A 72,089-nucleotide genomic window follows, 5' to 3' on the forward strand; every position below is an offset into this window, starting at 1 on the left:
CCAAACTGATGGGTTGGTGGAAAGGTTTAATAAAACATTAAAAAGTATGTTAAAAAAGGTTGTTGATAGAGATGGGAAACACTGGGATTGTTTGTTGCCCTACTTGTTAATGGCCATCAGAGAAGTTCCTCAGTCCTCTACGGGGTTTTCTCCATTTGATTTGGTGTATGGTAGAAACCCCAGAGGGCTGTTGGACATTGCCAAAGAGACGTGGGAAGGACAGCCCACTCCTTATAGAAGCGTTATTGAACATGTAACACAAATGCAGGATAGGATTGCAGCCGTGGTACCTATTGTCAGAGAGCACATGGAACAGGCCTAAAGTGCTCAACAGAGAGTATATAACCGGAGTGCCAAGATACGGGAATTTGCTCCCGGAGATAGAGTTCTTGTTTTGGTACCCACTGTGGAAAGCAAGTTCCTAGCTAAATGGCAGGGTCCATTTGAGATTAGGGAAAAAGGGAATGAGGTTAATTACAAAGTATACCAACCGGGAAAGAGAAAACCCGAACAAATCTACCATGTTAATTTAATCAAATCCTGGAAAGATAGGTTGTCTCTGTCAGTGAAGCCTTGCCCTTCGGTGTCTTCACCTCGGTTGCTTCCCGCAGTAAAGGTGTCAGTGACGTTATCAGCTGATCAGAACAATCAGGTTAAAGAATTTCTCATCCAAAATAGGGAGATATTTTCAGAGCTACCTGGCCGAACGACCATAATAAAACATGACATTGTCACAGAACCAGGGGTCAGGGTCCATTTAAAACCATATAGGATTCCTGAAGCTCAGCGAGAAGCTGTTTCTAAAGAAGTTAAAAACATGTTAGAACTTGGAGTCATAGAGGAATCTAAGAGTGAGTGGTCCAGTCCCATAGTTCTCATCCCGAAGCCAGATGGTAGCATATGCTTCTGTAATGACTTTCGTAAGTTAAATGAGGTGTCCAAATTTGATGCATACCCTATGCCCCGTGTGGATGAGCTTATAGAAAGGCTGGGAACAGCCAGGTTTCTCACCACGTTGGACCTGACCAAAGGTTACTGGCAAATACCTTTAACTGATAGCGCAAAAGAAAAAACAGCCTTTTCGGTTTCCGGAGGGGCTGTACCAGTATAAGATGCTAGCCTTTGGGTTGCATGGGGCTCCAGCAACCTTTCAACAGGCGATGGATAAAATTTTGAGGCCCCATAGAAAATATGCAGCTGCCTATTTGGATGATGTGGTAATTCACAGTACGGACTGGGGGTCCCATTTGGTTAAAGTACAAGCAGTACTGGACTCAATCAGAGAAGCAGGGTTAACTGCTAACCCAAAGAAGTGCTGCCTCGCAATGGAGGAGGTTAAATACTTGGGCTTCACCATAGGTAGAGGTCTGATTAGGCCCCAATTGAATAAAATTGATACTATTCAAAACTGGCCTCGTCCAGTGAATAAAAAACAGGTAAGGGATTTTTTGGGAATAACTGGGTACTATAGACGCTTTATTCCCAATTTTGCGACCACAGCAGTGCCGTTGTCAGACCTTACCAAAGGTAAGCAGTCAAATATGGTGAAATGGAACCCTGATGCAGAAAAAGCGTTCCAAGCGTTAAAAGTGGCTTTGTGTTCACAACCTGTATTGATAACACCAGATTTTTCAAAAGAATTTGTTGTACAGACAGATGCCTCAGAGGTAGGGATAGGGGCTGTGTTGTCCCAAACCAGAGATGGGGACGAACACCCTATCATTTATTTGAGTAGGAAACTCAATGAGCATGAAAAAAGGTATGCTATTGTGGTAAAGGAGGCTTTGGCCATTAAGTGGGCACTAGATACCTTGAGATATTACCTCTTGGGTAGACAATTCAGACTAGTGACAGATCACGCCCCTTTAAAATGGATGTATGTAAATAGAGGTCAGAATGCTCGGGTAACTAGATGGTTTCTAGCATTGCAGGATTTTAAGTTTACTGTTGAACATAGACCGGGTACACAATTGCCCAACGCAGATGCATTGTCCCGCATCTTCTGTTTGGGGGCTACAAGTATTCCGGCCCCTAGGTCGAAACAGGAGAGGGGGATATGTGACAAGAAGTGTTTGAGGGCAGGTATGTTTGTCCCAGGTTCTTGTCTTACATGTATTAGAAAAATGAAAACTTCTAGGAAAATGTTTTGTTTTGTCAGAACCTTTTCAGTTTATTGGAAAAGCTGGATAAGGGCCCTGAAAGAGAGATAGGGCAAGTTCCAGAAGTTGGGCCCAGTTCGGGTCTTTGGCCTCACAGAAGGCTAATCAGGGTTTCTGCTGTGTAAGAGTGCTACAGGGCTGCTGGCCTGATCAATGTGTGCAGACTGCCTGAGGAGACTGGAGAATCTCTGAAGAGAGAAACATGCTTCCTTATGCAAGTGAGCCAAACAGGGTTTACTGGAGAACTCTGTGTTTTTGTTTAGTGATAGTTAGGAACGTCCTGTGTTTAGTTAGTGCCGGACAGGCAAGGTATTTTCTTTTTATTTTATTTTTTATTTTCTGCTTAATAAAACTGGTTGTGGCCAGTTTCACCACAAACTGGACTTGTATGATTCCTCAGCTGCTGCTTGCTGCCATTTACCCCAGGAAATGGCACCTTGTTCCCTTACAGTGTTACAACTTTTATATATATATATATATATTAAGAAGTTCGATAGACTTCTTGGAAAGCAGCCATTAACCCCTATTGCACACTGTAACTGAAGCCACTGCGGCCGCTGTAATAAATCCTTTACCTACGTACTCTGTCCCCAGTTAGCGTACACAGTCCCGTACTGTGCACGCACTTTGCGTACACACGCCGGAATAGCCGTGCAGCTTACACTCAGTGCATACACACAGACCGACACGCTGAGAGCACGAGGCAGCTCTAGGTGTGGCAATTACACTATACAAACGCTCAACAGAAACTGAATGTGACACCAGTATTTCATTGTATGTTGTGGTCCAAAGTAGCAACAAGTAATAATATATTTGTAAAAGGGATTACAATAAGTTAAACTATAAATGGTACAACACAATACAATTCAATCACAGAGAGAGAGTCACACCCAATGATACAACGTTTGTTCGCCTGCGCAACCCGGATCCGGTCCTCTAGTCGATCTGGCAAGATGACCTTAGAGCAAGAGAGAGAGAGTGACCGGCCCAGGTGCAAGGTTTATATACCCTTGCCCAAAATACAATAAAATGGGGTTGTGTGCTCTCCACTGATTGGTTGGAGGGATGGTCATTTACAGTACAGGAGAGGTCATTGGTCGGTTTGAAGAGATGGGCGATGCCTTGATCCAGGGGTGTGTACAGCTGGTCAGCTCTGGATTCCCACCGCATACCAAGTACATAATAAACACAAATATACCTTTAATCTGCCTTTGTGAATAACTATTCGCAATGACATGCGATCTTCTCCAAACCAACACCGGATTATTACTCATAATTATCCGAACACGTAAATACCATCCATGATGCTTTGTCAGTTACTGTCCCCTCGCATACTGTAAAGGTGTATAATTCCCTTGTTGTGCCTTGTAAATAAGTAAAAGTTGCATGAGGGGAAAGGGGAGACTATGTGTAATGTGTGTACTAAGTTTGGGAAATATGTAATGTGTGACAGGTATTTCCATGTTCATTAGGTTACTTTGTTATGTTATCTCCAGGCAACATGATCCTACACATGAAATGACCAACCATTCTCAAGATGCACATATATATATATATATATATATATATATATTTAAAAGTGTTTCCCTGCTATTATATCTACAATTCAAAGGTTTTCTAGACTGCAGGCTGCCTGTAGTTAATAATTTGAAAACACCGGCATGTGTGTATCTATTGGGATATTTGTCTCCCATTGTTCTGGCCCCTACCAAATGATGACTTGTTCGGTTTGTGTTTGTCTTTCTTCACAGACCAGGGGGTCTGTTCAATCATTGGAGTGAACAAGACATTGTGTTGGAAGGATGTGCATGTTTGGTTAGATTAGTGTGTGTGTGAACAGTGACTCGACACATGCTGGGAACTGTGGCATGTGTCTGTAGATCATTTCCATTGCAAGTAAGAATCTTTCTGTAATTGCTCATACCGCGCCCGTACGCGCACTCCCGTGGGAGGCGATTGTACGCAATTTGCGAGTATGCGCACGCACGGCAGACTGAGTACATGCATGGATGCCATCTGTGTGGTGTTTGCATGTGGTGTGTGTATTGCAATATTTTCCGACTTCGACAGTCCACCCTTTGGCAGTCAACAATAACTGCCACTAATATTAATAATAGAAAAAAATATTTACATGCTATACATTACAATGGGCGAGTATGTACCTTGGAAGAGGGAGAAAAGGTCATAGGTGAGAAATGGATGGCCTAGTGTGATAGGAAAAACGTGTGTGTATGTATGAGTAACTGCCTGAGGGGGATGTATCATCGTGCATCACTAGCTTCTAGGCTTTGCGAAGTATTCATTATATTCCTTCTCATCCTGTATTAAGGGTCTGTACATGGTCCAACAAACTCCACCGAGCTATATGATAAATGGGGAGCACATTTATCTGATGATACATCGTGGGGATCCATATGTGTGAGCAATTATGTGTCCCTATTATCTAATGACTATGTGTGTTTCACTAACCTAGCCCTACAGAGATGAACAGAAGACATGTAACGGTACATACAACACTAAAATGTCAATTTTTTTTGTGATTGATGAGTTGGGTTCCGGTTTGTGGATTTCCTGGGTAAGGGGGAAACAGAGAGAAGGTGAACAGAAACAGGCCATGAAATTAATTTTCAATCTTTATCATAACACTGTCTCAACAGAAGGGTCATAAGTCAAGTCTGCCGCTGTTACAACGCCCTCGCCCCTTAGACTCATTAAATTTATGCTTTGCTTGCGCCACGTCAGAATTCGAGCACATTTAAATATTAACCCGACAATTATGACGACACCTAAGATTAGGAGAAGAATCTTCCCCACACTGGCAATCACATTCTGTGCCCACTCTTCTAGCCCTGAGAACCATTTGAGTGGGTTCAACCAAGAGGCCCAGCCGATCACTTCATCACCCACAGCTGTTAACGTCAGATTGTGTTGTCTCCTAAATTCCCATTTAAGTTGTAGGATCTCATCCATCTTTTGGCCGATGACCTCCGTGGGGTCGTTGGTGCTGTTTGTGATGTAGGTACAGCACTTTACACCATACTGAGTAGCTAGAGTAACACAGTACCCACCCGTCACAGCTGTAACATAATTTAAAACCATCCTATGCTGGATCAATTCATTCTTATAAGCCTGCAGTTCCCTGCCAGTGTACCTGAAGGTGTCATCATACATTTCGGTAATATTGTCTATCAAGTTCGCCAGCGCATGGATATACCTATAATTTATAACTCCCCTGGCAGTATGGGTGACATCTAATGCGAGGAGAATTTGAATCCCGGTAGATTCATGGATCAAATCAGAGCCTGCGTGCTCTGTCCTAGCTATGAGGTGTCTCTTGACAATGTGCTCATAATGGGTATGAGTATACGGAGTCTGAGCATTGCGGTGAACATCTTTCATTAGGTCATGGGTTATAGTAATAACATCTGGTAGTACTCTGCCAATATAACACAACCCTTCAGAGCTCGGAGTCAGCCACTTGTACGCTTTCCTCCCACATATGAAATAAGTATCATCTGGAAGAACATAGGGGACAAAATGCAGCATCACCATATTACATATCTTCCATGGGAAGAAACCAGTCCCTATTTCTCTCATCTGTTCCATACAAGTTTCATGCTGGATAATATGTGCACAATATTCTTGCGGTACTTTCCCAGCCCACGTGGTCTTGCTGCCACGTGTGTACCTGTATCAAAAATACCTCCCACTAGTGGCTATCTTGCGCACAAGTTCAGAATCGATAGCGATTTTATCGGCTCTGTGTGAGAAGGTCATTGTCTGATTATTCCATGTTACTTCCCAATTTCCTGGTTGTCTGAAATTGGACATGTTGAAACAGACTAGTGACTTATCTACATGGAACTGGTGGAGCCTCTAGCTATATCTAGGTCTAGATATATTGAATTTCCTGTCCACCGGTCTTCCCCCCCGTAATTCAAGTACCTCATCTATCGTTAAAGGAAGTGGCACTAATCCCGATTTACTCTGTCCTTGAGGTACATGTGAGCACACCCAGCATTCTGTTTGGTTTAAGATCTTACCCACTAATGAGTGGTAATCACTCAGGGGATGTCTGTCCGTGGGGATATTATAAATGGACTGACATTTCTGGATGCACCCGTCTCCGACTATGTTGTCGCATTTTTTGCATATACAGTACTCTACAGACAATAACCCTTCACAGTGACCCCGAGCTTCGTGACTACCAGACCTTTTTCTGATGCTAGCCTTGGCGAAAGTGATACGCTGATCCTGGGGTCCTACCAACCCGTACTCTCCATCAGAACTCACTCCAGATCCTTGCTCGACGTCCCGGGGGCCCTCACAAAAACAAATTGTCCTGCACAAAAACAAAACCACCAGAAAAAGCCAGAATAGAGTCTCTTGGGATGGATCCATTTCGTTAGGGACACAAATAGGAAGATGAGGGGGAAAACAAAAACAAAGAGAAAGTAGTGGGGAGGTGAAAAAAGAAAAACTGGTGCGACAACCTTCCTTGATCTTTGTTAACCGTCTCTGGCTGCACCAACCGTCTTTGCTCTTTCCGCTCCCTACGCTCGGGTGCCGCTCAGCAGTCTTGCCTTTTTAGTTCTCCCGGAATAGCTGCGATACTAGGTTCTTTTCACCTTTCTCCTTATCACGAGCTGTCTCCGGGTCTGCAACTTTCTTGCAATGGGACGAGTGGACCCATGTCTCTCTTTCGCCGACCTTTAGTGCTGTTGTACTGGTCAATAAAACTTGGTACGGTCCTTCTCACCTGTCAATGAGGCAACCTGAGCGTAGAAAATTTCGAATCATCACAAAGTCCCCAGGTTCAATGTCATGACAATTACTGTTTGGTAGGTCAGGAATCACCAGCTTTAAATTTCTTTGTTGATTTCTGAGCTGCTGGCTCATCCTAACCAAATATTGCACAGTAACTTCATTATTACATTTCAAATCATCCTGGGGGTCAATCATTACGTGAGGTTGTCACCCAAAAAGAACTTCAAAGGGTGATAGGTTAAGTGGTGACCTGGGAGTGGTTCTGATGCTGTACAACACTAGTGGCAATGCCTCTGGCCACAAAAATCCAGTTTCAACCATCACTTTGCTAAGCTTGTTCTTAATAGTGCTATTCATTCTCTCCACCTTTGCGCTCGCCTGTGGCCGGTACGGAGTATGTAGCTTGTTATTAATACCCATCAGTTTGCACATGACCTGAAAGACTTCACCTGTAAAATGGGTACCCCTATCACTTTCAATTATTCTAGGGATACCATATCTACACACAAATTCCTGCACAATTTTCTTTGCAGTGAACGTAGCAGTATTTGTGGCAGCGGGGAATGCTTCTACCCAATTTGAAAAGACATCTGTACACACTAGGACATATTTCAGATTCCTACAGGGTGGTAACTGTATGAAGTCTATTTGTATTACCTGGAAGGGTCCGTCCGTAGGAGGGATATGGGATGGTTCCGTCGGTATTGTCTTCCCAACATTCTTTCTCATGCAGGTAATACAAGCCATTGCCCTCCTACCTGCATGAGATGAGAACCCTGGTGCACTCCAGTATGCCCTGACCAGTTTGCACATACCCTCCTTGCCCAAGTGGGTCAGGCCATGAGCTGCTTCCGCTAGGGCTGGAAGATATGCCTTGGGGGCCACTGGCTTACCGTGCCCATCTGTCCAGAGGCCCGAAGACTCTCTTCCATATCCCTTCGCCTTCCAGACGGACTTCTCCTGCAGGGAACACAAATCTTGCATTTCAATGAGTTGTTGTGTGCTTATTGTGTTAAATGTCATCAGTGGTGTGATGTTGGTTAGTGTGGCTGAACTTGCTGCTGTCTTGGCAGCTTCGTCTGCCCGGCTGTTACCAAGTGACACTGGGTCTTGACTGTAAGTGTGGGCTTTGCACTTGATAACAGCCACTCTGTCGGGGTCTTGTATTGCTGATAGCAATCTTTTGATGTGGGTCGCATGCGCCACGGGTGTGCCAGCTGCTGTCATGAAATTTCTGAGGCGCCATAGGGCCCCGAAATCATGCACCACTCCAAAGGCATACCTAGAATCTGTGTATATATTAGCTGACTTACCCTTGGCCAATTCACACGCTCTGGTTAGGGCGACCAGCTCAGCAACTTGTGCTGAGTGCGGTGGGCCCAGGGGCTCAGCTTCTATGATACTTCTGTCGTCTACAACTGCGTACCCAGTGCACAGGTCTCCCGAGTCCGTCTGTCTGTGGCAACTACCGTCAGTGTAAAAAGTAAAATCTACGTCATCTAAGGGGTTGTCACTGATGTCAGGTCTTGCAGTGAAAGTTTGGTTGAGGTATTCCATACAGTCATGCGTGTCAGTGTCAACACTAAATCCCCCTATGTCATCATTGTTCTCACCTCCCACCCTTTGTGCATGACAAGGCACACCAGGCAAGTAAGTTGCTGGATTTAGTGCGCTGCATCTCTTTATGGTGATGTTTACAGGGGCCATTAGTGCTAATTCCCACTTTGTAAACCGTGCCGATGAGACATGTCTGGTTTGGGCGGAGTTCAGTAAGGCTGATACTGCATGAGGTGTATGGATGGTCAGGTTGTGTCCTAACACTACGTCTTCACTTTTACTTACTAGCAAAGCTATCGCTGCAACACTTCGCAAGCATGTGGGGAGAGACCGCGCTACAGTGTCCAACTGTGCACTGTAGTATGCTACTGGTCTGCTGGCATCACCATGTTTCTGTGTTAAAACACCTGCCGCACACCCAGCACTTTCCGTACCGTACAATTCAAAGGGTTTCCCATAATCTGGCATGCCTAATGCAGGTGCCTGTGATAGGCACTGTTTGAGTCTCTCAAATGCCAGTTCGGACTCATCTGTGTGCGAGATCCGATCTGGTTTGTTCGAAGAGACCATCTCTTGCAAAGGTAAAGCCAGTATGGAGAACCCTGGGATCCAGTTTCGGCAGTACCCACACATTCCAAGAAAGGTGCGTATCTGTTGTTGGGTTTGCGGCAAAGTCATGTTGCGAATAGCTTCTATCCTATCAGCAGTGAGGTGTCGTTGTCCTTGTGTCAAGCAATGCCCCAAATACCTCACCCTTTTACTGCACAACTGTAATTTATCCTTTGAAACCTTGTGTCCTGTCTGGGAGAGGTGAAGCAGCAGCTGCTTCGTATCTGCCAAGGACGATTCAAATGAGTCAGAGCACAACAATAAGTCATCATCATACTGTATTAGCACTGAGCCATTTTCAGGTTGAAAGGATTGCAAACAGTCATGCAGTGCTTGGGAGAAGATACTTGGGCTGTCAATAAAGCCTTGGGGAAGACGAGTACAGGTGTACTGTACTCCCCTGTAAGAGAAGGCAAAAAGGTGCTGACTGTCGGGGTGGAGAGGGACAGAAAAGAAGGCAGAACAGAGATCAATGACAGTGAAGTATGAAGAGGTTGCGGGGATCTGCATCAAGATGACAGCTGGATTGGGTACTACGGGGAATTGACTCTCAACTATTTTGTTCACCCCTCTTAAATCCTGCACTAGCCGGTGACCCCTCCCCTCACTCTTTTTCACAGGGAAGATGGGACTATTGGCAGTGCTGGACGTCCTGACTAGGATGCCCTGTTGTAGCAAGCGCTCTATGACGGGGTACACTCCTAATTCCACCTCTGGCTTCAGAGGATACTGAGGGATTTTTGGAGCTATCCTACCATCTTTTACTTGTACTACTACTGGGGCTACATTCGCCATCAATCCAGTGTCTTGTCCATCTTTGGTCCAAAGGGAACGCGGTATTCGTGAGATCATTTCCTCTACCTTTGATGGACACTTGTCTATAACAGCAGAATGCGACATTAGCCTTTGAGGGGTGTCTAATATATCTTGCACTTCTTGAACGTGATTCTCAGGTATATCTAAGAAGACACCCTCAGGAGTACAATATATGACACACCGCATTTTACACAATAAATCTCTTCCAAGCAGGTTAGTCGGAGCCGATGCAGCCAGCAAAAAGGAATGCTTGGTCTGCAGGGGCCCTATCGTAATCTCTGCAGGTCTACTCAAAGGGTATTGTTGCACTGTTCCTGTTACTCCCATTGCCGAAATTGTTTTTCCCATGGTTTTTATACCTACCGTCGAATTTAACACTGACCTGGCCGCCCCTGTATCTGCAAGAAAAGGTAATGATCTACCAGCTACATCAACTGTGACCTCAGGTTCTCTACCAAGGCTAGCAATCAACTTCACTGGCTGCAGAGTACAGGTGTGGCCCAATCCCTATTGTGTGGTGAGACCCTCCCGCAGTGCATTGGCAGCTACAATATGTGAGGGGGGTAACTGAGAATTTTCAGAGGTCTGCCAGTCCCTCCTCGGCGGGTACCTCCTTGTTTCCCCTCTATGCGGCTCGTACTCTCTCCTGTATGATCCCTGATCTCATCTATGTGTATAATTACTTTGCTCGTGTTCTTGTCTAGGGGGTCTGAATTTTTGTGTGCTGTTACAATTGCTGGCATAATGCCCTTCCCTTTTACACAGATAACAAACTCTTGACTTTTTCCATGTGTCAGGGGCCTGGGGTTTTGGTCGAGTTGGTGCTCCTTCCAGTGCTTGGATGCTCATCACCATCAACCGCTCCCCTTGTGCCTCCCTGGTTTTCTGGATATTATGGTCGTGCTCCAGTGCTGATTCCCTAAGTGCAGTCACCGTAATACCCCTCCAGTTTGGCAGAGAGGTTTGCACCCTGGTTTTCAGTGCCTCCTTCAAGTCCTAAATCTCTTATATATTTCTGGCATCCGACTAAATCCTTTCTGGGTTCAGGGAATTCAGCCATAATTGACCTCAGCTCCATACGGGACCAGGGACAGTACATTGCAATGTTCCTGATTGGGGTCACCCCCTGAGTGTCAGTTCTCCCGTTAGGGACTGCAATCACCCTAACTGGATGCAACTCAACCACATCTTTCTTGTTTGTCTCTACAATACGGGGAGTCACTGTTTCTGCATAATGGACGGTACCGTACTTACCAGTCGCCATGATCTCATCTGCCCCCTCACTGGCTGATGCGACCACTGCCCTTGGTGGTTGGGCAATGCCCACCCTTGTGTCGTGTATGGTGGCAGCCAGGGCAAGGGCTGAGATCATGCTAGGCTCATCCTCTACGTTGCTGTAATCTTGGGGAGAAGGTAAAACAGGGTACAAGGTACAAGCGTTAGTTTTAATACATTCGCTGCGCATTTCCCTGACCTCTACCTTTGTATCATTGGTGGTGACACTCTTCTCTCCATCAACATATGGTGGTGGTGGTGCTGTCGCATTCACGCTTCTGCCTGGTTTGAAACTTGCTGTGCGAGCAAGCTCCCTTTGCACATCCCCCTCTTGTTGCCACAAGTTTAAACAATCTGTATGCCTTACCCTTTGCTTTCTGGATTTGAGCAGGCATATTCTAATCCTTACATTTTGTAGTACCTCTGGATCAAAACTACCTATCCCAGGAAATGATGCTTTATCCCCCACAGTCATTCGTGTCCATTCATCACAAAAGGTCTCAGTGTGGGGACCATACTTCCCCCACATTACCAACCGAGCTGACCCCCTGTGTCTCAATTCTGCTGTCATAACCCTGACTGAGGAACATCCCTGTGTTGTGCACTTGGCTCCCATTGTGGACCCTTTTAACATGGGAAAACTTCCTAAAATGCTCCAAACACAGTAGTCTAACGGTGGAAGTCCTCAAAGTTCTTCCACTAACTTCTTCTGCTCCGAGTACCATGGATCCGCCCTATTTAGCAGACACGCGTAGCCAGTGCAGGCCCTACTTCGGCCTATATCCCCTGGGCCTTTAGGAGTAACTTACCGTACCCAGTGAATATCTGCCTAAAAGACAATTTTTTTTTACACAAATCACGCTTGCATGTGCTTTACACAACGCGTATGATGACGAGATTTACGCACAAATATGCAAAACTTCGTATCACGTTGCGCCACGTATTGCTCACACAACTGTGCGATCCAATCGTACCGCTTATAGACACTTGCTATCTATAAGTTGTAGGATCACTGGAGTCTTCACACTGTGCTCCAAAACAGCCGGAGTGTAATACCAAGAAAAAAAACTTTTAAAACAACAACTTCACAAAGCTTTATCACACTCCGTTGCACGTGTTCACCTAGACCGTGCTCACCAAGTTCACCGAGTTTCACCGAGTTCACCGAGTTCAACAAGTTCACCAAGCGGGGTTCAATACATTCACACCTTTTTCAGCCCACACTAACACTCTAAAGTTTTCTGATCAGAAAAATATCCTTTCCTGTTAACTGATAGCTTTCCCCAGAGGTAACACACTTTATCAATGTTATTCTAATCTGCGTTTGAAACCAGATAGTTATGTGCTATTTGTAGATAAACATCTACTACTCCGCTTTAAATTGAACTATTGTGTGGTTTGTCCTTGGCGTTAGCGATCTTACGCAACTTGCGTAATTACGCAACCGCAAGTGCCTTTTCACGCTTATGCGCGCTCACATACTTTATCCGGGCCACGTGTACAAAAGTGCGCCCGCACTAAAACAAATCACACAGTATAAATGTGAGCGATATAAACTATTGTCGCTCACGAACACACCCCACAATTGCTCTGTTTAACCTAAAAGACTAGGCCAGAGCTGCGTTTTGTGTTCTTACAACTATATCATTAACACAGTTACTTCAAATGTATATAGCAACACAGATGTATCCGGTTTCACACAAACCTATAAATGACCGTTATAACCTATGGCAACAATATGTGGGATGGATGCAAAGTATGGGTACGCTGTGTGCGCCTTTACGCAAGGTTACATGTGCAAAAGAAAAAAAAAGAAAAAACTTTTAAATGGCTTTTTTTCCCTTTGTCCTTGCGGTTCACGCCAGCATCACTAACCAATGCAGTACAGGCGCGGTTCAGCAGCACAAGATAGCTCAACACAATATAATAATGCTAATCCACCCATTGCTGCTGGCAAGCGCCTGCAATGTTGTGCAAAAGCTGGGTATGAGATGAGCCGGACGATGCCCTCAATTGAGAAGTTCGATAGACTTCTTGGAAAGCAGCCACTAACCCCTATTGCACACTGTAACTGAAGCCACTGCGGCCGCTGTAATAAATCCTTTACCTACGTACTCTGTCCCCAGTTAGCGTACACAGTTCCGTACTGTGCACGCACTTTGCGTACACACGCCGGAATAGTCGTGCAGCTTACACTCAGTGCATACACACAGACCGACACGCTGAGAGAACGAGGCAGCTCTAGGTATGGCAATTACACTATACAAACGCTCAACAGAAACTGAATGCGACACCAGTATTTGATTGTATGTTGTGGTCCAAAGTAGCAACAAGTAATAATATATTTATAAAAGGGGATTACAATAAGTTAAAATATAAATGGTACAACACAATTCAATCACAGAGAGAGAGTCACACCCAATGATACATACGTTTGTTCGCCTGTGCAACCCGGATCCAGTCCTCTAGTCGATCTGGCAAGATGACCTTAGAGCAAGAGAGAGAGAGTGACCGGCCCAGGTGCAAGGTTTACATACCCTTGCCCAAAATACAGTACAATGGGGTTGTATGCTCTCCACTGATTGGTTGGAGGGATGGTCGTTTACAGTACAGGAGAGGTCATTGGTCGGTTTGAAGAGATGGGCGATGCCTTGATCCAGGGGTGTGTACAGCTGGTCAGCTCTGGATTCCCACCGCATACCAAGTACATAATAAACACAAATATACCTTTAATCTGCCTTTGCGAATAACTATTCGCAACAACATGCGATCTTCTCCAAACCAACACCGGATTATTACTCATAATTATCCGAACACGTAGATACCATGCATGATGCTCTGATCAGTTACTGTCCCCTCGCATACTGTAAAGGTGTATAATTCCCTTGTTGTGCCTTGTAAATAAGTAAAAGTTGCATGAGGGGAAAGGCGAGACGATGTGTAATGTGTGTACTAAGTTTGGGAAATATGTAATGTGTGACAGGTATTTCCATGTTCATTAGGTTACTTTGTTATGTTATCTTCAGGCAACATGATCCTACACATGAAATGACCAACCATTCTCAAGATGCACATAAATAAATATATATATATATATATATATATATATATATTTATAAGTGTTTCCCTGCTATTATATCTACAATTCAAAGGTTTTCTAGACTGCAGGCTGCCTGTAGTTATTAATTTGAAAACGCCGGCTTGTGTGTATCTATTGGGATAGCTGTCTCCCAATGTTCTGGCCCCTACCAAATGATGACTTGTTCGGTTTGTGTTTGTCTTTCTTCACAGACCAGGGGGTCTGTTCAAACATTGGAGTGAACAAGACATTGTGTTGGAAGGATGTGCATGTTTGGTTAGATTAGTGTGTGTGTGTGTGTGTGTGTGAACAGTGACTCGACACAGGCTGGGCACTGTGGCATGTGTCTGTAGATCATTTCCATTGCAAGTAAGAATCTTTCTGTAATTGCTCATACCGCGCCCGTACGCGCACTCCCGTGGGAGGCAATTGTACGCAATTTGCGAGTATGCGCACGCACGGCAGACTGAGTACATGCATGGATGCCATCTGTGTGGTGTTTGCATGTGGTGTGTGTATTGCAATATTTTCCGACTTCGACAATATATATATATATATATATATATAAAGATACAGAGGGGGATGGCACTCAGAGGATTTTGAAGAAAAAGCTTGTATTTAAATAGAAATATCCATCAACGTTTCGGTGCTAGACAACACCGTCATCAGGATGTATAACAACAGTGAAATGACAATACACATAAAACCTCACTTACCCTGCTTATAAAGGTGCCCACATAACCATTACACCAATCAACTCTGATCGAAGCTGTGTCTCGCGCCCACGCCGCCAAGCGCACGGTGATGACGCCACGCGGCTACCCCCACCACGTGGGCCGGCGCTCACCACGTCTCATCCGACGTGCACCCGTTGCCATGGGAACTTACTTAAACAGCAACCTGGGTTACTAGGGACGCAACCAGCGTCCACCTAGCGCCGTCAGCTGGTTATAATAAGGGCCCGCGGTTAACACAGCCATCCGATCTGAAATGACAAAACAAAACATATATATTGTTAAAACCGTGGTGAGGGTGCAGATAACTGCACACTCTCACATACCAAACTGACATCTACTGAAGGGAACATTATTTAAACCATAATTGATTATTAATAATTATCTAAATGCTATTTACTGTAGCGTGTTCTCTATACCCAAAATCAGTAATATGATTAGACTCAAAGATGCATTGCATAAGCTTATATTAAGGAGTTCCAGCAAATCTTGTCGTTGAGGCCTCTGGGCCATACAGTGTCCAACCTTGTAATCCATCTCGCCTCCATAATCAGAAGTTGTTTACTACGGTCACCCCCTCTCCTGTTTTCAGGAAGATGATCGATAATCATATACTTGACACTCGCCATACCATGACCTCGCTCTGCGAAATGTTTAGCCACTGGTTGATCACTATCCCCGGTTTGTATGGCTGCTTTAATTGCAGATCGGTGTTGTGTGGCTCGTTCTTTAAAGGGCCGAATAGTTTTGCCCACATAGTAGTACCCACAGGGACATCTTATTATATCTAGCACGAATGATGTTGTACAGGTCACCGCATGCTTAATGGTGATATATTTACCACTATGGGGATGTCTGAATGTAGTACCTACATCCATATGGCTGCATGTGGCGCAATTGATGCATTTATAACATCCCTTTCGCCTAGTCCCTAAAAAGCTACTTATGTATATATACGTAGGTGGTGTGATGGCGGCACTCAGCAGACTCAGATCCAGCAAGTTGTGCAAGTAACAGTTTAATAGGCTATTAAACTGTTACTTGCATAACTTGCTGAATCTGAGTCTGCTGAGTGCCGCCATCACACCACCTACGCATATAGTGGTGGAGATATACCCAACGAGGAGGGCACCGCAGCACTACATATGATACCTATGGACAGTAAATATATATATATATATATATATATATATATATACAGTATATATTATGAGCGGATTGAGGTACAGTAAGCATTTTCTAGTAGACAGAAGCATTTTCTTACAGCAGCCCAAATAGTGACACACCAGTTCCGGATGTTTGGTGCAAATAGCTTAAGCTATTTTTATTTAGGGTTAGCACCACCGGGGAGGGTTAGGGATAGGCTGTGAGGGAGGGTGGGTTAAGTTCAGTCTGCTAGGAGGGGGGGTTAGGGATAGGCACCTCCAGGAAGGGTTTAGGTTAAGCTGCGGGAGAGGGGGAGGGGGGAGTTAGGGTCAGGCTGCGGGAGAGGAGGGATACGGTTATGGGGGTAGGGAGAAAGGGATAGCATACTTACCTAGTAGGTGTCAGGATCCTGAGCATTGAGATCCTGACTGCCAGCATCCCAAGCGATGGAATCCCAATACTATCCCATACAGCTCACCAAATAGCAAATTAAATCATACTTGCCTACTCTCCCGGAATGGCCGGGAGGCTCCCGAAAATCGTGTGACCCTCCCGACCCCCCAGAAGAGCAGGCAAGTCTCCCGATTTTTGCGGTCCCCCCTGCCTGGCCGCCCACTTAGTGGGTAAAGTGGGCGGTCTGGGCAGTCGATGACACGATTCTTGTTGAATCGCATCATCATAGCCACGCCCCCTGCAGTATAATGCCTGTAATATTGGCATTACAGAGCGGGATTTGTGGCTTAAATGACGCACCTCGCCAACCACACCCCCGTATCGCCTCCATCCCACCTCGTTCTGCCTCCGCCTCCTCAGCCCATCATTGCCCTGCCGAGCCAATTCATATTGTAGCCAACGTTTCGATTCTCATACAGAGGCTTGATACATTTTCAATATGCACTGTCAGCATGCAGGATGAACAGATGTGAACACTGACAGTGCATATTGAAAATGTATCAAGCCTTGATAAATATTCTGTATGAGAATCGAAACGTTGGCTACAACATGAATTAATTACCCTGTGTGCAATAAAGATATAATAATTAAATTTAACTCAAGGAGAGTGCCTTCCTTTCACTGCAAAAGTGGAGTGTGTGTGTATATATATATATATATATTGTGACAAGAACACTGGGATAGTGTTTGAGGGCAGGTATATTTGTCCCAGGTTCTTGTCTTACATGTTTTAGAAAATGTTAACTTCTAGGAAAAATGCTTTTTGTTTTGTCTGAACCTTTTCAGTTTGCTGTAAAAGCTGGGTAAAGGCTCTGAGAGAGAGATAAGGCGAGTTCTAGACATTGGGCCCAGTTCGGGTCTTTGGCCTCACAGAGGGCTAATCAGGGTTTCAGCTGTGTAAGAGTGTTATAGTGCTTCTAACCTGATTAGTATGGGCAGACTGCCTGGGAAGGCTGGAGTATCTGTGTGTGAGAGACACGCTTTCTGATGCAAGTAAGCTATACAGTATGTACTGACGAACTCTGTGTTTTGTTTAGTGACAGTTAGGAATATCTTATGTTTAGTTAGTGCCGGACAGGCAAGGTATTTTTATTTTGGGGTTTGTTTTATTTTCTGTTTCAATAAAACTGGCCGGGGTCAGTTGTACCAGAAACTGGACTTGTGTTGTTCCTCAGCTGCTGCGTGCGGCCGTATTCCCCAGGAAAAGGCGCCTTGCACCCCTACAGTGTTACAACTTGGTGGAGAATGCGAGCACACCGTTCTGCGCATAAGTGAAAGCAGCAGCTTTGTGAGGCCTGCAGAAAACGGTGGTTTATGCAGATACAGCCCAGTGTGAAGTTACTGAGACTCACCCCTGAGGGTTTGATATATGTCTTGGGTGAAAGCAGCTACAAAGCCGCCTGAAAAATCTGTCGACATGGAGGATCTGCTTAAAGCCTTGCTGCAAGCTACAGCGGCTCAGCAGGAGGCCAACCGACAGCAGCAGGTGGCAATGGAGGAAAATAGGAGACAACAGCAGGGGGCAATGGAGGAAAATAGGAGACAACAGCAGGTGGCAATGGAGGAAAATTGGAGACTACAGCAGGAGGCCAACAGACAGCAGCAGGTGGCAATGGAGGAAAATATAAGACAGCAGCAGGTGGCAATGGAGGAAAATAAGAGACAACAGCAGGCAGTTGTTGATGAACTTTACAGGCAACAGCGTCAGGATAGAGAGGCCTTAGCAGAAGTGGTGCAGAGACTTGCAGCTCGGGTTGGAGATATGGCCGTCAGTGCTCCAACCAGCTCTAGTTCTATACGGGCCAGTCACTTCCTGCAGAAAATGACAGAGGCTGATGATGTGGAGGCCTATCTGACCACGTTTGAAAGGACTGCCGAGCGTGAGAACTGGCCGAAAGCACAGTGGGCCAGTCTGCTGGCACCTTTCCTGTCAGGTGAGCCCCAAAAAGCTTACTTTGATTTAAGCCCTGCTGAGGCTCGGGACTATGATAAACTAAAGACTGAGATCCTGACCCGCCTGGGAGTCACGCTGTCAGTACGAGCACAACGGGTGCACCGTTGGCTGTACGCCATGGAGAAGCCTCCGCGCTCCCAGATGCACGACCTTATTCAGCTAACAAAAAAATGGCTACAGCCAGAGACATTAACTGGTCCCCAGATGGTGGAAAGAGTCGTCATGGACCGCTACTTGAGATCTTTGCCCATGGTCCTGCGCAAGTGGGTGAGCCATGGAAACCCGGGTACTGCTGACCAATTAGTGGACATGGTAGAGAGGTATTTGGCAGCAGAGGAACTACTGATGACCACCCAGCAACCCATAGATCCTCGACAGCGCCCTTCAGTAAAGACTGGTAAGACTGTTCCGTGGGAAAACGTTGCTGGGCGGTTAAGAGAACGCAAGGCTGGAGAGACTGTAAACACTGGCCCTGGAGACAGGCCAATGGGGCTAGAACGGTCTATGCTGCCCAAACGGGTTGATAATCGTGTGGTTAAATGTTTTAGGTGTGGTATGCCAGGTCATGTTATTGCCAATTGCCCAGTCACGCAAGAACCCATGCAATGTGATGCTGCCTTTGAATGTCGCAGAATGTCTTTCTTTGCTAGGTTAGCCTGTACTGTGGTACCTTCACCTGAGCTGGAAAAACAAATGTGTGATGTGTTCTTAGAGGGTAACCGGGTAGAGGCCTTGCTAGATTCAGGAAGTTTAGTTACCCTCGTGAAAGCTGGGTTAGTGAACCCCTTAAAGGTCCAGCAAATACCTATTGGGGTAACTTGCATACATGGGGATACCCAACATTATGCCACTGCTGAGGTGAATATAGAAACTTGTTGTGGGTCAGCAATGGTTAAAGTGGGACTGGTCCCTACCTTGGTGCATGAGGCCATAATAGGGAGGGATTTTCCTCATTTTTGGAAACTGTGGGAATCACGGTTATCAACAGATGTGAGAAGTAAAAAGCCAGTTGATAATACCGGTGATTTTATGGATGTACGTGGGTCTTCGGAACTTTCTGGCCCTTTGCCTTTTGCTAGTTTGGCTGGGGAAGTGACAGATGGGGAGTCCAGTGAGGACCCTCTTGCCGGGAACAGAGACATAGTAGTTAGAACTGAAAGCGTGCCTGACCTGGAGGTAAAGAAGGATCTGTTTGCGTCTGAACAGTTAAAGGATCCTACCTTAATAAAGGCTAGAGAGAATGTTAAGATTGTTAATGGAGAACCTGTGGTACCAGGTGACAGGGTTACGTATCCCCACATGGCCATCTGTAATGAGCTCTTGTACCACATTGTCAAAAGGGGTGAGGATGTGGTGGAACAGCTGGTAGTTCCCCAGCCTTATCGGAGAACGGTACTAGATTTAGCTCATAGTCACGTTACCGCAGGACATTTAGGGGCAGAAAAAACCACTGAAAGAGTTTTACAAAGGTTCTTTTGGCCAGGGGTTTATAAAGAAGTGTCTGAATATTGTTCTTCCTGTCCTGAATGCCAGTATCATGCCCCTAGACCCCATTTCAGGAGCCCACTAGTTCCCATGCCTATTATAGAGGTCCCGTTTGACAGAATAGCCATGGATCTCGTGGGGCCCTTGTTAAAGTCTGCTCGGGGCCATCAGTATATCCTGGTAATTATGGACTATGCCACTCGATATCCTGAGGCTGTCCCTTTACGCACTATCACAACCAAGGCGATAGCTAGGGAGCTGGTGCAGGTATTTAGTAGAGTGGGAATACCAAAAGAAATTTTGACTGACCAAGGTACTCCATTTATGTCAAGGATCATGAAAGAATTGTGCAAGTTATTTAAGGTCACTCACCTCAGGACGTCCATCTACCATCCCCAAACTGACGGGTTGGTGGAAAGGTTTAATAAAACATTAAAAAGTATGTTAAAAAAGGTTGTTGAGAGAGATGGGAAAAACTGGGATTGTTTGTTGCCCTACTTGTTAATGGCCATCAGAGAAGTTCCTCAGTCCTCTACGGGGTTTTCTCCATTTGATTTGTTGTATGGTAGACACCCCAGAGGGCTGTTGGATATTGCCAAAGAGACGTGGGAAGGACAGCCCACTCCTTATAGAAGCGTTATTGAGCATGTAACACAAATGCAGGATAGGATTGCAGCCGTGGTACCTGTTGTCAGAGAGCACATGGAACAGGCCCAAAGTGCTCAACAGAGGGTCTATAACCGGAGTGCCAAGATACGGGAATTTGCTCCTGGCAATAGAGTTCTTGTTTTGGTACCCACTGTGGAAAGCAAATTCCTAGCTAAATGGCAGGGTCCATTTGAGATTAGGGAAAAAGTGAATGAGGTTAATTACAAAGTATACCAGCCGGGAAAGAGAAAACCCGAACAGATCTACCATGTTAACTTAATCAAACCCTGGAAAGATAGGTTGTCTCTGTCAGCGGAGCCTTGCCCTTCGGTGTCTTCACCCCGGTTGCTTCCCGCAGTGAAGGTGTCAGAGACATTATCAGCTGATCAGAACAATCAAGTTAAAGAATTTCTCATCCAAAATAGGGAGGTATTTTCAGAGCTGCCTGGCCGAACGACCATAATAAAACATGACATTGTCACAGAACCAGGGGTCAGGGTTCATTTAAAGCCATATAGGATTCCTGAAGCTCAGCGAGAAGCTATTTCTAAGGAAGTTAAAACCATGTTAGAACTGGGAGTCATAGAGGAGTCTAACAGTGAGTGGTCCAGTCCCATAGTGCTCATCCCGAAGCCCGACGGTAGCATACGCTTCTGTAATGACTTTCGTAAGTTAAATGAGGTGTCCAAGTTTGACGCATACCCCATGCCCCGTGTGGATGAGCTTGTAGAAAGGCTGGGAACAGCCAGGTTTCTCACCACATTGGACCTGACCAAAGGTTACTGGCAAATACCTTTATCTGATAGCGCCAAAGAAAAAACAGCCTTTTCGGTTCCGGAGGGGCTGTACCAGTATAAGATGTTACCCTTTGGGTTGCATGGGGCTCCAGCAACCTTTCAACGGGCGATGGATAAAATTTTGAGGCCCCATAGAAAATATGCAGCTGCCTATTTGGATGATGTGGTAATTCACAGTACAGACTGGGGGTCCCATTTGGTTAAAGTACAAGCAGTACTGGACTCAATCAGAGAGGCAGGGTTAACTGCTAACCCGAAGAAGTGCTGCCTCGCAATGGAGGAGGTCAAATACTTGGGCTTCACCATAGGCAGAGGTCTGATTAGGCCCCAATTGAATAAAGTTGATGCTATTCAAAACTGGCCTCGTCCAGTGAATAAAAAACAGGTAAGGGCTTTTTTGGGAATTACTGGGTACTATAGACGGTTTATTCCTAATTTTGCGACCACAGCGGTGCCGTTGTCAGACCTTACCAAAGGGAAGCAGTCAAATGTGGTGAAATGGAACCCTGATGCAGAAAAGGCGTTCCAAGCGTTAAAAGTGGCTTTGTGTTCACAACCGGTGTTGATAACACCAGATTTTTCAAAAGAATTTGTGGTACAGACAGATGCCTCAGAGGTAGGGATAGGTGCTGTGCTGTCCCAAACCAGAGATGGGGACGAACACCCTATCATTTATTTGAGTAGGAAACTCAATGAGCATGAAAAAAGGTATGCCATTGTGGAAAAGGAGGCTTTGGCCATTAAGTGGGCACTAGATACCTTGAGATATTACCTCTTGGGTAGACAATTCAGACTAGTGACAGACCATGCCCCTTTAAAATGGATGTATGTAAATAGAGGCAAGAATGCTCGTGTAACTAGATGGTTTCTAGCGTTGCAGGACTTTAAGTTTACTGTCGAACATAGACCGGGAACACAATTGACCAACGCAGATGCATTGTCTCGCATCTTCTGTTTGGGGGCTACAAGTGTTCCGGCCCCTAGGTCGAAACAGGGGAGGGGGATATGTGACAAGAACACTGGGATAGTGTTTGAGGGCAGGTATATTTGTCCCAGGTTCTTGTCTTACATGTTTTAGAAAATGTTAACTTCTAGGAAAAATGCTTTTTGTTTTGTCTGAACCTTTTCAGTTTGCTGTAAAAGCTGGGTAAAGGCTCTGAGAGAGAGATAAGGCGAGTTCTAGACATTGGGCCCAGTTCGGGTCTTTGGCCTCACAGAGGGCTAATCAGGGTTTCAGCTGTGTAAGAGTGTTATAGTGCTTCTAACCTGATTAGTATGGGCAGACTGCCTGGGAAGGCTGGAGGATCTGTGTGTGAGAGACACGCTTTCTGATGCAAGTAAGCTATACAGTATGTACTGACGAACTCTGTGTTTTGTTTAGTGACAGTTAGGAATATCTTATGTTTAGTTAGTGCCGGACAGGCAAGGTATTTTTATTTTGGGGTTTGTTTTATTTTCTGTTTCAATAAAACTGGCCGGGGTCAGTTGTACCAGAAACTGGACTTGTGTTGTTCCTCAGCTGCTGCGTGCGGCCGTATTCCCCAGGAAAAGGCGCCTTGCACCCCTACAGTGTTACAACTTATATATATATATATTGTGTGTGTGTGTGTGTGTGTGTGTGTGTGTGTGTGTGTATGTATGTATGTATTTATATATATATATATATATATATATATATATATATACATACACACTGTATATTGTCAAAAAATGATGGCGTCAAGGCAGTATCTTACCTAGGTTCTATGACAAGTTTAGTCCTTAGTACTGCTCTGCCTAGTGATGCCTATTTATCATGTACTACAATGGCACCACTAGTGTGCTCTGATGGTTATCCCCATCCCCAGATGGAGTTAGTTGTTGGTACCCCTAAGGATAACAATGTCTTTATTATTAAAATATTTTTTACAAGTTTTTCATATTTTTACTTATTTTCTTTTTTTAATACATTTTTTATTTTGTCTTTCTGTTTTTGTTGAATCTACAAATGGAAGCCCGAGTCTGGTCTTCCAGTCCCAGTGAATGTGCGAGAGACAGTAAAACAACTGACATACTGTATGTTCTCCTTGACACCAAACTGTGCAAAAAAACTATTTAGGCTTACGCCACGGGGAAAGTGGCTTCATCTTCAGCCAAGGAGGTTAAGGGTTTCATAATTGGATCCAAAGATAGACGAAGAAACAAAATGGTATTTATCTGTTGCCCTTGGCGTATTCCATGCTAGATTTCTTTTGTCAAGTGACACTTTCCAAAACAGTAGTAAGCCTGTGATACTGCAAAAATGATGTTACAAATAATGATAATCTGCGACAGTTTTAATTTCTGTAATTAAAATGTATTTAAAAAAAATCAAAGTAGTTAATAAATACTAAAATATTTAATTTTCTTGTACAAAAATACTGCAGATCTATTATAACAAATAAGTTGTTGCACTTGCTTCCCGCAGGTGCTAGATTCATGCTGATGATCAACACAAAAGTGAAATCAGATCTACTGCTGTCAATCTAGGTAGGTATCGGCACAATGGAGGGCCAAAACTGTACACTAAAAATGGCAATATCAGCACTAGGCTATACCATCCAGGGCTGGCCCCACAGTATTTATTCCTTTACTTATTAACAATAACAGGTGCCCCCCCATATATAGATAAATATATATGTGTGTGTGTGAGTGTGTGTGTGAGTGTGTGTGTGTGTGTGTGTGTGTGTGCGCGCGCGCGCGCGTGTGTGTGTGTGTGTGTGTGGAAAGGATATATAGATTGTAAACTCCCATGGGACAGGGACTGATGTGAATGGTAAAATATTTTCTGTAAAGCGCTACGGAATATGTGTGCGCTATATTAATAACTGGTAATAATAAGTAAATAATGGCTTCATTGGGAAGGTGTGTGGCCACAGAACAGTACCAATTCACATTACACCACACAGTAGTACCCCTTATACACGTTTATGCCACACAGTAGAACCCCGTTACACTATGGTTGAGTCTCTTATACACAATACACCATGGTAGAGCAGCTATGGAAGTAGCTGTATTTACTTGTTTAATTTAAATAAATTGAAAACATTATATATGCATACCCTCCAGCTGTACCTTTTTGGCAGGTACAGTACCTTTTTTTTATGGTCTGTACCGATTTTTGGCTCTCAAAACTTCCATTAAAAGTATAGGAAAAGGCTTTACCAGCGGCCATGCCCCCTTTTCGATTTTGTACCGATTTTAATGTGTAAAATGTTGGAGGGTATGTATATGCCCCAAATGACCTGACCTCACAACCCCCATTCCCTTAATGAAAATAAAGCCCCAAATGTGACCCCCCACAAACTTGATAACCCCCCAATCTCTGAATGAAAATAATGCCCCAAAACTGACCTCCCCAGATCTGATATTCTCCCCGTGCCTCAATGAAAATAATGCACCAAAATTTCCCCGCCCATTTGATAATCCTCCAATGCCTCATTGAAAATAATACACTAGTACTGCCATCCTAGACCTGATAATGCCACTATGCTTCATTGAAAATAATGTCCCAAAATTGCCTGAGAGCCAGAGTGAGCTGTGCCACAGCAGCCTGACGGGCAGAGAGAGGTGCTGCAGAAGCCTGCGAGACAGAGTGAGGTGCTGCTGCTTCTAATGCAGAGAGAGGTGCTGCAGCAGCAGCAGCTCGGGCAGAGAGAGATGCTGCAGCATCAATGTAGAGAGAAGTGTTACAGCAGCCAGGGCAGAGAGAGGTGCTGCAGCAGGCAGGGCAGAAAGAGGTGCTGCTGCAGCGGCTGCTGCTACAGAGAGAGGTGCTGCAGTAGCAGCTGGGGCAGTGAGACGTGCTGCAGCATCAATGTAGAGACATGTGCTACAGCTTCTAGGCAAGAGAGAGGTGCTGCAGCAGCAGGGGCAGAGAGTGGTGCTGCAGGACAGAAGTAACCATGCTGAACAGCTACTAGCAGACACTGAGACATACAAAGAGAGCATGCAGAGCTCTGGCATGTTCCAGCTGTCAGTGTCTCCTGCTGTCACCTCTGGCCTGCCCTGTTCCCTACCTAGTCTAAAATCCAGTGTGCACCCCCTCTGCTTCTCCTCCTCCTGCTCTGTGGCTGCCAGTACAGTGGCCCGTTGGAAGGGTGGCTGGTGGGCGGCAGCGCGCCCTCTAACTTTTTCGGTGCCTGGTGCTCGTGCTCCACCGGAGCCACCCTCGCTACAACCCTGGTTACAATCCATGGTAGTAGCTATATAACATATCCAGAAAGCTGTAATTTTGACGGCCCCTCGTGTATCCGCCCCTCATTTCTCCACCACCAGCCAGGAAATATGATGTTACAAAATACAGCTTATAAAGCAAACGCAGAGCTAGGGAAGTAATGGGATAGGATGAATATTTGATCCCTTTTGCTGTGAATTGTTGGCTGATTGGGGAAGGCGCTAGTTACCAGGAGCTGGGCTCCTTTCAGTATTTAACCAACAGCAATAAGCTTAATTTAGAGCTGTTTTTCACTGTACTGCCTATGTAATTGTATAGAAGACATCAGCGATTTGGTCCCTATTGCTGGCAATGAGAACCCAGCAACAACCTCTATGGACTCAATGGAGCAATCCAGGCATTGCTGAATCCCTGCCGTTGCACATATGCATGACACAACAGCCTGTCACTGGCAGCGATAGGCGTCCAACAACAGTGTGGAGAATGCTACCAAGGATGGGGTATCACTGTACCTCGTCAGAGGGGTAAGTAATGTTAAATACCAATGGCATATTTGTTAGTATCACTCAATACCAGGTCCGGCTCCAGGCACGTTCGACATGTGCGGCCGCACAGGGCGCCACCCTTAATGGGTGTCACTATTTCAGGCTTGCCTACATGCGGGTGGAGGCTCCAATATTTTACTTTACCGTCCCACTGCCCCGCTGACCCGCTGACCCTGCTAGTCCTCCCTTTTTTTTTTACTTCCCCTCCTTGAGAGTGCGAAAGTTCAGAAAAGCCGAGGGCGGGGCATACATGGGAGACATCATCGCGGGGCTATGTGTAGAAGCTTCTCGTTTCCCTATTCAGTGAGTGACTGGGAAGGCTGTCAGGCCAAATACTGCAGCTCCACTGTGGGACAGTCAATGCAGGCGCTTCCATCCCCTGCGCGATAGATCCCAGTTAGGGAACCCACCTAACAGCGTTGAGGAGACCCAGGTACACCTGTGCGCCTGTAAGGAACTAGAGTCAGCTGCTGAGAGTCTGACAATGGTCTTCTGAGTCCGGGACTGTGATGTGGAGGCAATTCATCACCAGGGAGCCGGAACATGCAGCTGTCACTGGGAGCCGCCGATGGTGTGAACTGTGAAGCTGAGGCAGAACGCAGTGGGAGATGTATTCTGCCTGGAGGTATGGTGGGAGAGACCACGGGTCACCGGCATGGTCCAGAACTGCAGACTTTGGACCCTGTTTTGTTCATATGTTTGTAAATCCAGTCATCAGGACACAGAGACATGTGAGTTCACTGCTGTGCTTTTTATTCCATCACCAACTCCAGGCACACTGCACACTGGACCACCCACTTCCCAGCATCCCCCTGGTCCTAGGGACCATCACTGAAGATTCAGGCTTACACATGTTAGTAAGGGAGTGTCTACAAATATTAAGCATTCTAATACACTAACATCACATCCTCTTTTCTTTAAAGATAAGCCCTATACGCTTCAATGCAACAATTAACAACGTCATATTAAGAACATCATCTAACACGTGTCAATGAGTCTCTCAGGTCTGCGTATTTCCCTTTTGGGTCTTTCATACACAGTCTGTGTTTCATCGACCATGTTGGACCTTTCTAGAATCGTGGTTTGTTCACCATTATGAGGATCATCATATATGTTAGATGAAGGGTATTCTTCAGTCATGTTGTCTTCATTATGGTTAGGTTGATATCTTAAATCCACCCGATTTCTTCTTACTTCCGTTCCACGCTCTGTACGTATATTATAAGATCTTGGTGCTACTTGTGCTTGCACAATACCTTTCTGCACCCAAATACCTTTCTCGTGATCTCTGAGACGGACTTGATCACCCGATTTTAGATCAGATAAGCTTTTTGCTCGCCTGTCATGGAACAGTTTCTGTTTCGCCTGTTGACGTTCCTTACTCAGTCTGATCAACGCTGAGTTATGTGTATTAAGCAGTTCATCATGTATCGGGAGATTTGCTCTAATCCTCCTTCCCATCAGCATTTGTGCAGGAGAAAGTCCATTCTGTAAAGGTGTACTGCGGTAGATTAAAAGACTTTTGTAGAAATCTTCTTTACCTTCTTAAGCTTTTTTCATGAGACTCTTTACAGTTTTTACTGAACTTTCCACCAACCCATTTGAGCGTGGATAGTGGGGACTTGACGTAGTATGGACAAATTCCCACTCATCAGCAAATTGTCTAAATTCAGCACTGGAAAACTGAGGACCATTGTCAGTGAACACTTCCATAGGAACACCATGCCTTGCAAAGATTGACTTCATGCAATTGATTACGGCTATACTAGTAGTTGTATGTAGTGTATTTACCTCAGGGTAGTCAGAGTAATAATCAGTCACGACAATGTACGTTTTCCCATTACAATCAAACAAATCTGCGCCAACTTTCTGGTATGGTCTCTCTGGCACTGCGTGAGGACTCAGTGGCTCGACTTGTTGTTTCGGTCTATACGTAAGACATAATTCACATGTAGCTGTAGTCTGCGCTATGTCTTGGTTCATTCTTGGCCAATACATAACTTCACACGCTCTCCGCTTACATTTTTCTTCTCCTAAGTGGCCTTCATGTATCTTGCACAGCATAGTTTTTCTTAGTCGTGCAGGTATGACAAACCTATTGCCTTTGTAAATAATACCATCGACAACTGTAAGGTCACTGCGGTACATCCAATAATCATGGATAGACAGCGGGCACGCATGTTTTTCTGCTGGCCAACCTTTCAGAATGATATCTTTCAACACTTTCATTGTGTCATCTGTCTCAGTTTCTTTCGTAATCTGTTCTTGTCTTGCAAGAGACACTGGTAAAGAAGCAAATTAACATTGGCTTCTATCTCTTCATCCATCAGACTTTTGGAACCTTCACTTTTGTCCACAGCATGAGAAAGTGTATCAGCAATGTACATGTATTTGCCGGGACAGTACAGCAAGTGTACATCATATTTCTGTAGTCTGATAAGCATTCGTTGAATTCTCATGGGACAGTCATGTAATGATTTAGTCATGATAGCTACCAATGGCTTGTGGTCAGTTTCCACTGTAAATGTTTGACCATACACAAACTGATGAAATCGCTCACATGCATATGTGATCGCTAGAAGTTCTTTTTCTATCTGAGCATACCTTGTTTCAACACTTGTCAGTGCTCTTGATGCATAGATTACTGGTTGCCATGTATCCTCATGTTCTTGTAAACAGCACTGAGCCTAGGCCAAATTGCGAAGCATCTGCTGAAATTCTTATTCTTTTCGCAGGATCAAAGAATTTTAGCACTGGTTGCTCTGTAATGATCTGTTTCAAGTTTTGCCAACTTTCTTCTTGTTCATGTGACCACATCCACTCGTTATCTTTGTCCAACAACCATCTAAGAGAGGCTGTTCGTTCAGAGAGTTGAGAAATAAACTTTCCTAAGTAAGTAATCATTCCTAGGAATCTTCTGACGTCATCTTTGTTGTTAGGACGTTCCATGTTCACTATGGCTGATATTTTCCTTGGGTCTGGTTTTATACCTTGATCCGAGACCACGTCGCCCATAAAGTTAAGTGTATTCACGCCAAATTCACATTTGTCCTTGTTTAGCTTTAGATTCACTTTCTTGACAAGTTCCATTACTTGTCTCAATCTAGAATCATGTTCTTCCTTTGTAGATCCCCAGACAATAATGTCATCCATCATTGTTTCAACACCTGGAATATGTTCAAAAATCATGTGTATCTTTCTGTGATATACTTCTGGAGCAGACAATATTCCATATGGTAGTCAAAGAAATCTGTATCGACCTTCTGGTGTATTAAATGTACAAAGCTTTGAGCTGGCCTCATCTAGCTTCATTTGCCAGAATCCTAAAGATGCGTCCAATTTACTGAACCATTTTGCTCCCGCAAATTGCGACATGATTTCATCTCTGGTTGGTAGTTTGAAATGTTCTCGTTTAATAGCTTTGTTTAAATCTCTGGGGTCTAGACATATTCTGAGTTGTCCATTTTTCTTTTCAACAATTACTAAGGAGCTTACCCATTCAGTAGGCTCATCAACTTTCTGTATCACACCCAAGGCTTCCATGCGATTTAACTCTTGTTTCAGTTTTTCTCTCAGCGCAAATGGCACTTTTCTACAGGGGTGTATCACTGAAGAAACTTGCGTGTCTATATTTATTTTATGCTCTCCAGGCAAACAACCTAGACCTTCAAACAAGTCTCTGTATTCTGTAAACATTGATTTGCAGTCATCTTCTACTTGTGATGTCACCATAAAAACTTTCTTTAGCAAGCTTAGTTTCTCACAGGAACTTAATCCTAGAATCGGTTGCACATTTTTATCCACAATCAGTAGAGATGTTTTAAACTGTTGTCCCTTATATTTCAGTGTCACTAAGCATGTACATTTCACAGGAATTTCCTCCCCAGTGTGCCCTGTAACTTTCACTTTGGCTGGATGAAATTTAGGTTTTACTCTAAAAGTCTTATAGTCTTGACACAATATGAAATTCACCTGCGTGCCAGTATCAAGCTTAAAGGGAATGACAATCTCGTTCACAGTTAAAGGGACAATCCATTCTTTCTTATCTGCACTGCAAAGTTCAATGCAATCCACAAAGAATTCCTCTGTTTGTTTAACAGCATGCACATTGGTTGTTTCCCTTTTCAGTTTACAGCATTTGGCAAAGTGATTAAGTCTATCACATTTCATGCATGTTTTACCATAAGCAAGGCACATTTTAGGATTGTGAGCATTTCCACATCTACTACACATTTCCTTATTAGACTGGGGCTTAGACTGCTTCATTCTTGAGAATGGAGGTTTGCTTGGCTCTGTTGTCTGCACTACATGTACATCAGCATCAGCTTCCTTGTGTAACGTTTTGGCTTGAAATCTAGTTATTTCTGCAGATCTGCACATAGTCACTGCCTTTTCTAGTGTTAGGTCTTGCTCTCTCAGCAATCTCTCTCTGAGTCCATTATCAGGTATTCCACAGACAATACGATCTCTAATCAGTGAATCCTTTAAATCACCAAACTCACAGGTTTTACTGAGTGATTGCAGCTCTGTAACATACTGATCAAATCCATCTACAGACTTCTGATCACATGTGAAAAACATATCTTTCGTATGTCACATTTTTCCTTGGCACAAAGTAATCTTCAAACTTTTGCATTATAGAAGATAGCACCATATTCTGTCCCTCATCAAACTGAAAACTATTATAAATGTCCAGCACATCCTCTCCTATCACATGGAGGAAAATGTATGCCTTCGTTTTGTCAGCCTCTGTATCAGCTCCACATGCAGCAAGATATATATTAAACCTTTGCTTAAATCTTTTCCAGTTTTCAGACAAGTTACCAGACATCAGCATGCCGGTTGGAGGAGCTAGTTTATCCATGGTTACTCACTGTTTGAAGGGAGGAGCACACGTCAGGCTTTGTAGACACAGAGTATCACAGCCTTACAGACTGCTGCAGGATTCTTTCACACTCTGAGAGCACTAGCAGTCCACGTTAAACTTCTTCTGACACCATGTTTTGTTCATATGTTTGTAAATCCAGTCATCAGGACACAGAGACATGTGAGTTCACTACTGTGCTTTTTATTCCATCACCAACTCCAGGCACACTGCACACTGGACCACCCACTTCCCAGCATCCCCCTGGTCCTAGGGACTATCACTGAAGATTCAGGCTTACACATGTTAGTAAGGGAGTTTCTACCAATATTAAGCATTCTAATACACTAACATCACAGACCCGGGAGGAGAAGGCAGGCCAAATCAAATGTTAATGCAGCAAAAGGATAGGGCAGGCCCCTCCCAGTCAGCAAACAGTTACCTGGGGTGCAGGCACAGGGACATACTGTGTAGTGGTGGTGGTGAGTAGGTGGTGGTGGAGAGCTGAAAGACAGAAGTGAGTTGTATGTGCCATACACCAGGGCAATTGTATAGGCCAGCACAAGACGTCCAACACAGTATTAATCACATGGACACATAAATATCCGCTGTGCTAATTACAGGAGCAAGCCTATTATGTACGTTTTGCAGTTTGTAATGTATAGTAAGCTCCTTGTTGCCAGTGTGTTTACAATGTAGCACATTGTTCCGTTTTGATTAATTTCTCCCCAGAAACTCAATTCACTTCACCCCCTCAGTTTATTTCTCACCCTCAATACAATTCTACCATGAACCTCAAATGTATTTTCCTCTTTAATTAACTAGTTCTCCCCCACTACCTTCATTTCAGCTCCAGGGCCTTCAATTTGTCTTTGCCTCAACATTAACGCTTAGGATCAGAGGGACACAAAGGGTCAATCAGAGGGTCACACACACAGATGGACACACAGAGCACACAGAGACACACAAATGGACACATAGAGCACACAGGAATACACAGAGTCACAGACACACAGATGGGATACACAGGGGGACACATTGGATCACAGACACACAGGGTCACAGACAGACTGAGGGACACACAGAGACACACAGAGGAATAGACACACTAAGGACGCACAGTGTCACAGACACACAGGGGGACACATCGGGTAACAGACAGGGTCACGTATACAGTGTCACACAGAGACACAGAGGGTCACACACATACAGAGTCCGAGACACACAGGGTAACACACACAGGGTCACATACTGTATTCAGTGTCCCACAGAGACACACGGGGTAACACACAAAGGGTCATACATCCAGTATACAGAGACACACAGGTTCAAAGACTCAATGTAACATATACTATATAGTGTCACACAGAGATACACAGTGTTACACAGATACACTCATAATAATACACAATGCGTCACATATACAGTACAGTGTCACACAGTCAAACAGTTTAAATCACACATGATCACACATATACAGTATCACACAGACACAGGATAACACACAAAGGGTCACACATACAGTGTCACACAGTGTAGCACACACAGGATCACATAGTCACACAGAGACACACAGGGAAACACACACACACAGGGTCATATTTACAGTATACAATGTCTCACAGAGACACATAGGTTCACACACATAGGTGGGAACCGGTAAAATAGAAGGAAGAGTAGGATAGGAGAAGATTGTAAGAATAGTGGGAGACAGGATGAATAAGGGAAGACAGGAAGAATAGTGGAATACATATCATGTGTATCTGGCACTGCTGGGGGGCATATCATTTGTATCTGGCACTGCTGGGGCGCATATTATGTGTATCTGACACTGCTGAGGGGCATATCATGTGTATCTAGCACTGCTGGGGGGCATATCATGTCTATCTGACACTGCTGGGGGGCATATCATGTATATCTGGCACTGGGGGGCGTATCATATCTATCTGGCACTGCTGGGGGGCATATCATGTTTATCTGGCACTGCTGGGGGGCATATCATGTCTATCTGACACTGCACTACTGGGACGTTATGTGTATCTGACGCTATACTGGAGACATTATGTGTAAGGAACACTACTGTGGGCGTTATGTGTAAGGATGCTAATTATGTGTGTAGAGTGGGTATGAAAATATATTTATTCTAGTTTGATAATATGAAGTTGCGAGGCCACGCCCACTTTTCCAGGAGTGTGTGTGGGGGCTTCAAAATGTTCTCGCTCAGGGTGCTAGTAGGCCTTGAGCTGGCCCTGCTCAATACTAAAGGAAAACTGCTGCTGGTACTAAGGATCGCTTATAATCAGGGCCCTGAGCTATTAGACTCTTGCTGTTTACTGTGTAGAGACTGTATAGTAACATGGAGGGAGACAGGAATATTCTGCTTAGCTCAAGAGAGACCTGCAGTTACCTGCAATCCATAATGTTTTCCAGCATCCCTGCACCACTACAGGTTTGCAGTATACACTCACCGGCTGGTGAGCTGTATGAAATTTCACTCCACTCTAACAACATTGTACATATAGCAGTGAGTACAGCTGTACCTGCTATCAATAAACGAACATGGGTTGGCTTCAAAATGCTGGCGGTCGAGAAGCCTGCAGTCAGAATACCGACCGTGGGATCCCGACAGTGAGAATCCCGACAGGGGGAAGGTAAGTATACTTACCTTCCCCAAATGGCCTCCTAACCCTTACCCTCCCCCCCTGCAGTATAAACCTAACCCTCCCCCCCCACAGTCTCTAACCCTAACCCTACCTGGTGGTGCCTACATGAAACACCCCTTCCCACAGCCTAGACCTAACCCCCCATCAGCCTTTCCTGGTGGTGCCTACACCTAACCCCCCCTTCACGCAGTCTAAGCCTAACCTTCCCCCCTCGACCTAAACCTAACTTCCCCTTCCCAGTGTCTCGTTCGGGATCCTGGGTGTCAGGATGCCGGCGCTAGCATTCCATGCAGTGTCGGGATTTCGGCGTCGGGATTTCGACTGCCGGGATTCCAATCATAAGGATCCTGAGTGGATCCCACGAACACCACTGTTTAAGTAACTGGGATTGTCATAATGTAGTTTGAGTCATCCCTCCCCTGGTGTGTGGCGTGGCTATATAATTACAATGGGGGTAATTCAGACCTGATCGTAGCATCAAATTTGTTAACAGTTGGGCAAAATCATGTGCACTGCAGGGGGGCAGATATAATATTTGCAGAGAGAGTTAGATTTGGGTGGGTTATTTTGTTTCTGTGCAGAGTTAATACTGGCTGCTTTATTTTTACACTGCAATTTAGATTTCAGTTTGAACATACTCCACCCAAATCTACTCTCTCTGCGCATGTTATGTCTGCCCCCCCTGCAGTGCACATGGGGCCTAATTCAGAGTTGATCGCAGTAGCAAATTTGTTAGCAGTTGGGCCAAACCATGGGGGTCATTCTGAGTTGATCGCACGCTAGCTGTTTTTAGCAGCCGTAAAAAATGCATAGTCGCCGCCCACGGGGGAGTGTATTTTTGCTTTGCAAGTGTGTGAACGCCTGTGTAGCCGAGCTCTACAAAAACATTTTGTGCAGTTTCAGAGTAGGTCTGAACTTACTCAGCACTTGCGATCTTTTTGGTGCCGGAATTGACGTCACACACCCGCCCTCCAAATGCCCGGACACGCCTGAGTTTTCCCTACCACTCCCAGAAAACGACCAGTTGACACCCATAAACGCCCTCTTTCTGTCAATCACCATGCGATCGGCTGTGCGTATGGATTCTTCGTTAAATCCATAGCTCAGATATGATCCGCATTGTACCCGTACAACGTGTGTGCACATTACGGCAGTGGTGTGCGGTGAGGTCAGTGGCTGGTGAGGCAATGCAGCCATAATGTCCACCGAATCCCGCCGATGACCCCTACCGCCGCTGACAGTGAATGATGCCAGGGGGAGGGTGACACCAGGGAGAGGGTGGCAGCAGTGGGTGACAGGGAGTGACGCCAGGGAGAGGGTGATTGTAGGGAGAGGGCGCCAGGGAGTGGGTGACGACAGGAAGAGGGTGACGCCAGGGAGAGGGTGACAGGAAGAGCATGACGCCAGGGAGAGGGTGACAGCAGTGGATGATGCCAGGGAAAGGATGACGGGGAGGGTGGCAGCAGTGGGTGACAGGGAGTGAAGCCAGGGAGAGGGTGATGACAGGAAGAGGGTGACAGTAGTGGGTGACAGGGAGAGGGTTACGCTAAGGAGAGGGCGACATTAGTGGGTGACAGGGAGAGGGCGATCTGCATTGCCCTGGACCCTTGAGGGCTTGTAACAGCAGTTGGATACCTTCCTGGTAGCAGACCAGACTATCCTGGTACCAGTAACTTCAATGTAGCTCCACTGGCCACCTGAGCACTACCCCTGTCGAGGTCTGCAACTGGTCTGGACAGACAAGCAGGGAGCAGTGGTCACTATGGGCTGCGGCGGCGGCTGCTGCCCTCCCCCGCTCCCACTGCTATTTCTTCTATTAGTGGTGCCTACAACCCCCCCCCCCATCCCCCCCCCCCCCCCCCCGTTCCGAATCTCTGACACTCACTGCGGGCTAAACGTTGGTTGTCTAGCATTGGAGGGGGTGAGTCAGACCGAACAGCTGCGGCGGCGGGTCTCCCTCCAGGAGTAAGGAGCTGAGGTGCAGCGACAGGGAAGGTGGCTGGGAGGAGACAGTGCGAGGGCAGCTGATGTGTAGAGAGGTCACAGTGTGGTCTGGCATAGCAGCAGCTGTGGGTATTATTACCCACAGCCGCTGCTATGCCAGACCACACTGTGACCTCTCTCCACACCAGTGCCATGTAAAAGAGGTCAGTCTGAGGTAGATGGACTCAGCAGCGCCCAAAACAGTGGAGTTTCAATACCTCACTTGGAAAGTGGTCATGTTGTTGGCCTTAGCTTCTGCAAGGCGTGTTTATTAAGGAGCATTCGATACATACCAGAACTTTTACAAAACAAACGGATTCAAGGTCTTACATAGAGTTTGATAGCTGCCATCATGCGAATTGGCTTAACTCAATTCCACAGGGCCAATTGAAACGCTTAAGAAGGAACTGTACAGAGGATGATATATTTAAGCAACAGGCGATGGAGTTGAAATTAAGATTTGAAAATAATGGTTATAAGTCGGAACTTGTAGAACGGGCTATACAGGAGGTAGAGAGAATTGATAGGAAAGATTTGTTAGTGAAAAACCCACCAAAAAAAGATAAAAAAGAGAAATTTGAGTGGGCATTTATCACCAGCTTTAGCTCTCAGCACAAAATGCTAGAAAGATCATTTAGGAAGAATTAGAAAATCTTACAAAAGGACCCGGTATTGAATAAAGTAATCCCAGCCCATCCGGTGTTTATATATAAAAAAGCCCCTAATTTGAAAACCAAACTAGTGAAAAGTTACCTTCCATCTAAAAAACGAGAGGGTAGGATAACTACTAAGGGTTTTCATCGGTGTGGCATGTGTGTTGGATGCCGAGAAGTTAAAAACGATGGGTCAAAGAAATTGGATACTATCTGTATAAATGGGAAGGTTTTCAATTGGAATAACTTTGTAACATGCAATACATAAAGTGTAATTTATTTTATTGAGTGCACTTGCAACCTTTTTTATATAGGGCGTACCTCTAGGTTATTGAAAATTCGGATAGGCGAACATTGTCGCAATATAAAAAAGGGGTTAGAAACCCATGCCCTGTCTAACCATTTTAAGAACTACCATCAGTGTTCCACAAAAGCAGGGATGAAGGTCGTTACATGTAACCATCGACAGAGGGATATTGCAACCCTTTTGGCAAAGTGCGAGATGCAGTGTATATTCGATTTTAATACACTGCATCCGCATGGTATTAATAGCGACTTTGAATTAAAATGGTTTTTGTAAAAGAATATTTAAGAATGCACTTTATTAGGTAGTTGATTGAAATACAAACAGCAGCTCTGAGCAATATATTTTTGGAGGAAATAAAGATGCACTTTATTAGGGGACCATTCAAAGGTCTTTTAAGAATGTTATTAATATGTATTTTAAGTAGGGTAAAATACATTTATGAACAGGATGAAATATTTAATCACAGTCTATGGATATATTAATCAATAGGGTTTTATCATTGTGATGTTTTGATTGAGATAGATAACTTTTTAATGTTGTGAATAAGATTTGTTGTAAACGCTGTTGCCGTCCATAGGTTTCTATAGCAACGTAAAGAGGATATGACGTTACGATATGAAGTGTTCGGGACGGAGACTCCGGGGATGACGCGCACCCGACGGCGGCGTCACCTACTTCAGGGTAACCAAGATGCGTCTCCAGGGGCGAGGCACCGTAGGACGGAGGCTAGTGATGGCGCACGCTGGGTAGTGACGTCGCGGACCCGGAAGTAGGAAGTCGTGTGTCGGGATAGGATGCATTCCTGTGGAGGATCTGCGAAATTTGAGTGTCATCTTTTTGGACCATACAAACAGGAGATAAAGGGATATCTTTTGGAGTAGGAGATTGGGGATTATGATGGACAAGGTCTCTAGCCATATAAATAGTAGATGAACAGGCGGATCAGTTTTGGATTGGTTGATTGATAATATTGATGGTTGAGGGGTGTGATTGGTCAGTAGGGGTTTATTAAGGACTCCCGATACAAGATGGAATTCATATTGCCTTGAGAAAGACCCAGAGCAGGTGGGTCAAAACGCGTCGGCTATTTGGACCCCTGATTCCGGTGGATGACAAGTGGATTGCTGTCCGGAAACCAGAACATTCTTTCCAGACTACTTACCCGGGTGATGCATTTGGTGAATGATCTACATGCTTATTTGAGAACTATTTGCACTAGTTCTCAGAGATTCTGGTAATTGAACAGCTTTTACAAACTCTACCTAAGGAGTAAAGGGGATCTATTTTAACATTGTGTTTTTATGTGTATGTCATTAAAAGTGTTTATTTGACTTTACTACACATGGTGTATCTTTGTTCTCTCCACATGTGCTGACGGCATGAGGATAGAGGGCAAGAGGAGTATGAGGACATTATGTATGTAAAGGAACGTATCTTGTACCATCTGATTGTTTATTGATGTGGCGCCCTTTTTAGCAAGTACCGCATTCCTTTTTTTTTTGCTAGATTTGTTATTTAAGTGTTTGTGGAGAGACACTTTTTGGTATTTGCAGTGAAAGGCAGCCTTTAGAGCGCAGTCATCTATATCATTTGAAATTTCGCTTACAGTAGAAATTTGTTTTCTCTCCGTTTTCTTTTGAGTTGATGACCGCTGCCAATATGTTCAAATATAGGGATCAAAGAAAATCATTATTTGACAACTTGTTTAAAGATGAGGGGGAACGAATTGAATTACTAGATGTGAGTCTAGAGAATGTGATGCGAAAATTAGAGAATACTCTGTTAAAAGAGAACAGAATATGGTGGGAGATGGTCACACTTGAAAAGTATGTGGCCCATGAAATAATCCTGAGGGGACTGAAAATTGATAAGAAAGCATCCTTTGAAACAGCATCAGATTCATTTAAAGATGAATGGGAGCATATCATCAGTGAATGTTCCTTTTCATTAATGAACCTGATTATAAATGAAAGGAGAAGGGAACTAGCTCATTTGGATGAGGAAATAAAGAAATGCAAAGATTTGATCGTTCCCTTTGCAGATCTAGCAGATTACAAACTGCTAGAAAATAGAATAGAAATTAACATAAAAAAAATGAAAAGATTCTAGTAGATAGAAAAATTAGAAAGTTCATACGGGATAAAAAGGAATCAGAGCAAGTAATAGAAGTGCCCACCAACACACCCAAAGTAAATCATTCTCAACCCATACCTAAGAGAGAGACCAATCTAAGAAATGAAGAAAGATCTTATCATAGAGATAATAGGTTTAGAGATCAAGGGGACTCTAGGATACGTGGAAGGTTTAACCATAGAACAAGAACTAGGATTCCTCAGAGAGCACAACGGTTGGGTGTAGAGAATCAGAGATTTAGTGACAGATCTCGTAGATATGTAAGAGATAGATATAAAGAGGACAGGAATCAAGATTGGAGAGTTGAACAGAGAGAAAGAGAGAGGGCTACTTATCGCACACCCGTACCAACCAGAAATAGATATGAAGGTTTGGAAGTTGAGGAAACTAGCCCCCATTTTTTAGAGAACGAAAGGAGAAATCTACATTGGAGGTAAAAATAGGTACATATAGGGGCAAGAGAGGGGGAAAGAATATAAATAAAAATAAAAAGAAGAATAAAAAGAAAAAGAAACATCCAGAGAAATCCAATAGAGTCGGGAGCAACAAGATGTATCGTTTAATATTGCTACCGACATAACAGGAGAGTGTGAAATAAACTGTACAGATAGGATAGAAAAAAGGATTAAAATCTTTAATCTCAGTTCTCATTTATTGATTGTACAAGAACAGAATGTATTGGAAAAAGGGCTTAAATACGCACCCGCTACTTCGATTAATAAGTTTGAAGCGTTTATAGACATTAATAAGTTTGTGCGGAAGTTATGTATAAAGAAATTTTTTCTTACGAAGGAAACAGTAGAGGAAATAGGAACAGCAGAATTAATAGCAAGGACTCCCTTTAAGCCCAGATCGTTTTTTTTTTCTGGCCCATATGAAGGGCAGTTATATAGATACATTTTGTGAAATGGTTAAAGAAGATTTACGTAAGATTAAATCTACAAACATAAAATTTAACCTAACCTTCAAAGAGAGAGCTGCATTAAAAGATTTATGTAAAAATTCGGAATTAACCATTAAGCCTGCAGATAAAGGGGGGGTGGGTAGTTGTAATGGATACAGACTGGTATTACAAACAGGTGAAGGAACATGTGGGGGATAAGCTCAATTATGCGAAACTTAGAAGCGATCCTACAGGTAGAATTGTTAAGGAATTACAGGAATTAATTGTTAAATATCGAGATAAAGGGGTATTAGAGGAGAGAGAAGTAAATTTCCTTTCAAATTTAAATCCGGTCACTCCAGCACTTTACTTACTGTCCAAAATTCATAAGAATGCATCCCACCCACCAGGTAGACCGATAGTATCCTGTATAGATTCAGCGACAGCTAATCTATCGGAGTACATCGATTTTTTTCTACAGCCACTTGTGATAAACAACCCCTTGCATTTAAAGGACACAAAGGATTTTCTTAACTTTTTGTCTGAGGTCCAATGGGAAGAGAACATGATTATGGTTACAGCGTACGTGAAGTCGCTGCATTCAATAATTAAACATGAAGATGGGATAAAGGCTATCACGAAATACCTAAATAACAGTACTATAGAGGAACAGACACAAAGCTTTATTATTGATGGCATATGTTTTATTCTCCATAATAATTATTTTATTTTTAATGGAGATTTTTATGTCCAGAAGGTCGGCACCGCCATGGGCATCAGGTTCGCTCCTAGTTACGCTAATATATTTATGGGACAGTGGGAGAAGGATTGTGTTTTGAACAACAACCCTTTTGGAGCGAACCTGGTGTCCTGGCGCCATTATATCGATGACGTTTTTTTTATCTGGAGAGGTGATAGAGAAATTTTAGATCAATTTTGCACATATTTGAATACCAATCTTTTAAATATAGAATTAACGTTTAATATAGATCAAGTAAAAGTGGATTTTTTGGCTATTACTGTATTTATTAAGGAGCATTCGATACATACCAGAACTTTTACAAAACAAACGGATTCAAGGTCTTACATAGAGTTTGATAGCTGCCATCATGCAAATTGGCTTAACTCGATTCCACAGGGCCAATTGAAACGCTTAAGAAGGAACTGTACAGAGGATGATATATTTAAGCAACAGGCGATGGAGTTGAAATTAAGATTTGAAAATAATGGTTATAAGTCGGAACTTGTAGAACGGGCTATACAGGAGGTAGAGAGAATTGATAGGAAAGATGTTAGTGAAAAACCCACCAAAAAAAGATAAAAAAGGAGAAATTTGAGTGGGCATTTATCACCAGCTTTAGCTCTCAGCACAAAATGCTAGAAAAATCATTTAGGAAGAATTGGAAAATCTTACAAAAGGACCCGGTATTGAATAAAGTAATCCCAGCCCATCCGGTGTTTATATATAAAAAAGCCCCTAATTTGAAGACCAAACTAGTGAAAAGTTACCTCCCATCTAAAAAACGAGAGGGTAGGATAACTACTAAGGGTTTTCATCGGTGTGGCATGTGTGTTGGATGCCGAGAAGTTAAAAACGATGGGTCAAAGAAATTGGATACTATCTGTATAAATGGGAAGGTTTTCAATTGGAATAACTTTGTAACATGCAATACAAAAAGTGTAATTTATTTTATTGAGTGCACTTGCAACCTTTTTTATATAGGGCGTACCTCTAGGTTATTGAAAATTCGGATAGTCGAACACTGTCGCAATATAAAAAAGGGGTTAGAAACACATGCCCTATCTAACCATTTTAAGAACTACCATCAGTGTTCCACAAAAGCAATAGTTAGATTTGCAGGGATGAAGGTCGTTACATGTAACCATCGACAGAGGGATATTGCAACCCTTTTGGCGAAGTGCGAGATGCAGTGTATATTCGATTTTAATACACTGCATCCGCATGGTATTAATAGCGACTTTGAATTAAAATGGTTTTTGTAAAAGAATATTTAAGAATGCACTTTATTAGGTAGTTGATTGAAATACAAACAGCAACTCTGAGCAATATATTTTTGGAGGAAATAAAGATGCACTTTATTAGGGGACCATTCAAAGGTCTTTTAAGAATGTTATTAATATGTATTTTAAGTAGGGTAAAATACATTTATGAACAGGATGAAATATTTAATCACAGTCTATGGATATATTAATCAATAGGGTTTTATCATTGTGATGTTTTGATTGAGATAGATAACTTTTTAATGTTGTGAATAAGATGTGTTGTAAACGCTGTTGCCGTCCATAGGTTTCTATAGCAACGTAAAGAGGATATGACGTTACGATATGAAGTGTTCGGGACGGAGACTCCGGGGATGACGCGCACCCGACGGCGGCGTCACCTACTTCAGGGTAACCAAGACGTGTCTCCAGGGGCGAGGCGCCGTAGGACGGAGGCTAGTGACGGCGCACGCTGGGTAGTGACGTCGCGGACCCGGAAGTAGGAAGTCGTGTGTCGGGATAGGATGCATTCCCGTGGAGGATCTGCGAAATTTGAGTGACATCTTTTTGGACCATACAAACAGGGATTAAGATGGACAAGGTCTCTAGCCATATAAATAGTAGATGAACAGGCGAATCAGTTTTGGATTGGTTGATTGATAATATTGATGGTTGAGGGGTGTGATTGGTCAGTAGGGGTTTATTAAGGACTCCCGATACCAGATGGAATTCATATTGCCTTGAGAAAGACCCAGAGCAGGTGGGTCGAAACGCGTCAGCTATTTGGACCCCTGATTCCGGTGGATGACAAGTGGATTGCTGTCCGGAAACCAGAACATTCTGTCCAGACTACTTACCCGGGTGATGCGTTTGGTGAATGATCTACATGCTTATTTGAGAACTATTTGCACTAGTTCTCAGAGATTCTGGTCATTGAACAGCTTTTACAAACTCTACCTAAGGAGTAAAGGGGATCTATTTTAACATTGTGTTTTTATGTGTATGTCATTAAAAGTGTTTATTTGACTTTACTACACATGGTGTATCTTTGTTCTCTCCACATGTGCTGACGGCATGAGGATAGAGGGCAAGAGGAGTATGAGGACATTCTGTATGTAAAGGAACGTATCTTGTACCATCTGATTGTTTATTGATGTGGCGCCCTTTGTAGCAAGTACCGCATTCCTTTTTTTTTTTTGATGGATTTAACGAAGAATCCATTCGCACAGCCGATCGCAAGAAGATTGACAGGAAGAATGCGTTTATGGGTGTCAACTGACCGTTTTCTGGGAGTGTTTGGAAAAACGCAGACGTGTCCAAGCATTTGCAGGGCTGGTGTCTGACGTCAATTCCGGGACCGGACAGGCTGAAGTGATCGCAGCGGCTGAGTAAGTTCAGACCTACTCCGAAACTGCACAAACTGTTTTTGTACCGCTTGGCTGCACAGGCGTACGCACACTTGCACAGCTAAAATACACACCCCTGTGGGCGGCGACTATGCGTTTGCACAGCTGCAAAAAGTAGCTAGCGAGAGATCAACTCGGAATGACCCCCTTAGTGCATTGGCAGGTTTATTGTCTGTGGTAACCCTGCTTATCTAGGTGATCATTCCGAGTTGATCGCAGCCAGCAACTTTTAGCTGCTGCTGCGATCAATTGTCCATGCCTGTGGGGGAGTGTATTTAAGCTTAGCAGGGCTGCGATCGCTTGTGCAGCCCTGCTAAGCTAAAAAAAAAATCACACAGAAGTAGACTAGGGCTGGACATACCTTGTGCGATGGATCCAGCGATGATGGGCCGGATTTGATGTTACTCCTTCGCCCTTCATTGTCCTGGACATGCCTGCGTTTTACTCACCACTCCCCTGAAAACGCTCTCCAATGGTCCGGAGCAGCCCATCCACGCCTCCTTCCTGTCAATTTTCTTAGCGGTAGCCGCTGCCGCCGCTGCCACCGCTTTCGTCGGTAGCTGCGACGTAACCCAGCGAACCCTGTATGCGCATTCCGGACCCGTTCGAACCGCAGCGAAAAACCGCTGCGTGCGAATGGGTCGAAATTACCCCCCTAGAGAGAAGTGAGAACAAGCACATTGCTGTTGAAAATACCCGTTTTTACCTGGAAAAGTGCTTTTTGCTCTTTGAGAAATATACTACCATAACTCATAAACTGTATCTCAACAATATGGAAGCTAACGTTTATACAAAGTGCTCACAAATATTTCATTTTGTTCATTGTGTGAGCTACAAACAGAAAAGTACTGATCATTCTTATACTTTTTTGCTAGATTGTACTTTCTTCTAGTCCCTGATTTACTAGTTTTTCTCACGCAACCTAAAGTTCTTTCATTAATTATTCTGTCAGTAAATTATTTCGCACATTGTAATTGTCACATAAATAGAAACACGTTTCACCTCATTCTATTTTCATTCAGTGTACACATGCAGTTCAACACTTTTGTATTACTGCTAAAGATTACATGATAAAACATGACATGGACTTACTCAATGGAAAAAATTTGCTTTAATATTTTAGCAACTGTATATTTAAACTGCAATTATGTCTAATGAAAAATATTAATCTATAATTAGTGAAATATACTTCCAACTGTGATCTACTTTTAGAAATGAAAAGTTGACAAAATATATCTAAAACATCCTATCATTATTAGCATTTATGTCGATAGCGTCAACATCCCCTGCATTCGTATAAGCTTTTAATATAAAGAAAATAAAGTTTGATACGTGAGGTTAAGGCACTTATTTATTAATTATTGGAACCTCTAACAGGGGGCCATCCCTGTTATGTGTAAGGTGTATCGGTAAAGTGATCGCTATGGTAGGGACCCAACTGTTCTGCTGGCTATGTGTCTTCTGCTGACTGCGCATTTGTGTGCGCCCATTGTCGTAGAGCGCCCGGTAACTTTTGCGGAATGTAGCTTATGGGCTATAATGAATAATGCCATCTGAAGATGGTATTAGCTACCGGAGCTTGGTGCATTCTGCATTTTAGTAGCATTTTGTGCTGCAGCAAATGTCTCCTACGTACATATATCCAGATAATTGTTGGTATTTGCGGGTAGCCTTCGAAAAATGAGGTTTTCAGGGAATATCCTGCAAATATTGGGTCAGATGTATTGACCTGCAGAAGGCATAAGGAAGTGATAAACCAATGATAAATGCAAGGTGATAAACACACCAGCCAATTAGCTCCCATATGCAAATTAACAGTTAGGAGCTGATTGGCTGGTGCATTATCACCTTGCACTTAACACTGCTATATCACTGGTTTATCACTTCCTTATGCCTTCTACAGGTTACATCTACCCCATTGTTTGATAAATGTGGCCCTAAGGTGGTTAGTAAGGCTATGATTGAGTTGAATAGCTATGTTAGTTTGACAGAAGGTTGTTTGAGCACACCAAGAGAATAAATGTAAGTTTTGAGAGAATGATGTACAATAGGGCAAGGGACTGGGCTGTGGCGTATAAAACAGAACTGTTAGTATATTTATTAGCAATCAAGCACAATAAACTAGGGAGGTTAAGACGGTATTCAGGAATTAGTTAAGATGAAATAGAAGTGGTGAGTTTTTAGGCTACACATGAAGGTTTGGAGGCTAATGAAAAACTGCCTTGTATGAGGAAGGGAATTGCACAGAGTGATGCAGCCCACAAAAAGCCTGTAATAGGGAATGGGAGCAAGTAATGGGTATGGATAAGAAGCTGAAATCTTGGGCAGAGCTAAGGGGTTGAGTTGGGAGAGATTTTAAAAATGAGGAATAGTTGTATGTTGGGGTAGTTTTGTATGTTTAAGTATTTTATTGAATTAGGTACAGATAACCAATTTTTGGCCTAAGAGAGTGGAGCAGAAAAAGAACATTTGCAAGGGAAGTCAGCATAGCCACTGCATTCAGCATTGATAGTACAAGTAAAAGTTGGTTGGAGTAAGACGAGTAAGGAGAAAATTGCAATTTTCACTGTGGTATGTGCATGGATTAAAGTTTTGCAGTGCTTTGAGTAGTACATGTGCATTTTCAGGAGATATTTGTTATGTGTATGGAACAAGATTTGGGTAGATTATGATGTGGAGATCAAAGGACAGTTCTGGGTCAAGGATGTCAGCTAGGCAATAAGTGACAGATTTCTTAGAGAATATGGTATTTATAGTTAGTGGAGAAAAAAAGAAAAATACTTTATCTTCATTTATAGAATCAAATGATAATAAGTACCAGAGTGTTGCGTGGAGAAGAAGTTACCATTTCATATTGGACCTGGTGAATATTGGGAGTAAGTCAGATCTGATCGCTGCTGTGCGTTTCGCACAGCAGGAACTCAGATCCTAACTGTGCATGCTTGTCGGACAACAGCAACAGGAATTGTCGGCCAGTGACGTGATGGTGCGAAAAATCTGATCGCACAGGCATTCGCAAGGCGATTGACAGGAAGAGGCCATTTGTGGGTGGCAACTGACCTATTACAGCGAGTGTCCGTACAAACGCAGGCGTGACCAAGCATTTTCAGGGAGGGTATCTGACAGCTCCGTCAGCTCCGGCCCCAATCAGCCTGTTCTTATTGCACTGGAGGAGTAAGTCCTGGGTTGCGCACAGACTGCACACACTGAGTTTTAGCAGCGCGCACACTTGCACGGCGAAAATACACTCCCACTGTAGGCGGCGACTATCTGATCACAAGACAGCAAAAAACGCAGCCCAGCGATCACATCTGAGTTAGGCCCATTGTCCATAAAGTTGGAAGCAAAATATAAGACAGTGTGGGAAGGTTGAAAAGAAATCTAACTATAACAAAGAGGTAACTATGGTTAGACGCCTAGAGATTATAATTACATTTGTTTGATTCCAGAACATTTTGGCAGGAGTGGTAAATAACAGTATATTTGAGCAAGTCATGACAGGTGCAAGACTTTTGCCAGTGCCCCTCTACTTTGCAAGAGAGATTTGAAGATGAGTATTTCCTTAGTATGGCTGAGAATGATACAGAGATACTAAAAGATGACACCACCTGATCTAGAACATGATAATGGAGAAAATGGAGAGAGAAGTTGCAGCAGATAGGTGGAAATGTATGAGGAAGTTTGGCTGAGCTAGACGGCAAAGAGGTGCATCTCACTAAACTCTTTCCCTGCCTACCATCTTCAGTTTTCATTCCTAGCTCAAGTGCTTGTGCCTTCACTACACTCTCTTCATCTCTGTCCCCAAATCAACTTCATCCACATGCTACAGCAACCCTGATAAACTCATTCACATCTCTCCTACTATCTCTGTCCCTCTCTCCTGTGGCATACCATCACTAAGAGCAACTTTGAGGCTTTTGATACTGTACCATAATCCTTCATGCTTGACTTACTTCTCTCCCACATTCTCTCTTTCTACTTCTCTGAACAAACCATTTCCCCCTACAATGTCTCTATTACTTTTGCTCTTTACTCTGTTGCTCCTCCAATCACTATTCACCCACACAGATCCACACCTCAACCTTTGCACTCCAAATTCACCAGATATCTGCAAAAGTGCTAATAAACCTCTGAGCGACAGTGGAAGAAATCACTCTCCTATGCAGACTTCCTCCATTTCAAAAACCTCCTCTGCCCAACCCCCCTTCGCCTCCCCTGATCACTCTTTGCCCTTGACTTTGCTATCTACCTCACATCTAAAATTGACTTGGGACCTCATATTCCAACAGACTCTCAGCACTCCACCCCCGCTTTTCCCAGACCATCCCTCCCAATCCAACTTCTGACATCTGTTTCTCCTGTATCTGGAGATTAATGCATGACCCTCATCTAGTCCTACTCCACTGCCATCTTCCGGAATGACCCTATCTACTCCTGCCTCCTCCACTACCTCTCTCTTATTGCCTTTTCTCATCTTGCCTATCTCTTTGATCTTTCACATCAGGCACTGTGTCCTCTACATTTAAACATGCCCTTGTCTCTCCAATTCTTCAAAAACCCACCCTTGATTCTAACACTCTCTCCAGCTACCGCCCCATCTCTCTCCTTCCATTTGTCTACAAATTCCTTGAGCATATTGTCTACAATTGCCTTACCGCCTTTCTGTTCTCCAACTCCTTGCTTGACCCATTTCAGTCTGTCTCCCATCATCTCCACTCCACTAAAACTGCCCTCTTGAAAGTCAGCAATGTCCTCATTGCTGCCAAATTCAGGGGCCACAACTCTCTGCTCATTCTTCTCAACCTCGCTACTGCTTTTGACAGTGTGGAGCACACTCTACTTCACTTCCTCAGTCTGCATAATATTGCCCTTTCCTGGCTGTTCTACTACCTCTCTGATCATTCTGTCTCTTCTCATGACTCCACTTCCCCTACATTTCCACTAATGGTAGGTGGCCTCCAAGGTTCTGTTCTGGGACCTCTCCATATTATCCATTTATCCATGCTCTCTAGGTGAGCTCATCAGCTCTTTTTGCCTCCAATATCATCTCTATGCTGATGACACTGAGATCTATCTTTCCTTCCCTGACCTCTCCCCCTTTCTCCGTACTCATGTATCTCTACTATATCTTCCTGGATGTCCCAGCACTTTCTAGAACTGAACATACCTAAACCTGAGCTGATCATCTTCCCATACTGTCACATAACCTCACCTCCCACTATCCTCTTATCTATTGACATCACAACCATCTCCTCTAGCACCCAAGTGCACTGACTTGGAGTTATCCTTGACTCCTCCCTCGCCTTCAAACCACACATTCAGTACCTTTCACAGTCCTGCCATTTTTATCTCAGAAATATTTATAGGATCAGACCATTTCTCACCCTGGATGCAGCTAAGACTCTCATCCACTCACTGGTCATCTCCAGATTGAACTACTGTAACCTCCTCCTATCTGGCTTCCCAGACTCTTACCTATCTCCACTCCAATCTGTCCTTAATACTGTCCTTAATACTGCACTGATCATCTTTCTCTCTAAATATACTATGGCTGCCTCCCCTATTTACAAGCACTACACTGGCCCCCCATCCTCCCTAGAATCCAATTCAAGCTTCATATATTCACTTACAATGTCCTCACTCAAGACTCTCTGTCCAAATCTCCCTTTACGCTCCTGTCTGCTCGCTTCACTCCACAAATGCATTCCGCCTCTTCTGCCAACTGATTACTTTCTCCCACTCCTGGCTCCAAGGTTTTGCCTGTGCTGCTCCCCACTTCTGGAATTCTATCCATCTCCCTATCTGTCTCTCCACCTCTCTTTAAAACTTCAAACAAGCTCTCAAGACTCACTTATTTTTCAATGCCATCCAGCTCTCATCCTAAAACCCACTGTTTCTTGTTCCTTCCTCACTGTCTGTGCCATCTGTATCATCCCAGTCTGTCTGTCTGTCCTTTAGAATCCAAGGCCTTACAGGCAGGACCCTCTTCCCTCATGTACTTCTCCTTCCCTTACTTTTACTATCATCTATTCCGTACACCCTACAATGGCACCTAGCCATTGGTTGCTGACTCCCTGCTGCTTATTTCAGTGTTATGAGCGCTGATGCAACAATGTTTATAAACCATGTCCTTGTGTTGTGTTATTTTGTACTGTAAACGTGCATACACACTTTCCGAGAAAATGAGCGATGTTGCTTATTTTCCCCCTTCCTGAGCGATGTCGCTCATTTTCTCGGCAAGTGTGTATGCCGCTAGCGCAGCCCCGCAGGTCAGCAATGACCCTCACTGTCGGCAGTGCATGCATGCTCAATCTGGATTGTCGTCCAGGAGCTGCCTGCACGGCCCGGCCGCTGTGTGATGTTACTGAGCGATATGAACGGTCATATTGCTCAGTGTGTACGGCCGACCGGCGACCGCCAGGGAGTGGGAACACTAGACAACGTCACTCATAGAGCACATCGCCTAGTGTGTATGCACCTTAAGTCATGGTTTTATTGTTTTGCTCATTTGTTTATTTGAACCCTTGTGGCAACATATAAATACTGTAAAGCATAATAATGTGAATAAGAAGAAGCTAAACATAGTCTATCAAAAGAAGACCCAAGCAATGTCCAGTGAATAGTTCATCACTGGAAGAGGCAAGTTTAGTTGGTTACTTAGACTGTAAGCTTGTGGGGAAAGAAACTTGCTCATCTATAGAAAACTAATATAGCCATTTAAAAGTCAGCTATTCACAACATTCACAAATATACGTGTAAGCAGATCTGGAATTTGCACAATGCTAATCCTATCTAATTCCCATTTTCATTTCCAAAGTGTTGATCACTGACAGATGTTGAGAGGTAACGATCAAAAGTGAAGTTACCAGTTGAATTGCGCGAGAGATGTGAAGCCAATCATCCCAGTATTAATGTCAACTTTACTCCCTCAATGTCAATCACTCATTGTAGTCACTAGATGACTGACTTGTTGGCTTTTATGTTTTTTTCCTGCAGATTTACTGAATACACTGCTTTACCTTTCTGCCTTCCGTGTCATCATATAACCAGCAGTGCCATTTAATATTGTGCCACTGCTGAAGACCCCCACAATGCTCAGTACTCTGCATTGGATATTATAACTATTGTCAGAGAGAAACAATGTGTCATTTCTATTTGTCGGCCCTTTCATCCAGCTGGGCGGGCATTGGATTTGCCCACCCAGCTGTGACATCAGTCCTCGCCGCTAGTGTATGGACGGTCAGGGCAGTAGAGAGCCTGGCCGGTCCCAGGTACTTTTTTTTAGGGGTCATAGCCTAATTGTGGGAGGTGTGGCCTTGCCCCTTAGAAAAAAATAGAAAAAAAGTACAGTGCCGCACATTGCTTTGTGTGGGACAGGGGGCACAATAAGCCCATCAGCCAGGGGCAAATCCAAGAGGGGACACGCAATCAGAGTCGCTATCCCTACCCACACCTTGCTCAGTGGCAGCAGCCTCCCTGGCCACAATGCATCCTAGCATACAGCAGCATGTGCAGGGCTTAGGAGGAGTGCTGCCAGGTAAGAGGTTGGTGTGTGTGTTCATCAGGCCCGGGCAATTAGTACCTGCTCTCCCCACTCTTGGCGCCACTGCGGACCACCATTACGCACAGCCAGATGTGGCAATATATCTCTCTATAGCACTATGATTAGTAAAACATGCAAGAGGGCACCACATATAAGCATATAAATTACATTTAACCTTAATATATGCATAGCTCCCAATTTTTTAAAACTGGGTAGCGGGACTTTGCGCACCCAAAAGGGAGAGTGATCTCAGATCAGTAGGTTACATCCCCGTTGTGTGACGTTTTGGAGGTGTGACGGTGAGTGCTGACCCTGTTTTTCTTCATGCAGGGGGCTTGACCAGGAGCTGCAGGGCAGCCCCCAGCCTCTTCCTGCATTGTGTGTGCAACCTCCATTCACCACCGCTCTACAGTGCAGCTCTGACAGAGTGGTCCCCCAATCCCCCCAGCACCCTGCCCGTGGGACACTACAACCCACGGGTGGGACAGCGGGACAGTGGACGAAAACTGGGACTGTCCCTCTGCATTTGGGATGGTTGGGAGGTATGTATATGGAATGCAAGGATTATTATTTATTGTTATTACATTTTATTTATAAGGTGCCACAAGTGTTCTGCAGCGCTGTACATACAGCAAACATTAGAAAAAGACAGGGTACTGGGTACATAGAACTTAACATTATAGAAAAACTAAAATAGAGCACAGGTAACAATTAGCACCACAGTTCTCAGTACACCATGCAGATGAGATGTAAGGAAGCAAAGGAGTAATCGGCGTACTTCTTTGGGCGGGCAGCCGTTAAAAGAGATTAACAGTCACGAGCAAGGGGAAATGCAGGTACAGACAGTCACTGAGTAGGAGAGAGCTGTAACTGAAGTTAGAAAAATATATTAAAAAAGTGGGCGCTAAGTTAAAAATATATAAGTATATATATAACTCAATTGATATCATATAAAAGTGGTTTTAAATAGAGGACATAGGGGGTAATTCTGAGTTGATTGCAGCAGGATTTTTGTTAGCAGTTGGGCAAAACCATGGTGGTCATTCCGAGTTGTTCGCTCGTTGCCGATTTTCTCTATATTGCGATTAGTCGCTTACTGCGCAAGCGCAAGGATCGCAGAGCGCATGCGCTTAGTTATTTTACACAAAAGTAAGGTATTTTACTCACGGCATAACGAGGATTTTTCATCGTTCTGGTGATCGTACTGTGATTGACAGGAAGTGGGTGTTTCTGGGCGGAAACTGGCCATTTTCTGGGCGTGTGCAAAAAAACGCTGGCGTTTCTAGGAAAAACGCGGGAGTGTCTGGAGAAACGGGGGAGTGTCTGGGCGAACGCTGGGTGTGTTTGTGACGTCAAACCAGGAACGAAACTGACTGAACTGATCGCAATGGCAGAGTAAGTCTGGAGCTACTCAGAAACTGCTAAGAATTTTCTATTCGCAATTCTGCTAATCTTTCGTTCGCAATTCTGCTAAGCTAAGATACACTCCCAGAGGGCGGCGGCTTAGCGTGTGCAATGCTGCTAAAAGCAGCTAGCGAGCGAACAACTCGGAATGAGGGCCCATGTGCACTGCAGGGGAGGCAGATATAACATGTGCAGAGAGAGTTAGACTTGGGTGGGTTATTTTGTTTCTGTGCAGGGTAAATACTGGCTGCTTTATTTTTACACTGCAATTTGGATTGCAGATTGAACACACACCACCCAAATCTCTCTGCACATGTTATATCTGCCTCCTCTGCAGTGCACATGGGTGGTCATTCCGAGTTGTTGGCTCTGTAATTTTCTTCGCATCGCAGCGATTTTCCGCTAATTGCGCATGCGCAATGTTCGCACTGCGACTGCGCCAAGTAAATTTGCTATGAAGATTGGTATTTTACTCACGGCATTACGAGGTTTTTTCTTCGTTCTGGTGATCGTAATGTGATTGACAGGAAGTGGGTGTTTCTGGGCGGAAACTGGCCGTTTTATGGGAGTGTGTGAAAAAACGCTACCGTTTCTGGGAAAAACGCGGGAGTGGCTGGAGAAACGGGGGAGTGTCTGGGCGAACGCTGGGTGTGTTTGTGACATCAAACCAGGAACGACAAGCACTGAACTGATCGCACTGGAAGAGTAAGTCTCGAGCTACTCAGAAACTACACAGAGAAGTCTTTTCGCAATATTGCGAATCTTTCGTTCGCAATTTTGATAAGCTAAGATTCACTTCCAGTAGGCGGCGGCTTAGCGTGTGCAATGCTGCTAAAAGCAGCTTGCGAGCGAACAACTCAGAATGAGAGCCATGGTTTTGCCCAACTGCTAACAAAAACCCTGCTGCGATCAACTCAGAATTTTCCCCATGGGGCATAATTCTGAGTTGATCGTAGCAGCAAATTTGTTAGCAGTTGGGCAAAACCATGTGCACTGCAGGGGGGACAGATAGAACATGTGCAGAGAGAGTTAGATTTGGGTGGGGTGTATTCAAACTGAAATCTAAATTGCAGTGTAAAAATAAAACAGGCAGTATTTACCCTGCACAGAAACAATATAACCCACCCAATTCTAACTCTCTCTGCACATGTTATACAGGTTAAGTATCCCTTATCTAAAATGCTTGGGACCAGAGGAATTTTGGATGTCGGATTTTTCCGTATTTTGGAATAATTGCATACCATAATGAGATATTATGGTGATGGGACCTAAATCTAAGCACAGAATGCATTTATGTTACATATACACCTTATACACCCAGCCTGAAGGTCATTTTAGCCAATATTTTTAATAACTTTTTGCATTAAACAAAGTGTGTGTACAGTCACACAATTCATTTATGTTTCATATACACCTTATGCTCACAGCCTGAAGGTCATTTAATACAATATTTTTAATAACTTTGAGTATTAAACAAAGTTTGTGTACACTGAGCCATCAAAAAACAAAGGTTTCACTATCTCAGTCTCACTCAAAAAAGTCTGTATTTCGGAATATTCCGTATTTCGGAATATTTGGATATGGGATACTCAACCTGCATCTGCCCTCCCTGCAGTGCACATGGTTTTGCCCAATTGCTAACATACTTGCTGCTGCGATCAACTCAGAATTACCCCAATTGATCATTTATTGGCTGCCTTCACAAAGTCGATCTGGGTATCCACCTACCATAGTACATATATTACACATATAGAATGAAGGCGCACAATATAACATTTATTAATTCTCAATCAAAGCACATAATGGGCTGCTGGTTTGATTATATACCAAAAAGGTATTATATTTAAAAAACCATTAAAAATAAATTCAATTGAAAAACAAATTATCACATAAACACATGAGCAGCAGGTGAAAATATCATATCACTATATGTCCCCACAGAAATTGGGGTAATGATTAATTGTAGCTGATTGTTGGTTAAATGCAGGCAGGTGTTAGTTAGCATGCACAGGCAGTCCATTAATAAGCTTAATGCAAAGTTAGTAACAGACACTTGATATAGTATACTTTACACATTCATTAGATATAACTCTTGTTGTAGTTGGTATGCCAAACTTTTTTTTTGACTCTCCATATGATTTTTCCAAAAGTCACGGTTTTAAGAACAATTGCCGGATATGGTGGAGATAATGGAGCTGGTTTGTGTGGAACAATGTAGATACAGACTGTGTGGCTGCTCCTGGTGGATACTATGCTGAAAGCACTGTATACTGGAGGTTGTCCAGCGACTCCTGCGTCCTGGGAACCGTGGACAGCAAAACGCCACATTGCTTAAGTTAGACACTGCAACACCATATTCTGCCAGCTAAGCACTGCAAGAAGTTTATTGAGGCAACCCTACCCTCTACCACATTGAGACTATGAGATTCAGTAAAACTGAGTTGTGGTATCAGTGCACGTACAGACATTTATTTTAAGAGACTGAGTTGTGACAAGTTTGTGTACAGCCCTGTAAGCAGAAAAAGAGACAGAATTTGCTGCATTGGAAAGACCCTCATTGCTAAGTATATTGTATCTGTTGAGAGACACTACCATCCCTTCGCTAGTTACATCCTCTTTGCAAATAACTGTGATCAATTGACCCTGATATCATCCAGGATTATCCCTGTGTGCCAATTCCCCAGTGACATACTATGGCACAGCAAAGTTCTAACTGAGCTCCAACGTTAGTTGCCTGTGAAGATTGACATACCTTGGCTAGGGAAAGCTAGAAAAGTTAGTGTTGATTATTGCTAATTGTATTTCTCTATCGTCCTAAGTGGATGCTGGGGTTCCTGAAAGGACCATGGGGAATAGCGGCTCCGCAGGAGACAGGGCACAAAAAAGTAAAGCTTTACTAGGTCAGGTGGTGTGCACTGGCTCCTCCCCCTATGACCCTCCTCCAGACTCCAGTTAGATTTTGTGCCCGAACGAGAAGGGTGCAATCTAGGTGGCTCTCCTAAAGAGCTGCTTAGAGAAAGTTTAGTTTAGGTTTTTTTCTTTACAGTGAGTCCTGCTGGCAACAGGATCACTGCAACGTGGGACTTAGGGGGAAAGTAGTAAACTCACCTGCATGCAGAGTGGATTTGCTGCTTGGCTACTGGACACCATTAGCTCCAGAGGGATCGAACACAGGCCCAGCCGTGGAGTCCGGTCCCGGAGCCGCGCCGCCGACCCCCTTGCAGATGCTGAAGCGTGAAGAGGTCCGGAAACCGGCGGCTGAAGACTCCTCAGTCTTCATAAGGTAGCGCACAGCACTGCAGCTGTGCGCCATTTTCCTCTCAGCACACTTCACTGGGCAGTCACTGAGGGTGCAGAGCGCTGGGGGGGGGCGCTCTGAGAGGCAAATATAAACCTTATACAAGGCTAAAAATACCTCACATATAGCCCATAGGGGCTATATGGAGATATTTAACCCCTGCCTGACTGGAAAAATAGCGGGAGAAGAACCCGCCGAAAAAGGGGCGGGGCCTATCTCCTCAGCACACGGCGCCATTTTCTGTCACAGCTCCGCTGGTCAGAACGGCTCCCAGGTCTCTCCCCTGCACTGCACTACAGAAACAGGGTAAAACAGAGAGGGGGGGCACATTAATGGCTATATATATATATATTAAAGCAGCTATAAGGGAGCACTTAATATAAGGATATCCCTTGTATATATAGCGCTTTGTGGTGTGTGCTGGCAGACTCTCCCTCTGTCTCCCCAAAAGGGCTAGTGGGTCCTGTCTTCATTAGAGCATTCCCTGTGAGTTTGCGGTGTGTGTCGGTACGTGGTGTCGACATGTATGAGGACGATATTGGTGTGGAGGCGGAGCAATTGCCAAATATGCAGATGTCACCCCCCAGGGGGTCGACACCAGAATGGATGCCTTTATTTGTGGAATTACGTGATGGTTTATCTTCCCTTAAACAGTCAGTTGAGGACATGAGGCGGCCGGACAATCAATTAATGCCTGTCCAGGCGCCTCAAACACCGTCAGGGGCTGTAAAACGCCCTTTGCCTCAGTCGGTCGACACAGACCCAGACACGGGCACTGATTCCAGTGACGACGGTAGAAATTCAAACGTATTTTCCAGTAGGGCCACACGTTATATGATTTTGGCAATGAAGGAGACGTTACATTTAGCTGATACTACAGATACCGTAAAACAGGGTATTATGTATGGTGTGAAAAAACTACAAACAGTTTTTCCTGAATCAGAAGAATTAAATGACGTGTGTGATGAAGCGTGGGTTGCTCCTGATAAAAAGTTGATAATTTCAAAAAAGTTATTGGCATTATACCCTTTCCCGCCAGAGGTTAGGGCGCGCTGGGAAACACCCCCTAAGGTGGACAAGGCGCTCACACGCTTATCCAAACAAGTGGCGTTACCCTCTCCTGAGACGGCCGCACTTAAGGATCCATCAGATAGAAAGATGGAAGTTATTCAAAAGAATATATACACACATGCAGGTGTTATACTACGACCAGCTATAGCAACTGCCTGGATGTGCAGTGCTGGAGTAGTTTGGTCAGAATCCCTGATTGAAAATATTGATACCCTAGATAGGGACAATGTTTTACTGTCGTTAGAACAAATAAAGGATGCATTTATCTATATGCGTGATGCACAGAGGGATATTTGCACACTGGCATCTCGGGTGAGTGCTATGTCCATTTCAGCCAGAAGAGCCTTATGGACACGACAGTGGACAGGCGATGCGGATTCAAAACATCACATGGAGGTTTTGCCGTATAAAGGGGAGGAGTTATTTGGAGTTGGTCTATCAGACTTGGTGGCCACGGCTACTGCCGGGAAATCCACTTTTTTACCTCAAGTCACTCCCCAACAGAGAAAGGCACCGACCTTTCAACCGCAGCCTTTTCGCTCCTACAAAAATAAGAGAGCAAAGGGCTTGTCGTACCTGCCACGAGGCAGAGGAAGAGGGAAGAGACACCAACAGGCAGCTCCTTCCCAGGAACAGAAGCCCTCCCCGGCTCCTGCAAAAACCTCAGCATGACGCTGGGGCCTCTCAAGCGGACTCGGGGACAGTGGGGGGCCGTCTCAAAAATTACAGCGCGCAGTGGGCTCACTCGCAGGTAGACCCCTGGATCCTGCAGATAATATCTCAGGGGTACAGGTTGGAATTAGAGACGGATCCTCCTCATCGTTTCCTGAAGTCTGCCTTACCAACCGTCTCTTCCGAAAGGGAGAGGGTGTTGGAAGCCATTCACAAGCTGTACGCTCAGCAGGTGATAGTCAAAGTACCCCTATTACAACAAGGAAAGGGGTATTATTCCACTCTATTTGTGGTACCGAAGCCGGATGGCTCGGTAAGGCCTATTCTAAATCTGAAGTCCTTGAACCTCTACATAAAAAAGTTCAAGTTCAAGATGGAGTCACTCAGAGCAGTGATAGCGAACCTGGAAGAAGGGGACTTTATGGTATCCTTGGACATCAAGGATGCGTATCTACACGTTCCGATTTACCCCGCACACCAGGGGTACCTCAGGTTCATTGTTCAAAACTGTCACTATCAGTTTCAGACGCTGCCGTTCGGATTGTCCACGGCGCCTCGGGTCTTTACCAAGGTAATGGCCGAGATGATGATTCTTCTTCGAAGAAAAGGCGTATTAGTTATCCCATACTTGGACGATCTCCTAATAAGGGCAAGGTCCAGAGAACAGCTGGAGACAGCTTTAGCACTATCTCAAGAGGTGCTAAGACAACACGGGTGGATTCTGAATATTCCAAAATCCCATTTAATCCCGACAACTCGTCTGCTGTTCCTAGGAATGATTCTGGACACGGTTCAGAAAAAGGTTTTCCTTCCAGAGGAAAAAGCCAAGGAGTTATCCGATCTGGTCAGGAACCTCCTAAAACCAGGAAAAGTGTCAGTACATCAATGCACAAGAGTCCTGGGAAAAATGGTGGCTTCTTACGAAGCAATTCCATTCGGCAGATTCCATGCAAGAATATTCCAAAGGGATCTGTTGGACAAATGGTCAGGGTCGCATCTGCAGATGCACCTGCGAATAACCCTGTCACCAAAGACAAGGGTGTCACTTCTGTGGTGGTTGCAGAAGGCTCACCTATTAGAAGGCCGCAGATTCGGCATTCAGGATTGGATCCTGGTGACCACGGACGCCAGCCTGAGAGGCTGGGGAGCAGTCACACAAGGAAGAAACTTCCAGGGAGTATGGACGAGTCTGGAAAAGTCTCTTCACATAAACATTCTGGAACTAAGAGCAATCTACAATGCTCTAAGCCAGGCGGAACTTCTCCTGCAAGGAAAGCCGGTGTTGATTCAGTCGGACAACATCACGGCGGTCGCCCATGTAAACAGGCAGGGCGGCACAAGAAGCAGGAGTGCAATGGCAGAAGCTGCCAAGATTCTTCGCTGGGCGGAGAATCACGTGATAGCACTGTCAGCAGTGTTCATCCCGGGCGTGGACAACTGGGAAGCAGACTTCCTCAGCAGACACGATCTTCATCCGGGAGAGTGGGGTCTACATCCAGAAGTCTTTAACATGTTAATAGACCGTTGGGAAAGACCAATTGTAGACATGATGGCGTCTCGCCTCAACAAGAAACTGGACAAATATTGCGCCAGGTCAAGAGATCCACAGGCAATAGCTGTGGACGCACTGGTAACTCCTTGGGTGTACCAGTCAGTGTATGTGTTTCCTCCTCTGCCGCTCATACCAAAGGTATTGAAGATCATACGGCAAAGAAGAGTAAGAACAATACTAGTGGTTCCGGATTGGCCGAGAAGGACTTGGTATCCGGAACTTCAAGAGATGCTCACGGACGAACCGTGGCCTCTACCTCTGAGAAGGGACCTGCTACAGCAGGGTCCCTGTCTTTTTCAAGACTTACCGCGGCTGCGTTTGACGGCATGGCGGTTGAACGCCAGATCCTAAAAGGGAAAGGCATTCCAGAAGAAGTCATTCCTACCTTGATTAAGGCACGGAAGGAAGTCACCGTGAAACATTATCACCGCATTTGGCGAAAATATGTAGCGTGGTGCGAGGATCGGAGGGTTCCGACGGAGGAATTCCAACTGGGTCGTTTCCTACATTTCCTGCAATCAGGATTATCTATGGGTCTCAAATTGGGATCCATTAAGGTTCAAATTTCGGCCCTGTCAATATTCTTCCAAAAAGAATTGGCCTCTGTCCCTGAGGTCCAGACTTTTGTCAAGGGAGTACTGCATATACAGCCTCCTGTGGTGCCTCCGGTGGCACCGTGGGATCTAAATGTAGTTTTAGATTTCCTCAAATCCCATTGGTTTGAACCATTGAAAAAGGTGGATTTGAAATATCTCACATTGAAAGTGACTATGTTACTAGCCCTGGCCTCTGCCAGGAGAGTATCTGAATTGGCGGCTTTATCTTATAAAAGTCCTTATCTAATCTTCCATTCGGATAGGGCAGAACTGCGGACTCGTCCGCATTTTCTCCCTAAAGTGGTATCAGCATTTCATCTGAACCAACCTATTGTGGTGCCTGCGGCCACTAGCGACTTGGAGGACTCCAAGTTGTTGGACGTTGTCAGAGCCTTAAAAATATACATTGCAAGGACGGCTGGAGTCAGAAAATCTGACTCGCTGTTTATATTGTATGCACCCAACAAGTTGGGCGCACCTGCTTCTAAGCAGTCGATTGCTCGTTGGATTTGTAACACAATTCAACTTGCACATTCTGTGGCAGGCCTGCCACAGCCTAAAACTGTAAAAGCCCACTCCACAAGGAAGGTGGGCTCATCTTGGGCGGCTGCCCGAGGGGTCTCGGCATTACAACTCTGCCGAGCAGCTACGTGGTCGGGGGAGAACACGTTTGTAAAATTTTACAAATTTGATACCCTGGCAAAGGAGGACCTGGAGTTCTCTCATTCGGTGCTGCAGAGTCATCCGCACTCTCCCGCCCGTTTGGGAGCTTTGGTATAATCCCCATGGTCCTTTCAGGAACCCCAGCATCCACTTAGGACGATAGAGAAAATAAGAATTTACTTACCGATAATTCTATTTCTCGGAGTCCGTAGTGGATGCTGGGCGCCCATCCCAAGTGCGGATTATCTGCAATACTTGTACATAGTTATTGTTAACTAATTCGGGTTATTGTTAAGGAGCCATCTTTAAGAGGCCCTTTCTGTTGTCATACTGTTAACTGGGTTTAGATCACAAGTTGTACGGTGTGATTGGTGTGGCTGGTATGAGTCTTACCCGGGATTCAAAATGCCTCCCTTATTGTGTATGCTCGTCCGGGCACAGTACCTAACTGGAGTCTGGAGGAGGGTCATAGGGGGAGGAGCCAGTGCACACCACCTGACCTAGTAAAGCTTTACTTTTTTGTGCCCTGTCTCCTGCGGAGCCGCTATTCCCCATGGTCCTTTCAGGAACCCCAGCATCCACTACGGACTCCGAGAAATAGAATTATCGGTAAGTAAATTCTTATTTTTTCATCTCTTTCCTCATCACCACATGATATGATTCCAATTATTTCATGCCAGTATTTGTGATTCTAATTAATATGTTCATCTGTGATTCCAATGATATTCCGCCATTCTTATGTGATTCCAATTAAGTGTCTTTTGCATATTGAATGCTCCTTTGTGGTGTGAACTGTTGCCAATTGTCTTCTCTTTGTTCATCTTTTACCTAAATGCCATTTAATCATTATCTTCAATCCACAGTTCATTGCAGCTTAATAAAAGACATCCTGTTGGAATTGCTGACTCACTCCCCACTTGTGGATAATGGCTGGAAGACCTATCTGTTTGTCCAGCCCCACAGAAATGTCGAGGAACTATATGGATCTGTGGAACGCGAGCTGCGTGTCACGGACCGGCAGTCACGGATTCCACTCGTGTCACACACCCGGAAAGAAATTCAGCTCCTATACCAGTTCTATTGTAGGGGGCTTATGACTGCAGTTCACAGCCCGGAAATGATTTGTCCATAGGGGCGGTCCAGTGTCCCATGTCCGAATGTACTCGATATTTCTCACGTAACTAACAAGCTTTTGAACATTAAAAAGTAAATTATGAATACTTTATGTATCTCTGAGTCTATATATGATAATTATAATTATATATTTTAATGGTTATTTGTACTGCTTCAATGGAATAGATGGATTGTCTAATCAGGTGTTGTCAATGGTATAATTAATTTAGGTATAAATGCACTGCCAGTTTGTTTTACAAGTCACCTTTGAAAAAGCAGCAGTTGTGGCTGCGAAACGCGTCAAGTGTATGCCCTCCTGTCACCTCAAACTACTGAAAGGACCAATCATCACCTGAACCATCACTGGACCTTCACACAATTACAGTGGGACTGTGTTTATTGTAAGGACTGGATTGTTATCAAGCCACCGCAGTTCTGGTGAGGATTCCCCATTTTGCATCTTACTAGTGGGACTACTAATCTTCCAGCGGTGGAAGTGACACCTGTCATCCTGGGACTGCACTGTCAGCCATAAGAAAACAACATTGTCCACTTCCAACTATTTACAGGTCACTTGTGAACTATCAGGAACAGACGATATGTGGTATGGCATAATACATGGTGACTAGGAGTTTAAATCTGTTAGTGCATTTTATGTGTAATGATTTTAATTACTGTACACAAACATTTTTAATCATTTTATTAAATTGTGGTATTATTTGACAATCCATCTGTTCCTTGATTAGCACTGCCTTTATTCCATCCTTTTTATTGTTATATTTTCATTTAGGCTTGACTAACCTATTCCAGGCAGCAGCTCACACTTTAGAAAAGCAACCTAATAGCGCCCTTCCAACCTAGGTTGGTTCTTTCTTGTTTTTTTTGCAATCACTCCTGTTTTCGTATCAATCTATCCTATCTAGTACTGCAGGACAAGGTGTGGGGAGCAACATTTCAGGTGAAAGGTCCATCATATAGCCACCCAACACCTGTGATTTCTCAACCAGTTTGATATACCAACCAACCCTGGAGTGTTACAGATGCAGTGACCAGCACTGGCTGTCTGGAGAGGGCGGTAGGAAGTATGTAAGGGGCCCACCAGGGAAATGTAACTCCAGTGGCTCATTGAAAGGGTGTGGTCAACCACTAGTAGGTGTGGTCATCAATGGGAGGGGTGTGGCCATCCTCACAAACGACACATATTATGCATTCTCCAATTTTCCCAGAAACAGGACTGTGCCCAATTTAATGTACAGACTGTCTTTGGCACTCAGTCACTGACACACACTCTGTGTTTTCACACACACTGTGGGCGGGATGTACCAAAGGATCGCGGTACATCCCACCACTTACTGCATTGATACTAATCGCATATGACCCGGGAGTCCATCTGCGCATGTGCAGAACAGTGGCGTCCACGGGGGAAGCTGGGAGGGTTCTGTGCATTGGCGTATCTATAATGGGTGCAGTGTGTGCGAGGCACACGGGCCCCCAGGGTCCAGGGGGGCCCAGCCTGCACACACTGCACCCATTTGTTTAATACTTACCTCTCTGGAGTCCCCCATCGGAGCCATCCCTTCTCAGCAGCGCAATAGAGTTTGAACACTAGAGGGAACAAACTCTAATGCGCCTCCTGAAAACTCTTCAGGAAAATGGCCGCCGCGCCGTGTTCCCGGAGGTTTGCGTATGCGCAATAGAGTCTGTTCTCAGCCTCTTGCCGCTGCGGAGAAGGATGGCCCCGCCGGGGTACCCAGGAGAGGTAAGTATTAAAACACCCGTAGATCAGTCAAAGAGGAGGGGGCCCCTGAAGCAGAAGGCTGCACACAGGCCTCCTCCTCTCTTAAAACGCCCCTGGTTCTGTGACAGAACCCTCTCCACATTGCATTGCGGAAGAAGCCCCATAGGCTTCTACAGGGTAATGCCAGCAAAAGCTAGCGTTACCCTGCGTGTGTAGACCTGGCAGATGGAAGCAAGTACATACGATAATGCAGTAAAAACCCAGAAAACAGGGTTTTTACCACATTTTTACTTTAGTACATCCCGCCCAGTGTCTCTCACATGAACGCACGTGTGCACACACACACACACACACACACACACACACACACTGTACCTCTATCTAACACACACACAGTGCCACTCTCTCTCACACACAAACATACTGTACATGCACTTATTACATCATACCCTTACACCTAGCAACTAGTTTTCACACATTTGTACTTATTGCCACACTGATCCTTTCCTCTGTGTTATATGTGTGCCCTCTGTGTTATATGTGTGCCCCTTCACCTTGGCAGTCTCCAGTGGTACTGCATGAGACGTTGAGCTGCCACCACTTCCTGGTACCCTCCTATGGAGTGGGCTGCGCATGTAGGTGTGAGGAGGAAGAGGGATGAATCAGGCCTGGCTGGCCTGTTTGGCCATTGTGATAGGGTGGCTGGTCTCTGGGGCAGACAAGTAGATTGACGTGATACCAGCAGGCAATTGGGCAGGTGGACGTGACACAGTCAGGCAGGTAAATATAACACAGGGAGTCTGACAGGTGGCTATGACACAATTGGCAGAGGGGTAGATGCATGTGACACAGTAAGGCATGTGGGTTGGTGTGACACAGGCATGCAGACAGGTAGGTGACTGTGGAGCAAACAGACAGGTAGTGGATGTGATGCAGATAGAAAGGCAATAGGTGGATGTGACGCAGTCTGGCAGACAGGTAGGTAATTGTGACGCAGTCAGGCAGCCAGGTAGGTGGTTGTGACACAGAAAGACAAGCAGTAGGTGGATGTGACGCAGTCAGGCAGACAGGTAAGTGGATTTGATGCATGTGATGCAGTAAGGCATGTGGGTTGGTGTGACACAGGCATGCAGACAGGTACAGTAGGTGACTGTGGAGCAGACAGACAGGTAGTGGATGTGACACAGATAGAAAGGCATTAGGTGGATGTGACGCATTTTTGGCAGACAGGTAAGTGGATTTGACGCAGTCAGGCAGACAGGTAGGTGGATGTGACGCAGGCAGACGGTCTGGTGGATGTGACGCAGACAGGCAGGTAGTAGGTGGATGTGACGCAGTCGGGCAGACAGGTAGGGGGTTGTGACACAGACAGACAGACAGTAGGTGGTTGTAATGTAGGCAGGCAGTCAGCAGGTGGATGTGACGCAGTCAAGCAGACAGTTAGGTGGATGTGACCTAGGCAGGCAGGTGGATGTGACGCAGGCAGACAGGTAGGTAGATGTGATGCAGAGAGACAGGCAGTAGGTGGATGAGATGCAGACAGACAGGTAGGTGGATGTGACGCAGGCAGACAGGTAGGTAGATGTGACACAGACAGGCAGTAGTAGGTGGATGTGGCGCAGTCGGGCAGACAGGTAGGTGGATGTGACACAGTCAGGCAGACAGGTAGATGGTTGTGACATAGACAGACATTAGATGGATGTGACACAGTTGGGCAGACAGGTAGGTGGATGTGATGCAGACAGATAGGTATAGGGATGCAGGCAGAAAGATAGGTAGGTGGATGTGACACAGGCAACTATTTAACACATTTACTCTGTACTTACTCTCACAAATGCTTTTCATATGTTACATGTATGTCCCTTCGTTGCTCTGTGTGCCTGAGGCTCCCTAGTTCCACCTTCTTATTTTCTTCAATTTCTGGCTCTTCTGAGCATGGAGCACATGCAGAATGTCTCCTCCCCGATGATCCTTGCTGCTGCTGCACCACGGCGGACACTTCCTCAGGGCACCTCACTGGACAGCACTCCTCCCCACGATGCTGCCGCCGCCGCACTGATTCCACAAAGTGGAATCAGTGCTGGTTCCTCATGGTGGAAGCCGACGCCTCTGTGCAGGGACAGGGAGTGGCTGCAGTTAGACTTCTCCCCGACCCTTACTGATATATATTGCACTGATTCCAGCATTAGCGGAGCCTGTGCTAATGCTGCTCCTGCAGGGCTCACTAATAGAGCCTGCAGCCGGATCAAACAATGCAGCCTTGCCCCTGTTATAGTAAACGGCGCTGGTGCCGTATGCCCCGCCCTCTAACAAAAGAGGGCGTGCTCAATAAACAGTAGGGCCTACCGGTGGTTTCACTGACTCCCCGGTGGCCCAGTCTGAGCCTGGCTCTGGATGGGGGAAAGATGATGAGTTTAGTTTTGTCCATGTTGAGCTTCAGGGAGCATCAGATATTCAGGAGCAGATAGCAGAGAGGCAGCTGGATACCCAAAAGAGTAAAGAGGGAGAGAGGAGAGGAGAGGTATAGTTATGTACTGCATTGTCAGCATAGATGTGGTACTGAAGGAGCTTATGAGTGCACTCAGGGAGAACTGTACAGGGTGAAGAGAAAGAGGGCCAATAACAGAACCCTGGGAGACACCCAGTGTCGGACTGGAGCATCAAGGGCCCACCAGGGAAATGCAATCACAGGGGCCCACTAAGGGGCATTGCCATATTCTGGAGTGGCCAGCCATTATAGGCACCACCTAGCATAGTATATAATGAAAAAAAAATGTACCTTTCAAATATGGCCCGTTTCACCCATACAACTGTGCTAAAATAATTACAGAGATGAAATGTGTATTAATATATACATCTATAGAGACACACACAGTAGCATCCAAACACACAGCCGACCCACACACACAATATACATACTTTATATTGTACACATCCCTTTCATAACAGCCACAATCATTTAATGAGGTCAGAGAGTGCTCACCCAGGCGGCCAGCATAATTTATAATAGACGCCCACATGCAGCATCCCTGATCCCCCATGGCCAGTGCCAGATTAAGGTCCACAGGGGCCTGGAGCTGAAATTTATGAAGGGCCTATTGTGTGACGCCCAAAGGGGTGTGATTATCGCCACAGTGAAGTTATCTCAGGTGGAAAGGGGGGTGTGGTGGCACACTACGTCACTGCACTACCTCCCCACACTACATGTCAACACTGTATACCTGCACTACATTCTCACACAATATTTATCTCCTCAAAGTACTGTCCATCACTATGGGGGTAATTCCAAGTTGATCGCAGCAGGAAATATTTTAGCAGTTGGGCAAAACCATGTGCACTGCAGGGGGGGGGACAGATATAACATGTGCAGAGAGAGTTAGATTTGGGTGGGGTGTGTTCAAACTGAAATCTAAATTGCAGTGTAAAAATAAAGCAGCCAGTATTTACCCTGCACAGAAACAATATAACCCACCCAAATCTAACTCTCTCTGCACTTGTTATATCTGCCCCCCCTGCAGTGCACATGGTTTTGCCCAACTGCTAAAAAATTTCCTGCTGCGATCAACTTGGAATTACCCCCTATGTCCCTTCACCACACTATAACTGTTTTACATCCCCACACTATCTTAATGTATAACCTCCATCAGTACGCTACATCAGTACGCTACTTCCACACACTACACCTCCGCACTGTGGGGGCAATTCCAAGTTGATCGCAGCAGGACATTTTTTTAGCTGTTGGGCAAAACCAAGGCCCTCATTCCGAGTTGTTCGCTCGGTAATTTTCTTCGCATCGCAGCGATTTTCCGCTAATTGCGTTCGCACTGCGACTGCGCCAAGTAAATTTGCTAAGAAGTTTGGTATTTTACTCACGGCATTACAAGGTTTTTTCTTCGTTCTGGTGATCGGATTGTGATTGACAGGATGTGGGTGTTTCTGGGCGGAAACTGGCCGTTTTATGGGAGTGTGTGAAAAAACGCCGTTTCTGTGAAAAACGCGGGAGTGGCTGAAGAAACGGGGGAGTGTCTGGGCGAACGCTGGGTGTGTTTGTGACGTCAAACCAGGAACGACAAGCACTGAACTGATTGCACTGGAAGAGTAAGTCTCGAGCTACTCAGAAACTGCACAGAAAAATCTTTTCGCAATATTGCGAATACTTCGTTCGCAATTCTGCTAAGCTAAGATTCACTCCCAGAGGGCGGCGGCTTAGCGTGTACACTGCTGCGAAAAGCGGCTAGCGAGCGAACAACTCGGAATGAGGGCCCATGTGCAGTGCAGGTGGGGCAGATGTAACATGTGCAGAGAGAGTTAGATTTGGGTGGGTTATTTTGTTTCTGTGCAGGGTAAATACTGGCTGCTTTATTTTTACACTGCAATTTAGATTGCAGATTGAACTCACCACACCCAAATCTCTCTCTCTCTGCACATGTTATATCTGCCCCCCCCCCCCCTGCAGTGCACATGGTTTTACCCAACTGCTAAAAAAATTCCTGTTGCAATCAACTTGGAATTACCCCCTGTATCACTGCACCCCCTCCCTGTACTATGGTGGTCATTCCGAGTTGTTCGCTCGTTGCCGAATTTCGCTATATTGCGATTAGTCGCTTACTGCGTATGCGCAATGTTCGCAGAGCGCATGCGCTTAGTTATTTTACTCAAAAGTTAGGTATTTTACTCACGGCATTACGAGCATTTTTCTTCGTTCTGGTGATCGGAGTGTGATTGACAGGAAGTGGGTGTTTCTGGACGGAAACTGGCCGTTTTATGGGAGTGTGTGAAAAAACGCTGCCGTTTCTGGGAAAAACGCGGGAGTGTCTGAAGAAATGGGGGAGTGTCTGGGCGAACGCTGGGTGTGTTTGTGACGTCAAACCAGGAACGAAACTGACTGAACTGATCGCAATGGCTGAGTAAGTGTCGAGCTACTCAGAAACTGCAAAGAAATTTCGTTCGCAATTTTGAGAATCTTTCGTTCGCACTTCTGCTAAGCTAAGATACACTCCCAGAGGGCGGCGGCCTAGCGTGTGCAATGCTGCTAAAAGCAGCTAGCGAGCGAACAACTCGGAATGAGGGCCTATATCACTACGCTAGCCACCTACCTCCCCACACTACATCACTGCAAAACCTCCCCACACTACTTCCCCACACTATATCACTGCAATACATACTTGAACTACGTCACTGCACTCTCTCCTCATACTACATCACTACACTACCTCCCCACACTACATAACTGCACTACCTCCTACGGCCACACTGCATCACTACTCCGTCCAGAGCAGCTCCAGAGAAGAAGTACAGAGAGAGGCAATTACAGACAGGATGGGGGGTAAGGAGGGATGGGCCTGAGGCAGGCAGCTGAGTATTGTACCAGGAAGAGGGGCAGATCCTATGTATGAGAGGGACTACTCTGGATGTCTGCCTACTCACTACAGTGCTGTAGCCCATGGGTGGCTGCATAAATGTGCAGGGTCTAAATAAGCGGTGTATGGGACATATTGAACCCTTCCTCCCAGATGCAGACTACTGACCTCCTCATCATGTACAGGGCTCATCTGCACTACTTCTGGATCTTCTTCCATGCCGCACACTGTGATGCCTCCCTGATGAAACTGCTGCTACACTTGCTTCTTCAGGCCCTACTGCTGCGAGCAGCACTTTTCTTCACTTGTGGCTTCACAGTTGGGATTGGAGGGCAGAGGCACAGATGGCAAGAGGGGCAGAAGCAGAAGTGGTGAAGATGGCAAAGACACAGATGATGATGATGATGATGATGATGGGGCAAAAAAAACAGTTGAGGGAGACAGGTATAGGCGTATCGGGCAGAGGCACAAGTGACAAGGGAGGCAGAGGCACAGGTAGTCAAAAAGACAGTAATATGGGTGTGAAGGGAGCAAAGGCACAAGTATAGAGATGTAGGTGTGGAGGGACAGAGATATAGGTGAGGAGGGGGCAGAGGCACAAGCGAGGTGGGAGGCAGAGGCAAAAGTGGTAAAATAAGTGTGGCACAGGTGAGGAGTGGGCAGAGACACAAGTAGGAAAACATGGGGTGGAGGGACAGAGATATAGGTGAGATGGAGGCAGAGGCACAAGTGAGGAGAGGGCAGAGACACAGGTAGGAAGACACAGGGTGGAGGGACAGAAATATACTGTAGGCGAGAATGATGGGGGCAGAGGCACAAGTGAACAGGGGGCAGAGACTCACGTAGGAAGACATGGGGTGAAGGGACAGAGATATAGGTGAGGAGGGGGCAGAGACAAGTGAGCAGGGGGAAAAGACACAGCTGATAAAAGGTGCAGTGGGACAGTATCTAAACGGCAGTAACTGACATGAAAGATACAGCTTGATATAAGTAGCTGCAGCCGCATCTGATGACCCAGCCCTAGGCCATTCAAGGGAAAAATTCAACATCTTCCCCACCACCCAGTGGTTACCCTCCAAGTGGTGCACAGGCAGAGAGCATGGGGAGTGGGCAGAAGAAGACAGGGGGTTTAGCAGAAGTCAGGGGCTGCAAACAAGGAAGAGCTGCACCCTCTATATTAATTAAATCGACGCATACTGCATTGGCAGTATGCAACAATATCACCCAGTGGGGTACTGTGCATGCCATTGGATCGTGTTGGCTCTTGCTGGCGTCTGCTCCTCTGTGCATGCCGCCACCCCCTCCCTCCTATCACTGCATCCTCAGTTGGCCTATGGTAGCCGGGCCCGGTACTGTACAGTTTTGCCCACAACCGCACCCACTCTCCCCCACCCTCCGCTGCATCCTCCATGGCTGTAGCCTCCAGGAGGAGGGGTGGGGGTAGTTGCTATCATCCGCTGCTGCAGCCTCCAGCGAGGGAGGGGGCTGATCATCTTGCACTGGGGGCGAGCAGCACATTCTTGTAAACGGATGCTAGTCATGCTACGGTGCCCGACAGCAGGCCACTCTGCAGTAGATACAGTAGAACAAGAAAAATGGCTGTATTGTCGGTGCACAAAAGGAAGAGTGACCTGATACTCACATCCACCTCAATATTCATAAAATTTAACTTTTAATATTCTTGAATTAAAACAGTGTGACATTGACTAACACACAAACTACAGGTATAGGCGAAACATAGAGGTTAAAATTTAGACATATACAAAACATTGAATAAGTGCATGAAAGAAGTAAATGTGATTAAAGATTTAAAAATATGTGTCCGCGTGTTTATTCTAATGCCCTATTGGGTATATTATTGTTCTTAGTTTGAACCAGTGAGTTAATTTATTTGATTATCAGTAATTCATCTCTTGGATCACTTATTCATATGGCACCTGCCATGATTGTCCCACTCATGTACTGATGTTCTGGCTGACAATATGAATCAGTTTCGCTCAGCCGGTAATCGTATGCTGCTTGTCATATTCCCAGCAGTCTCATCTAAGTGCTAATAGTGCTAATGATACAGTATGCAGTTATCCACACTGTATAATTCCTCTGGAGGATGGTATCCTTTATTAAATATTACTTTGTTATACAGCCACTCATATAAGATTTATTGCTAATATGTAAAATACCCAGGTATGATATCAATTTATTTGGTTACCAATAATTTATCTCATGGTTTACTAATTCATATATCATGTGCCGTACTTGTCCCGCTTATGTAATAATGACGGCGGCTTGGCAGTATAATTGGGCTTTTCTCAACCTGTGATCATATATTGATTAACATATTTCCAGCACTCTCAAGAGGGAGTTAATAGTACTAATAATATACAGTTATCAATAACACTAGGATTCTTTGTGGACATGTGAGATGTATGGATCAGATATCAAACCATTAATTATTATAATGCTTATCAGCTCAAGTGGGCTGATGATAATAGTAGCATGTACAATTAATAAATTGAATGTAAGAGATAAATATCTCTTCCACTCCTCAGTGTTAATAAATTCAGATTTATGACAAATTGCTGTGTTGGTCAGCTATTAACAATTATACAGTATATCCCTGGAGGGCAGGTATGTTCGAAAGTAGGGATTAAATATCTATCATCATTGCCACCACTGAGAATATAAACATCTCTGATTTACTTAATAATGCCAATTTTGTTATTATGATTTGTATAATCTCTGTGGCATTAGTGTGTTCGCTGTGTGGTTACATAAGTTGATACTGAGGTATTTCTTATATTGCACTCTGCAGTAGATACTGTGGGCCTATTTTACATGGGGGCCTGGAGCTGAAGCTCCATCCGACCCATTGTTAATCCAGCCTTGCCCAGGGCCCCACCCGGCCCACCACTACCTCCAGCACCCCCTCACAGACATGCTGTACGGTGTGTGCTCAGCGTGTACTACCTGCAGTCACTCAGTAGACTGCATCAGACGCGGCATGCCACCCGGGAAGGGAAATGTCTGCTGCCGCGACCCGCCTGCTGCCCGCCACTCAGAGGCGTAAGTATATTCCAAGCGCCCGGAGGCGAAACAGATGATGGTGTCCCCATCACACCCGTGGCCCCAGCTTACGCATGCGCCAACATCTGTTGGCGCATGCGCAGTGGCACAGCTGTGGGGGCAAAGGAGGAAGCAATGTGCCAGTATATATTCATGCAAGTTGAGAATAATTCAGTCATGCCTCTTATCACCAGCCAGCAGTCACTGGGTGAGGCAGCAGAGGCACACATGGATAAAGAGGCAGAGGTACACGGGGGACAGGGGCATAGATAAGGAGGGAGCAAAGGCACAGATGAGGTGCAGAGGCACATAGGGGACAGTGGTATAGATAGGGAGGGAGGAGAGGCGCAGATGAGGAAGGGCAGAGGCAAAGATATGGGGGGGGGTCAGAGTTATGGATAAGGGGAGAGGGCAGAGGAAAGATGGGAACAGGCGGAGGCACATATAAGGAGAGGGCACAGGTATGGGGCAGGGGCAAATAAACGGGTATTGGTCAGAGAAACAGAAGTGAGGGGGGCAGAGTCACATATATGGGTTAGGTTTAGAGGTAGAAATGGTAAGGAGGACAGTGAGACAGTCTGTATAGCAGAGAAGGGCTCGGGAACTTATACCACTTACAAGTTACACTGGCCTATTCTGTGTATGTGCAGTGCAGAGCTGCACACTATGGGGGTCATTCCGAGTTGTTCGCTCGTTATATTTTTCTCGCAACGGAGTGATTAGTCGCTAATGCGCATGCGCAATGTCCGCAGTGCGACTGCGCCAAGTAAATTTGCTATGCAGTTAGGTTTTTTCATCGTTCTGGTGATCGTAATGTGATTGACAGGAAGTGGGTGTTTCTGGGCGGAAACTGGCCGTTTTATGGGTGTGTGCGAAAAAACACTACCGTTTCAGGGAAAACCGC

At 45.0% G+C, this 72,089-nt stretch overlaps 1 long non-coding RNA gene across 1 annotated transcript; it reads left to right on the forward strand.

The window, feature by feature from the left end:
* Positions 1-23,483: 23,483 nt before the first annotated feature.
* On the forward strand, positions 23,484-38,052 carry LOC135050709 (uncharacterized). The gene is made up of 3 exons (XR_010241755.1): positions 23,484-23,667; positions 23,926-23,987; positions 37,267-38,052. It is a non-coding gene; the product is annotated as an uncharacterized LOC135050709 (long non-coding RNA).
* The last annotated feature ends 34,037 nt before the right edge of the window (positions 38,053-72,089 follow it).

Source organism: Pseudophryne corroboree, chromosome 2, assembly GCF_028390025.1.
Source record: "Pseudophryne corroboree isolate aPseCor3 chromosome 2, aPseCor3.hap2, whole genome shotgun sequence".
NCBI lineage: Eukaryota > Metazoa > Chordata > Amphibia > Anura > Myobatrachidae > Pseudophryne > Pseudophryne corroboree.